The sequence below is a fragment of the Sturnira hondurensis genome, unplaced genomic scaffold (assembly GCF_014824575.4).
Source record: "Sturnira hondurensis isolate 20B ecotype Veracruz unplaced genomic scaffold, ASM1482457v3 Scaffold0010128, whole genome shotgun sequence".
Lineage (NCBI taxonomy): Eukaryota > Metazoa > Chordata > Mammalia > Chiroptera > Phyllostomidae > Sturnira > Sturnira hondurensis.
Window position 1 is genome coordinate 21,372,671 of NW_028082759.1, and position 72,089 is coordinate 21,444,759.

The following is a 72,089-nucleotide window of genomic DNA, read 5'->3' on the forward strand; positions in this document are numbered from 1 at the left end:
ACCAAAGACTGTCTTACTTGTCATTGTATTTCCTGTGATCTCAGATCAGGGCCCGGGATGGCAGCTCACTTAAAAATCACTGTCTTTGTCATCATCAATATCACAGCAAAAGCAAAATTCTACCAATTACTATCACTATCGAGTTTGTTCATATACAATTGCTCGGATAAAAGATATTACACATCCAAATTTGCCCATCAGGTCTCTGAGGCCCAGAGAGATTACTCACTGTCACAATACAAAGATAAAAAGTGGCAAAGCCAGACATTGAGCACAGGTTTGTCTAAAAACTTTCAATGAGCGAATAATCAAAAACACCTTTAATGTGAAATGGTGGTTCTGCAATGGCATGTCAGAGATGTTGCCACTGTTCGCCTTTTCCTACTTTCATTTTTATCAACTGAGTACAATGGGGATTTACTAGTTCACACGTGTCTACCTCTAATGCTGTTGTACCTGTTCATACTTCTCTGGTCTGAAAGAAAAAAGATGTCCTATAGAAATTTCCTGCTGGAAGCTAATTTTCTCTCTGTGATTCACTTACATAATTGTCCTTAGAAAAGAAAGACACTGTATGAAAAAACGGAGAAATGCTAAAAAGAGTAGGAGAGGTCTAAATGGATAATACAGAATCCATTGCAAAAAATAAAAGACAAATATTTTATAAATGTTGTTTCTTTTAAACAGTAAAATCTAAAAATAAAAATAGTGAATTTTTGAAAGTGTTATATGACTATAACATTTTCTCAATATGTCTGTTATTTAAAGAACTCTTGCCATTTCATTAAAGCAATTAAGACATATTATAAAGACACGATTATAAAAGAGTCAGAAAGTTATCCAGGTATCTCACTCTTCCTAAATCAATTTGTCTCTACTTTTATACCATTCCAGGGAAAAAATACTTCTCAGATTGATGCAGACCATCAACTTGACTTAAGCAGCTTCATCCATAAATCTGTTCAGATTATGTTTTTAAGTTACATACTCTAAATATTGGGTATGGTGCTAAACTCCAGAGATGTATGTAAAAAAACAACACCCAGGAATTCTTTATACTTCTATTGTCAAAGTAATCCCTGAAAATAACAAAATCCTTTCCAAGTAATTTAGATGAACATGAGAAAGAAACCTCAAACGGCCTTCTATTTCAATGCTCTCAAATATCTGCATTTTATTTTGATGACAATATATATAGATAAAATGGTAACTGCTGGATTCAGAAAAAATGACTATTCACATAGCAATTTCGAATTCATCTGTTGTTGTTACATAAAATTGTTCATTTTGTCAACTTATTACTTTAATATGTAAGCAGTATCAAATCAACAAAACAAAGAGAAATTGTCTTCACTACCACATTTACAAAGAGGATACAAATTATTACTGATAAATTCTAGAAGGAATCTAATCATGCCTAATTTAATTCCACTTATCTTCTGTAATCTTTACTTAAACCAATCTCTATAAATAAATCTTCTCCAATTAATTTGGCATAGGCTTCCCTCCATAATCTCTTACCTCATAAGCTTATCTTAGACAACGCTCATATATTGTCTTCCTTTCTCTTAAACATTTTGTATATAATTTTCAGATTTCTCCAGATCATAACCACCATGTACGCAAAAGTTTTTAATTCACCCTTAAGTCTCTTCTGGGAGAAGTAGAGAAAGATCAAGTAACAGACATGTAGAAATCTATCAAGAGAAATAAAAAAATGTTACAAAACATTTTGCATTTGAGTCATTGAGGAATAAAGACTGGGTGGGGATTGACCTGACAAAATAGTGACTAAGGGTGCTGCACACAAGGTGAACACCAAGTTCAAAGGGATTGAAAGACACCTGTGCAGTTAAGGGAATACAATTTAGGGTTCCTGGACTGAATAATGTGAGGCAAACTTAAGAAAAAGGAATGTTGAATTCATTGGTCAGAGTATGAATTGAAGTTTTTATATTTTATCCAGTAAGGCAATGAAAGGTATTCATATATTCTTTGCAGTGTAAATCTTTTAAAATATCAATTGACATGTTAGATATAAAGCAGGGAAAATGGGATGCAAGTACTTAAAATGATGGGCCAAAAACCCAAAGATCTTTTGTCTACTTTCTAGCACGATACCCTCCCTTAACACTAACGGCTCTATCCTCTACGTTCAAGGATATTATGTTTAATTAGTGGATTCATGTTTTTGCAAATACTGCCTTTAGCCAGAAAAATCCTTGGCTCATTTGAGTTGAAAAGGAAGGTTGAACGACTCTTAAAGATTGGGCATAAGAGCCAGAAGGAAGAGTGCTCAGGGATTAAATTGTGAATGGCGCTACCTTTAGAGAGTGCCTGGATTAGTTCTGTGGCACATGGAAATGAGCTGTGCCCAGGACATGTTATACAGGATCCAAGATAAGGCTTTAATTCTCCAATATATCGCATTGGAGGATTGGTCATAGAGACACGAGAATTTAAAGTGAAGAGACACCAAGTGATTCAGTTAGGGTATACCAAGGCAAAGTGAGAGAATACAGATACCAATGAATCTAAATGCATAGAAATAAATTTTTAAGTTAGCACAGTTTGAACGTGTTTATGTACTGAGAGAAAAAAAACAATGGGGAAAAAAGAAGAAGAGGAAGTAATTGATAGAGCAAGATGTCCAAGGATGCAGGCAGGAAGGAATGGTATTAAAAGCATTGCTGAGTAGATCAGTGTAAGGACTTAAGAACAGTGTTCAAAATGAGATCCTTGAATACACCCAGGCATAGACATTTCAGTTGCCTGAGCCTGAGCCTGTGCGTGAGCCAGAGTTTTCCTTTCATCTTAAGCCAACTTAGGCTGACGTTCCATCACGTGCAAGAACAATCCTGACTAACACAAACAGTGACCTTTTTTTTTTTATTTTAAGAAATGAAGATGGGTGCAGAAGGCGTTGATATTACAAAGGTTTTAGAAGTTATAGAACCCTTCCTGTTGCCCAAATCATTTTTCTAAAGTAGGAAGCAAGACAGTGAACTAAAAGATGTGGGGTAAGACCAGCCTGGACTTCAGAGTTGAGGAAAGTAGTAACAGTTTATCATTGAGAAGGAAAGAAAGAGTCTGCACTGTACCACCTAGTCTCATCTGATCTTGAAAATTAAGCAGGGTCAGGCCTAGGTAGTAGTTGTGTGGCAGAAAAGGAAAGGAATAGAAAAAATAATAAAATGTGATTGCAGAGTGATATTTAGTCCCTGTGGTCACTGATCTGATGACATTTACCTAACTGTGGAAAACAATGCCAGATTATTGAATTCATAAAAAGCCAGTTTTCAGAACACACTATTTTTAAACCAAATTTTATGTTACTTTTTGTATGCCTTACCTCTTGAAGTGGGAATGTATTGTATGCATACTTACCCTGTATGAACTTTTTAGACTTGAAAAGTTATTTTCCTTATTTGTTATTGCTGATAATTGTGCTCATGTACATATCAAATATTAATCAGATAAATTATGTTAAAAAGCCTTCCTGTTAGGAGAAAATAATTATCATTTCCTCCAATGCTTACATTAATTCATTCCCCTCTCTCCATCAAGGTGTGCTCTCAACCCTTTTTAATTAAGAATAAGTAAAAAAGACAATTTATCAGTGTCTTAGTTCCTTATTATCCTTGATTACATGCAAATAAATTCATAATAATATTTTAACAGAGAATTTTTCCTCACATCATTTCTGAAGGATTATAGACACATATTTAGATTGCTAGGTGGAACTCCTATTGAGTTTTATATGTATATATGTATGTGTATATATATATATATATGTGTATATACCCACATGTATATAAACTGTTATATATACATAAATATAGCATATATCCATATTATGTGTGTGTGCCTGTATATTCACATATTTACACTCAATGTATATAGCGTGTGGGTGTACATATCCTAAATGTAACTTTGTAAAAACATATTTTTAAAGGTTTTATTTATTTATTTATTTATTTATTTATTTATAGAGAGGAGAATGGAGGGAGAAAGAGCGGGAGAGAAACATCAACCTGTGGATACCTCTTGAGTGCCCCCTACAGGGGAGCAACCTGCAACCCAGGCATGTGCCCTGACTGGGAATCAAACCGGTGACCCTTCGGTTCACAGGCCAGTCCTCAATCCACTGAGCCACAGCAGCCAGAGCTATTTTCTGATCTTATGACTCAAAAGAGTTAATACATATTGAAGTTTGAAAGAAAAATAAATTTAATGTTTATATTCTTGGTACTTCTGTGCAAAAGAAGTTTCCCCAAAGATCAGTTTTCTAGAACAAATAATAATAGAGTATTATCCATACATGCACAAAGAGAGAGAATTTTTTTTTTATTTTCGTTGGTGCTATTCAAAAGACATGGTTGAAGAACATTAATGTTTGACTGTCCCCCAACTTACAAATAGTTTCTTAAGGTTAATTTATAAGATAATTTTTGGAACATGGCAACTGTATTTTTAGTAAACATAATGTTATGAGTGTGTCCCCAGGTTCCCTGGTTACCACATAAAGACCATTGATTCTACAAGTGGTTGAGACTGTATATTTAATAACAGAAAATAATTGCACAAAAATCAGTATTGTTACAAATAGAAGCTCTGCTAAAGCTCCTCTGATATGAGTATTCAAGGCATAGCTGAATGAGCATCAAATATGGTACTAATTTATAGTAAGATGTACATAATAAGTATCAAATCTGTACTGGCTTTCATCTGATGTGAGGACGAGAAGAGTGGACAGGGGAAGATCAGGAATACTTTCCTGATTAAAACAAAACCTGCATAAAAGCATGTTTTTGGGTTGTTTTAACATTCTCATAATTATGATCTTTTGGATTCTATTCTACTGTTAAATATTCTTGAACTGATAAACCATTTGCAGTATCTGTGTGTTCAATAAACAAGTTTCTCCTTCTTTTCAATTTTTTTCCAAGGAAGTTTTACAATTAAAAAATACACAAATCACTGACATATTAAGGCCATGGTAAGCGATCTGACTAATTTTGACTTCTGGAGGATAGTTTTTGCTATACATGTGATGATGAGAGCCCAGAAACATGTGGTTTTTTTTGGCACACTATTAAAAGTTACAATACAGAGAGGGACTTTCAACCTCCAAGGATCGGTGTTTGAACGGTTGCCAACGACCTGGGTAGTGAGTGGTTTAACCACTGAACCCCAGGCATGGATTGCAAAGCCCTTGTCACCATTTTACTTACTTCTGATGTATCAGACATATGATTCTTTCACTACTGTACCTCCAAGTTTGCTTTTCTTCTTAAGGTGCAGTCTCAACAGGATCGTCTCTCATTTCCTAGCAGCGTGCAAATGAGATCTCTGAGCTCTGTTTGCAATCTTCAGGAAAAAACTGAGGCACAGTTTGGTGAAGTGATTCTTCAAAAGGCACAGAGATCGGAAGTATTAGAACATAGATCTTAACTCAGACACGTCATTCTGTGACCTGAGTTGGACACGTGTACAGAATGCACTGGCTTGGAATGATTCAGATCTAATTGTACTCCCAGTTTGCTACTTGAGTTGAAGTCACTCTCCTCAGGGCCTAAATTTCCTCCTCTGTAAAATACATGACATGGTAAGTCAACATTTCCCAAAATACGTGCTGCAGGCTCTCATTTTGGTATGCTAATTTTGTTTTTAAAAACGGTTTCTAATGTCAGTTGTTAAACATTATAGTCCAACTGTCCATTTGAATATGGAAATTCCTATACTTCTCCCATTTTCCCACCCTTCAAACTGTGGGCACATGGTACACCCTTCGGGAAGTCTAGACAAGGTACTCTCCAAATCCCATTTTCTTTAATGCATTCAACTGTACTCTATTTTATACTACAGTATTCATGTCCAACAATGTCACCGTCAGGCCCCTGCCTCATTTGACACACACACATAAACACACACATACGTGTCCTTGGTGTAGTGTGAGATATACTATTATAGTCTGGAGACTTAGGGAAAAGCATGCAAACTAAAGTTTAAATCTTAAAGTATTTTTTATCATTTGTAATACTTGCACTGTAAGTAAGCTTTGTTTAAGCCACATGGCTATGTGGTTTGAACATGATAGAAATTTATGAATTTAAACATAATTTCTCCTTAAGATTCTGTATATAGTATGTCTATTTTAAACATTCCTAATGAATCATTATTTGCTCAATTTATTTTATCTTCTCACACTATTTAAGGTAGCTAACATCAGGGATGTCATAAATCAGAAGTTATCTCCAAGCTCCAATATTCCCCAGCTTTATAATTCAGAAATAAACAAGTGTATCTACTTTTCATCATCTGTAAATGGGTTTAAATATCATCTTTTTCATATAAATGTTATGATGAATAGGGCAGGACTTGTCACAAATGAAATAATAACTGTTACTTTCACTGTAACTTTAGAATTAACTTAGTTTTGATTTTAAGGTGAATCCTGTATGTTTGCATTGTTTTGTGCCCCAGTTTGGAGTTGTAAAAAGAATCAAGCCTCCAAATGCTCTTTTATTATCTTTATCAAGGACAAATTACTTGTAACATCTGCCAGGAAAACATAGAGTTACCTTTCCCCATCACTAATAACTGGAAGCACAGTTGGTTGTTACAAGTGTCGTGGGGGTGGTTGGTTTGTCATTTCTACCCAGAACTTTCACTGCACAGGGGATTTCGTGTCAAGGTAGGGCCTGAGTATGCTTCTCCTTCATATATTTTTTTTTAAAAATCACAGTGTCAGCTAATTAACAATTATGTTTTTCTCCACTAAGTACCTCTGGAGTTACAATTTTCTTCTCCACATACTTTTTTCATTTATCTATTTACTTGTTCTTGTTATTTTGTATTGTTTTGTTCTTCCTCATATACTGTGAAGATTGATAAGTAGTAAACTGTGCAAAATGTCAAACACAGTAAAATTTCCTGGCCTAGATTAAACGAGTAAGTATTGCCTTATGCACAGGACCTACTTAATTCTGCTTGAATCAGTGAGTTCCGAAGTGTCTATTTTGTTCAAAAATTTTGCCTTCCCCTTGTTCTGATTTCAATTTTATAATATATGCACATTCTAGAAACACCAGAATTGAGGGTGTTGTTGGCTTTAATTTTAAGACACATTCCTCTTTATGTAACAGGCCCAGATATTATTCTTTTGTTTGTATTATAATTTCAGAAAAAGATATGTCTTTTAAGTAGAAAAACACTCATTCTTCATGGCTGAAACAAAAGAATAATTCTAAGCTGTACATTTACTCAACTCAAAACAGTCAGTATATTCAAAGGTAACAGTACCTACTCTCTGAACCTAAAGTTAAATATTTCTGATTCTTTTAAAGTAAATGTAGTGCTGATTTCAAGGTTCTGAACAAAAAGAAATCCACGGTGTTCCTTTTATCTTTCTGCTGGTGATAAGAAAGAATGTGGCACTTTAAATCCCCTGGACTCCACTGTGGCAAGCACAATGAGCCCCCCTCCTGTGGGGAAGATGCCCTTGTCTGTCACTGGCATCTCCGGAGGTGAAGATTGCCACGTGGCTTTTCTGTAGACTTCCTGAAACGTAACCTCCCACCCAGCCGCCTTGTCTAGTGTGACAGATTGGGCCGAGGATTCCATCACCAGATCACCCTGTGTTTTACCATGTGGGGCCAGGTGTCATTTTTGGGGAAGGGAGTTAAGCTTTTGTCAGGGCATTTCTCTTCTTTCTCTTAACATCTACTCACCTTTTGGTGCTGAAAAAATAAAAAATACAAATGGATAAGTCTCTCTCTGGGCAGAGTTTTCATGGCCCCCAAGGCCGTCTGGGAAGTTAGAAGGATCCTTCCCTAATCTGTCAAAAACTGACATTGCTGTGTAAAGAGCTGTTCATTCCTGTATCTCATTTTGGATTGATGTAGATGCACTTTTATATTCTTCAGCTGGATATAACATTTGGCCTTTCATGTCTCAGTTTTTAGCTACAGGGAATTCAAAGTGTAATTATATCAATCTGCATATAAAAGGCTGTACGTCCTACAGAGGGTTCAATGGAAAAGCAAACTCTTTCAAAAAAGAAAATTAGAAATAATTCCCACAACTAAAACTCACTGAATTTAATTCATTTTTTTTTTCATCTGATGGGAACAGTTTTATGTTTTAAGCCAGTAAGAGATTAATCCAGAGAATGAGGGGGACTTTTTTTCTTTCTTCTTCTTTTTTTTATTTTTGTGAGGTAGAGAGGTGAAGCAGGATAAAGGAGAATTGAAGATTGGAGAGGAAAGCAAAGAAATAGCGTGTGTACATTGCACCTGTGTTTGTGAAAATGCTCACATCGCACCAGTACAATCAGTAATTAGTACTGTTGTAGCAGACAGTAGGATTTGCATTTACATATTGTATTAGTTATCTATTGCTGCATAACAATATACCCTTAAACATACCAGCTTAAAAAACCCCAAACATTTATCATCTCAAAATGTGCGTGGGTCCAAAGCTATCCGTGCTGCTTAACTGGGTGCCTCTGACTGCAGCCCGTCCTGAGACCACGGTCAAGGTGTTGGCAGAGCTGTGGTCTGCTTTGAAGGCGTGCCTTGCGGTCCCCAGTCGGCTTCCAGCTCACTCACCTGCTTGTTGGTGAGTCTCTGTCTCTTGCCATGTGCATCTTGCCATGGCCTCCCTGACACCTATGCAAGCAACCTGAGAGTGAACGAAACAAGAAGGTCCTTAATATTGAAACTATGGCCTTTGTGAACCTGATTCAGAAGTGACATTCCCTCATATTGACCACATTCTTTTCTTAGAGGCAGTTACTGTATCCCCCGCTTACCTCCACGACAAGGTAGCCACTCAAGGTTTTGAATGACAGGAAGCGAAAACCATCATCGACCTTCCCAGAAGGTAATTACCCCCCACACATGCATTTATGTTAAGTTGCTCGGGGTACTTTATATTATGAAAGACTTTTGAAATATAAATCCTATAATTGTGGTTTTCAACTGAGACTAAGTGCTACCACACAAATTCTGCTGTTTTCTTTTTTTATTTAATTATTGTTCAAGTACAGTTTTCTGTCTTTTACTCCCATCCCAGCCCCCGCCCAGTGCTCCCCACCTCCTTACTATTAGTTTTTGTCCATGTGTCCTTTATACTCATTCCTGTGAATCCTTCCCCTTTTCCCCTGAAATTATTTTTTCTAAATATTTTCTCTAATCATATAATTGTGTTAGTTTTAGCAAGTTTCGTAATTTGAAAATGATGAATATAGTGACTTAAATCTTCAAAGTAACTGTTTTTTATCATTTTACCATGGACAAATTGAGATTAAAAAAACCTCACGAACATAATTGTGTAAATTCTGGAGCTAACAAAATACTTAGCACTGAAGTTATGTAGCATATGGTTATCTTAGTCCCAAACAGAAAATGTGTCTGTATGTGCCAGCTCTTAATTACCAGCTCATTAACACTCAGGTGTCAATTGCCGGTGGCAAAGGCAATACCCAAATGGCCTAGTTTCTGTCATGCACAGTGTAATTAAATTGACCTCGAATACTAAAGCCTGCAAGTTGCCTGATACTATTTGGACACTAATTTCAGGCACTATTCAAACTACTGTAATCTGATGACTAAACCAATGCAATGAGAGGAGAGCTCTGTCAGGTCTTAAATTATGTTTCCATGTAGAATTATAACCTTAAATTTAATTGAGTAATCATAATTCTATTCTATGTGAAATACAAAAGTGCAAATCACATATTTGATTTTAACATCATTGACGGATCAAAAATGCCATTAAGAAGCAATTAGACTTCCGAGTTGCTCTCATTGGCTATGTACCTGTAGGTGAACAGTTATCCTCTCTTCTGAGAAGACAAGAGATTCCCTCCCCAAGCAGTTGAACACAGAGATGCCTAGATTGGAAGACAATAGGTCGTGTTTGGCATGAGATCATCATACCACAAAAAACTTGGGACCCCAAGTTTCCCAGTCATCCTTCACCAATTAGCTCTCAGATGCAAATGCCCAAGCTCATATCTCTAGGATGAAAACCCCAGAATATTTCTCTTGGTGTCTAACTATTCCAAAAATAAAAATACACCCAACATAATAACACTGAGTGGCCCAGCCAGATCACCATAGAAACAGAGACACTCAACAGGCCCTTTGCACAGCACAGAGCTACCTTCAGCTTTTTTGACTACTGTTCTTAATCGCAAGAAGACCACCACCACTAGCTGTCTGGGGCAGCCATAGAAACATGATTGATAGTGGTACACCCTCAGGAGGAGCCCAGGATGACTCGTTGTGGGGATTGTGGGGGAAAAAAGAGATCCCAACACAAGAGGGGATTGCACACAGCACCCAAGACACCTGATCAGAGTTGTTCTGGCAAGGGCACTACCTACCCCATTTTCACTGTGACTGTTTCCCGAGCCCGCCATCCTACCTTGGCTCATGGGAGCAGCACTCCACCAGCTCCGAAGTTTCCAAAGCTTCCTTCCTACAGGCTGGAGCTTACGCCTGGACCTTCCGACATATCCCACTTTCAGGGAGACTGTTGCCTTGCCTTAGTGCCTTGATGGTACCACGGGGTTAAAGGACATCACTTGTTTCTCAGACGCCCTGGCAACCTGGAGAGCCCCTTGGGAGCAACTGAGTTTTGAACACTAATGTGAGTTTATGGACCATAAACTTATGGACCATATCGCCAGCCACCGTCATGTATGATGGGGCTCACTGGGATGTTGCTGCTCTTCATTTCTGAGGATCTGCCTGATGAATGACAGGCCCTAAGGGTCTGCACACATCAGGAAGTCATCTCAGCACCGGATATCCCGGGCAGGAAGTAGCCCCCTTTGTCCATTTTTATAAACTGTCAGTGTGTTGTATAAGGCTTGACCCATTTGAGGCAAAGGATTCTGGGAATCTCTTGGCTCACATAAACCTCAAATATAAATTAAAGTGACAGATGTCACTTCTAGGGTCGCCATTCAAGGCCTCACCAGAGCACTCCTCATCCCAGTCAGAATTCCAGAGACTGGAGTTGAGTACAGTGGAAAGCCTATTAGTTGCTATAAGACAAAAATCTAAAATCCTAGGGAAATGTTAACATATGGATAATGCAGTTCACTTCCCACATGGATAGCAAGCATAGTAACACTTGAGTGATATAGAGAAAATGAGCAAGTCCTTCTACAAATAACGTTATCTTCTTCACACACCTTTTTCTTTCTTTTATGTTATCTTATTAAAGTCAGCAATATCCACTCAGACAAACTGAAAATCCCACTCATGGTAACTGCTCTCTCTCTCATCAGTCAGCTGCCGGCCTAATCAGTGAGAAAGTATAAACCTATTTGTCTGCTGAAGTGTCTCTGAATCTTGTCCCTCCCCCTCCGTTTTCATTGGTTCATTCTGAGAGTTCACTGGGCCTAGAGATTTGCAACAACATGGGGTCTTTCCTTATCCCAATTTCTCTTGTTTTATCTTTTTTCAAGGTTATGAGTTATCTTACTAAAGTTAAATTAGGTAGTGGTTAGATATTTGCAATGTTAATTTTTATCTTTTAGTTATTGTATATAATACTGGGGAAAAAAACTTCTAAAAGGAGTGTTAAAACAAATACTACCTTTAAACACACTGTGCTAATATCTGAAATTTAAAAAAATCCTCAATACACCTTCTTCACTCCAGGGAACTGAGCTGCCATCAGGAACTTGCTTCCCAGCGCAGCAGGAATACCCCTCACCGATAATTGCAGCATCATGACCTTGTCATGAAGCCTGATGAGGTTATGCCCATGTCACGTGATTCTGCACGATCTGTTAATGGTGTTGTCAATTTGTTCCCTCTTCTGGACACTACAATTACAAGTACATTATCTTAAAATCACTGAGACACCTTCAAGTTGAGTAATATTTGCAAGCACTGGTATATGAATCTAGATAACTATAAGGTACCCCAATGAATGAGACTGGTATCTCTATATTTTTATTTATTTTTAAAGGTTTTATTTATTTATTTTTACACAGAGGGGAAGAGTGGGAGAAAGAGAGAGAAACATCAATGTGTGGTCGCCTCTCATGTGCCCCCTACTGGGGACCTGGCCTGCAACCCAGGCATGTGCCCTAGACTGGGAATCAAACCTGTGACCCTTTGGTTCGCAGGCCAGTGCTCAATCAGCTGAGCTACAAAAGCCAGGGCGGTATTACTACATTTTTTAAATGAAATGTGTATATACATTTTCCTTTTATTCCTTCTTAAGGCATTCTATATGACTTTATCACTTTTTCATAACCTAACCAGAATTACCTCAAATCTTTTATGTGTATTACTTTTCTCCTTACTTTAATTTACATATGGATATGACTTCATGGACTTCAAAGATCAAAACTGCTTTTCAGTTTCCTTATTGAAGAATGATGATGATGATTCTATTATATCTTTTTTCTCTCTCTTATTTTTTATTTACTCTCCCCAATTCGACTTTACTTAGAATGTATAATCAAAGCCATTATGTTGATTCTTTGTAGTCTATGAAGCCCAGTAATAATTTAGGGTAGTTTTCACACACTGTGAAAAGAAATTGGTCAGTGATTGCACAAGCGTAGAAAACCCCCAGCTAGCTTGTTGATGCAGATATTATTAGCTGATCTTTTAAATACTAATTAATAGAAAGTCACAGAATGTGTTTACCTACACAATGAGTCTTTGCTTTCATATATTCCTCCACGCGAGTCTCTCTTGTGCCAATTAACATCTGTCACCAAATCACCATGTCCCTCCTCTCCCCACTCCTCCCTTCCCCTCTCTCTCTCTCTCTCTCTCACACACACACACACACATCAGTTTTGAGAGGAATATATCGCTACAAAACTGCAATTGATGATTCACTTCATTTTGAATCAGTAAGCACAGGAATAAGAGAACTGTCACTCTTTTAGAGTAAATTTCAGCTTTGCACAGTTTAAAATCTCAATTGTTCTTTGCCTTTTGCCATTTTTAAGGGAGGAGTCACGTTGATAAGGGGAGGGGGTTCTGGGGTCTACATGCTGGTCCAGGGGGTGGCGATGTCAATTCAGTGGCCTTACTCCTGGGCAGATTGGTTGAGGAGGCACCTAATGATTATCCACTGCTCTCAAAGAAAAAAAAAGGACAGAAGAAGAAATAAAGCAATAAATATCTTCATGCACACAAGAGTCTCAGTAGAAGTTTTTACATGAATTAATAAATGTCTTTTAAAATATAAATGTTTTAGAGATATTAATTTAGTCACAGATTGATATGAACTGCTTTGTTTTAGCTGATGAATTTATAATTTTCCCGACAAAGAAATAGAACTTTCAACTGATTAGAGAGAAAAGAGAAATATTAAAAAAAAATTTTTTGAACAGCTGAAGGAACAGCTCTAGAGAATGGTCTGATCTGCCCCACTAAGAAATGACAACTTCAAGAAGTCTATAATTAGAACCATTTAAAAAATTCCAATTCGATTGAGCAGATACAGAATTCTGTCCAGATTCACTTTTATAATATAATTCATATGTAAAAGAAATGTGACTCTGTCGAATATGCACTAATTCCAGCAAGTATCTATTTGCACAGGGCTAGAGAGATATTGAGAAAGCACATTGGGGTCAAGGGAGAAAACCAGGCGAATGTGTTTGAGTAACGCTACATTTCTATTTTTCAATAGAAGGGAAAGGGGGGGTGCAGGAGATGACCGGAACTCAGGGGCTGTGTGGGCTGTAGTTTCTGGACCCCATTTCACCAACACATTGTGAGGCAAAGGGGAGCTGAACTGGTCTGCAAATACCAACGTGAAGTCCGTTGTTTTCAAACCATCGCTGCTTCAGTTCAGCTCTGCGGTCGTCGGCACTGTGAAGGGGGATTTTTCTCTCTAGACTATTTTCGAAACTTCTGGTAACCAAGACAAGGGTAAAGTCGTGGCAAATAATGTTAATAGTAAAATACGCCACTGGTGTGTTAGCATTGTGTTACGTATTTCGCATGCATCTGTTCGCCTAATTCTCACAAAATTTCTACAACTCATTGTACCTCTCCATGTGTTACAAAGGCAACATTCAGAGTACGATGAGAAGTGACTTTTTGAAGAAGATGGTCCCTGACTTTCCACAGCATTAAATAAGTTTAAATTTGAAATAGAGATCATATGGCGCTGTGCTTTTCAAACATTTGGGGAAGTGATTCACAGTAAGAAATACATTTCACATTGTGACCTATTTCACACATGTATCTGAAAAAAAGTATTTCACAGGGATTTATTTGCTTTTGCCATATATTATGTTTGAATATTTCTCTATTCTACCATTTTTTACTTTATTTGCATCTTGTTGTTTTTTTGTTATTTTCTTCATACATTAATTTGCTCTCATGACCTCACTGTTGAATTTTGACCACAAAATCTGATTATTTAATTATTCAGCCATTTTGATTATTTAATATTTTACTATAATTTCTTTGGTTCCCAAAGCAAACTAGAATTTCTCTGAAGGCAGATACTACCATGTGTTATTGCATCCTCTCCTTGTCAGACTTTCACACATGTGTAATCTAATAAAATGTAATTTTACCTCTGAAAATTCATAAACATGGCTAATTAGGAGAGTTCATGACATGACCCACAGAAAGAAGGGGCAGGAGAACCAGAACAAGTTGTAATTATAACTGTTAATGATTCATTGAGAGCCATCACCCCATACATTTTCTGTAGTTCTTTTCATCCACACTATTGGCTTTAATAGATGTTCAAAGCAAGAGAAATGCCTAGGCCTCTCCTTTGTTGCTTCATAAAATCAGCCTGTATCCAGACATGTGTAGTTTGAACTTAAGAAAACCAGTTTTACAAACTACGCATGAGATTAAGAAACACACTTCTTTATGTTACATTTCAGCCATTTCAGAATGTAAATTTCTATAAATTTGTTCAGGTTATTTTTGCATTACACCTTGATTTATGTTTTCTTCTTGGAAAATGATACCTGTATATATTTTATTTTTTTCTTGTATTTCCAGAAACCAAATATAAAATATTTTCTTCTAAAATTTTAGACACATTTTTTTCTTTTATTACTTGAAGGCACTCACATTCTATGAACAACCTCTGTATTAATACTTGTAGGCTCTTCATGTTACTACAAATCCAAACAGCTAAAAAGAAAATATAACATCAAGTGGAAAATATATGTTTAAAATACTCATTGTGAGTATCATGGAAACCATATGGGACTAAATGCCTACTTTCAAAACTATAAATACAGTGAAATCCTTTAAACCTAGCATATGTTGCTTCAAACGAGACTTAGTTTTGAACAGATGTCCCCTTGAACCTGTTTTATTAAAACTAAAATTACTAAATCAGAATTAGTTGTTTTTAAACTTAGGGCCATATTTTGCCACCGAATTTTATTCCAAGATCCCACCGGCGCCAGTGGAAGATCCATGCGTGGAAAAATGGCATAATATGTATCCTAGTTTTATTTATTTCATATGTATACAGCAGTATAAAATCATATAGTACATATACACTCATTTGACTTATGTATTATTATAGCATTCACAGTAACAAACACTATAGTTAAGATTTAAACTCATCTTTTGTTATAATACCCTGTTTTCACTCACAGATAACTGTCTCAAAAATGTGTTTAGAGCAGAAATTCCCTGCTTACTTTCAGCTCAAGGATGTATGGATGAATTGGAAGTCTGAGTTCTATCGTTCAGAAGTTTTGGAGTCTCATGTGAAAACTTTAATATTTTTTTGCATCATTAATGCCATATTTTCACGCAACTCAAAAACATCTGGAGTGTAAAACTTCAAACTATGCATGTGACAAGTTTTCACAAACTAAAAGCCATTTTCTAACTTTACAAATACTCAAAAATAACAGTGATTAGAAATACATGCATGCACATTGAAGGCAATAGAATTTTAGTCATATTATTGCCTGCAATACTCTGGCGGCAGCCATCTACCTGCATTCTCAGAGAATGCTTTCATCTAAAACCTACGCAGAGTTTTAGACGGAAAAAGATACACTACTTAACAGTAGTTTCACAAAGTACTGTATAAGGACTTCGTCTGACCTAGCAGAGGGCTATTCCTTGAAGTGCAAACAATATATAAAATAAATTTACTACTCCATGGCATAAAAAATAAGGAATTCTGTCATTTTCTGGTTTTTTTCTTGTTAAAAAGTAACATAGAAAGAATGTTAAATGCAAAGCCTTTACCACTACAAAATTAAAGTTGAAGGAGAAGAACCCAAGAAATTGCAATGTGAAAAATATGATTTCTAGAAAAATCAAGTATACCAATGTTTTAGGTATTTTTTTTTAGATCCTCGGTATTAAAAGTATACATAGAAATGTGAGGAGGAGGGGAAACCACATGCAGTGACAAAGAGCTGTGCTATTATCAGCCCTAATGTGGATAATTTTCTTTAAGTTGTTTAAGATTTGCAACATTTTGACTGAGCAGTTATATTAAGGATGAACTTTACTCCAGTAACTTTTGGAAGGTAAAACGACTCAATGTAATGCACAGTTATTAAAGTTTCTGTTAAGAACTGTAAAGATTTTTTCCACCCTTTTATTGGTGAAGAAGGGGGGTTTCTCCATTAGAAAAGGTCTCACAGCAAATTATCACACTATTAAGAAATGAAACAAGAGAATGAGTAATTAAGATATTTCAATCTTCTATATTACTTAATTTGCAATGTTTGATAAAGGCATTGCATTTAATGTCATCATAAAATAAAATATACATATTCCTTAATACTTCCCCAAAAGATGATTCACATATTGAAACAGACATTATTATATATGTACAGTAATTCCTTCATGATATTTAAATATTTAACTTAAAATGATTCCACGAAATTATATTCACAGTTAAAAATTAGAATTTTACATGTGGCTGAAATATTTCTAAAAATTGTCATTTGACATACCTTTGAAACATTAAGACACTGTTTCCACAGGAAAATATTTTGACTTTTAACTATTCTAAAACTATGTTAACAAGAAGTAAATGCCATAATTATGCTTTTCTGAAATAATTTATTGATGAAATGCTATAGCGTGGACATTATTTCCATTATATATATATAAAATTATGAAAATTTGATATTAGGATGAGTAAATAGAAACCCTGTTTTACAATTCTTTGCATGTGAATCTAATAAAGGTTTATTTGGAAACCTAAAATTGTTTGTTGGTTGCATTTTGTATTCATAGTCTCCATAATAATATATAACAATTTAGCCAATGTACTAAAATGATACCCTTGTTCTGTTGCAACTGCTGATTACTGGATGTAGCAGTTGATTGATAACGTAATTGTTTAGTATCTTATGTTTAAATAATTCTACTTGTCCTATAAATTAGGTAAACATTTTCTTGTTTTTGTTTCTGTACATTGATAATAAAATTTAGGAGCTAAAATGAAAGTGAGTAAAACTGGTTACTATATATTAAAAAAACTAATACACAAATATATAAGAAGCTGGTTCAAGAGAGATTATATACAATGATATAAAGGGCTAAATAATTGAAGAAAAAATTAAGTCAAAAGAATTGATAGAGCTACTATATATAAAGTGAGTATAACCTTAATTCCCATGCATATAATAAGGCAGATGGATGTGGGCTTTCCCCATAATTATAAAATGATAAATAACAGGTTTTAATTAAAGCAAGGTGATTCAACAAGAAAATCATTTTCTTGTTTAAAAAGCAATTACAACAAACACACTTTTTCTAGTTAAATTATAAACATTTTCTTACTAAAATAGTCCATCATTCAAAATATTAATGTAGCAATGCCAAAAGTCTGAGAAATTTTGACCGCTGCACTTAGTGACTGTGTGTGTGCTTTTGTGTCATAGAGGATGAGCTAACTTCAAATATTTGCAAAGGGTCCCCAAGAAACTGGAACATTATGCACATTATTTTATTATATGAACTGATTGTGATTATGACATTAATATCTAATTGGATGACCATTAAATAAGTGATACCATGATGTCACTCAGGTATACACATCAAGGACCTATAAGTATATGTGTTTTAATGTTAAATCTAAGGAAACTGTTCCCATTTAAATAAGATAAAAGTAGGTAGAAAACATTTGTTATGTGTTAATTTTTGTCTATACTTTAATAACATAGCGTAGCTCAAACTATCATTGTAAAATAAGATCAGGTGAAAATTAAGGGAGCTATTTCCAAGTAGGTCTATAATTTGTATTGGGCAAACCTTTAGATGTAATGTTGAAGTTTTTTATCTTTAATGGGAAGCTGTGACAATTCTGGGTTTTTTCATTTGTTTGTTTAGAAGTTTATCTCATGTTCTCTGATTTTTCCTCTTTTAATTTTGTTTCAGTAAGCAATAAATAGCAGTAGAAAGAGAGGAATATATGTAAAAGAAAAAAACGCACCCTACTGAAATTAGTAATTAACCTCATTGACATAAAGTAAAAGGCAGGCTTTGCTTTTCAAGGCTGACTTATGAAGAATTTTCTCATTAATACAACACTGACTACATTTAAGCTATAAAATTTTCACACATAAGATAATATTAAAACAAGAATGTACCATGTCTCTATCTCCAAATTTATTAAATTTGTTTTAAATTTAGAGATTCTTTGTATGTTATAGTTATTCAGTATCAGTTCAGGTATTTATATATCTCCATATAGTCATAGAGAGTTATAAATAGATTTTACATCCATTAGTTATTAGAAGTCACATAACTATGTAAAATAAAATTCCGTGTAAGTTATATGATTGAGGACTTCTTAAAATAGTAATAATCTTCAATTACATATTTTACACCACAAAATGTACAGATACCCAGTGCTTGCTTTTTTTTTCCTAACGACAAATACAGATGGATGTATTGATTTTTTATAAAAGCTTTAAATGATTCTAAATTCAAAGCCATAGAAATAGAATCGAAGTAACATAGGTTGTTAGGTATTTAGATAGCACACGTTCCGTGCTTCTCTGGTACCATTGGCAGCTATATCTTTGGCATTGGAAATTCAGTACAAGTTCTTGGCAAAATTTTGTAGCTTACAGCTTCATTTTCTTTTAAACAAGGAAAAACAGGGAGGGAGAAGATATGGAAACTGGGAGGAAACTATTAATGTTTTTTTTCTATGTAAGTTTATCTTTGGGACCCTGAATTACCTTTTACTTTATTGTATGATGTGGACTGTATGAATCCATTTAAAAACCAACTGAGTTGTACCACATTTTAGGAAAATTATATAATATAATATATATTTATATTTATTTAGAAGCTTCGAAATAGTACAGTAAACACTTTGCAACACGGTGTATAAACTACAGAATGTCTTTGATATTTTGTGGGTCTTCAGAATACAACATTTTTTATAACCCACTGGTGAAAAGAACATAATCACAATCTCTCAGGTAAAGTTGGAATAGTTTGGGGAACACTTGATCACACAAAAATAATATAAAACAGTCAAGTTGAAAACAGTGATATTGCATTTGTAATGCACAAACTTCCTTTATCCTCATGACTGGCTTCTCGTGGTGAATATAAACATGGAAAGGGCTCAGTGACATTTGGAGAGAGTAAGATAGATAGTGCTGTAAACAGGCACACGCTGATCGGAGAGGCAAAATCCGTTGCCTAAAGTTTCTACAGTTCTGCACATTTCAACTCATTTCTCAGGCCTGCTGAGAGCAAGGAGGTCCTCTAATTGGCCACGGTGACTGCGGGGGGCAATCGACTACTCAGTTACACACAACTAACTGGATGGCCAAGATAATGAAGTTGAAAAGTTGATGCTTTTGTTGGTCGACTTTGTGCAAATCATGCTGCTTCAGGGAAGTCCTGTAGAATTGACTAGCATATCCTTTTCCGTGCTGCGAAAAAGAAAAGAAAAGAACTCTAAGAAAATGAGCTCAGCGTTTGGTGTTTAGAATCAAACATTATTGTAACAGACACAAATTCACAGTGGAAACGAGTTGCATGCCCAGAGGAGATCCCCCAGACTGTCAAAATATTTCAGTATTACCTTGGTTTCTATCTGTTACAGTCACTCCACTGCTGGGCTTCCTGAAGATGACAATTTGATAGTTTTACAAGTAGGTTTCGCATGGGAAATGTATACCTTATATACAAACCACCAATTATGTCAGATTAACTTTTTAAAATTATCTATAAACCAATCCCTACTTCAGTATTCACACATAAGCAGGGTATTACAAAAATGTGTGGCTCTTACATTTTTAGAGCAAGTCTTTAGAATATCTATGAATAACTTGTTATATTTAAGTTAATAAACTCTAAATTATATGTATTAAATTAATACATAATAGAGAAAACTGTACCTGAAAGTATTTATGTTGTTAAAGAAATAAAAGATGATTCACATGTTCTAGATTTGTTTTATCATTTTTCAAATTATATAAAAACCAAACCTTTTTTATGGTCTATGATTTTTTAAATGCAGAAACATATTCACTGAAATGAATCAGTTTTCTCATTAAGAGGGTAGAGGTGAAGAAAATGAAAAGGTATCAAAGTTGGTCCAATCTTATAAAATGTATTGAAATACATCCAGATTCAATCATTCAGATTTTATGCTTTTTAAGTGTTGTATACATTTATAGTGATAAAACCTATTTCTTCCCACCTATCCGTAGTCTCTGCAATATGTGACCATGAGCTTGATGAGAACAGAAACTTGCATCTCTTACATCAGAATCTGGCACATATTAGATCTATATTAAAAATGAACTGAAACTCAAGCTTGTTCCGTTGTGATAAAAATCACCAATAGGAATATCTCATTGAAAATTAAGAACTAAACTACAATGCATGAGTGAATGATGGTAATCTGGTGAATAGTTGGCCTTTTTTCCCCACAAATGTAAGAATATGCTGATTAGACAATTCTCCTCCTAAGGTATTTCCATTCATTTCAATTAGAGTATTTAAGTATACATTTTTCCTAATTGATTTCCCCTGATTTGTCAGTTACTTTCACTCCCCAAATCAGTTTCTGACCAGACCATCACACGTTTCCTTACTAGTTCATCTTTTAGCAGAGATGCAGCAATTAACATTGTAGAAGCCGTCATTACACCTTCCAGGAATTAAAGTACAAATGAACAGATGCATGTACCATACAGTAACCAGCACTGAAAATGATCAAAACATATTCTGTCTTATGTCATACAGTACCATGAATTAATAAATGAGTCAGCAACCACCCAGGACCACACAGTAACTATTATACCTTACCTGGTCAAATGCTACAGAGAATATTCTGTTAGCAAATAGAAATCTTTTTTAAAGAATCTTTTAAAAGACTCAAACTCTATTTTTCTATGCCCTTGAATTCAGTTCCTTGTTTTATGATAAACTGGAGTATAAGTGATTCAAAAATACTTTGTTTATACCAATCAGAATTTAAAATTCTACAGTAAACTAGAATAGTTTCCATAGACATTCAGGTTTACCAAATAAATTGGAATAAATAATTACAGTGACCGAGTAACTTATATTCCAAACTGAAGAACTGTGTGAGAGAAAGAGGACACTATTGACAATTGCACAAGGTATTATCTTACAAGAAATGAATATATTGAAAAGCTACCTTTTAATATAAATGCAGAAATTAGTCAACCTAACACATCTTTAAGTCTAAAATATTTCAGATTAGGTTAAAAATTATTTATGAAGCTACTAGCATCAATATTGTATGTTCATTTGCACACAAAGAGAAATTATGTTATTAAGGTGGTTCATAGTTATAAGAGCCCAGAAGTTTAGCACTTTATACTCAATATCTTTCATATAAACATAAGCTCAAAAGGCATATATTAATCACTGCTTAGGGTTACTGTGATCTGCTTTTATTTGCACTAGTCCAGTATTGTCTGAATAATATAATCACCTTTTTGCTAATTCAGTAATGCAAATCTAAATAGGACATGTATAAGGACAGAGATTGAAGGTCAGTACAAATTAGAATGGGGAGGGAAGACTTCCTCCATCACAGAAGCTAATTTGCCAAATGTGAAACACTGTCAGACAAACTAGGGAAAATGAAATATGATATTATTACTAAAGTCATAGTCATGCACATTTTGTTCCAAGGCCTTTAAGCGGTAAAGGTGAATACTGAGTAATCATTATTGTTTGGGGACTGTATGAGTTAATAGTGGACAAGTAGCACACGAGTATTATTTTTAAAAAAATCAATGTCATTACCTTTTAGAGTCCGTGCCAACAGCAGTTACTCCACAGTGTTAACTATTATGACTATGCATTTGCTGAAGCATTTCAGGCTGAAAAGAATACATGTCAAATACACTGAATCTCTCTGTTTTCTTCTGTATTCTGTATGTTTTAGAGTTATCATAGCATACTTGGAGAATTTCACAGATGCAATTTCCCCTAGCTATTCATCACCATACGTGGGGAACCGGCCACTTGATGTGAATGAAAAATTTTCTTTTTAGTCACATCCAGAGTAATGGGAAAGAAACTGTTAGTATTCCTTTTCACCTCTGTTTATTCATTCACTGCATTTATTCTTCACAGTCAGCCATAGAAATGTTACATTTAGCATTTATCTCACTGTCTGAACTACGGATAAAAAATCGCTAATGGAAAAGTGATAGTCAAATATCTACCTTCTTATAATTTGGCATATATATGTATGTGTATATTTAGCATATATTCATATGTATATATCTAGTGTATATATATAATTATAATGAAAGTTTAATGATGCCTATTTTTCTTATATAGTGCAATCCTGTTATTACCTTTGATAATTTCTAAAGTATATTATTAAACTACAGAACATTTAGAAATTATAACATGACTTAAGAAGGATGACTACCAGCATGTATGTTACAAAAACAGTTGTAAAAGTATCCGTGCTGTATCTTATTTATATAATGTATAATAATACAATAATAGGCAGTAAAATAATGTGTAATATATTAATATGACAGTTTAATAACTTCAATATTCATATTCCTCTACTTGCAAAGAAGAAAGCAAAATACCCTTTATACTTTATGACAGTACAAACCACAGAAGCTAAAGCAATAAATAAAGCTTGTGAAGTGATCTAATCTATTTCTGCAACTGAAAAATAGAACAGCCTTCAAACCTCCCAGGTGACTGAGACTCCACTGCAGTGAAACACTTCAGGGCTGAGATCAGTAACCTGCTCGGGAGCTCATCCCGATGTGTAATGATCCTCACATCAGGACACTGCTTTATATCTAAGGTGAGTCTGGCCTGCAAGAGTTTAAGCCCATTACCCTTTGGAGAAGTCAGAAACACCTGCTCTCTGTTCCCAGTGTAAAGCAGATCATAAACTGAAAGACAGAAACAGCACAGGGTTCCTTCTAAATAGAGGATCCACAGGCTTTTGTAGATCTCTATACACTTGTGTGTGTGTGTGTGTGTGTGTGTGTGTGTGTGCATGAGCAACATAAAGCTGCCTTCTCACAAAAGCGAGAGCGTGTTTACAACTGGTTCCAAAGGAGATGTCTACTCTGAGTTACTATGACTGTGTCGGCTACCACTCATATCATGAATAGGGTACTGTAATTATAGTCACTCAGTTTTGTTCGGCTTAAAGATCTTTATGTCTGAATAATTATATTAATTAAAAGTGTTTTGAACTCCACGACAAAAACCAGTGATAGTGTATCAGCTCCTTTAATGAAACCATACACTTTGATTATTATCAGAATTGAAATGAGTTGAACAAGGTATCCCAAAACACACAGTAATCATGTATAACTTTTCTATCTAGACACAAGATTTGCCAATATCCTAAATATTTTTCTTAAAAACTACAAACACTAAACTCTTTAAATTTTTTTATTGTTGTTCAATTATAGTTGTCCCAATTTTCCCCCATTATTCTCAGTGGAGGAGGCATTAAACTCTTTAAATTATTTGTTTTAGAAAAAAACAAACTATGACATAGTATTTGCATAGAATTTTATATATTGAAGGGAGCTATTTCAAACCATTCTAGAAATGTTAAAATTATGCCATGGAAGCTTAACTTTTTCCTGGCATAAAAAAAAATTATTCATGACTCAGTATGAGAACACATTGAGCAGGCTCTCTCTGATAAACAAAACTCCCTTGCCCCGTTGGTATCTTAAAGTCAAGTTTTGGGACTAGATTCACGTTTAAGTGCTTTGATCTTATATTGCCATATATTTAGGAAATGAAACTTTAGTATATATTGCTCTCCATGTTTATAATACCATTGAAAAGTACTCTGAAATTCTGCATCATAATCCACTAAAATATGGAAACTCTGGTTTGTTCCAGAACTATCTGAAAATTGTATCCTTTACATTAGCAAAGAAGTATCCTTGAAATTTCTCTTGAAAACAATTCACCCAAGTACATATTATTTTAACAATGACAAAGAATATGTTCATTGAAGTTGGTATCTAAGATTCTAACAAGCTATGCCTCTTTAAAAAATAAATTGCTTCTTTTTTTCATTGAGAATTATGAAGCTGATAATATTTACTGACATTTAGATACTTGTATTTTAAGTAGTTCACTTCAAAATAACATTTAAGGAGATCAAATTATTTACTTCCTATAAGGTTGAAATTAACATTAATTTTCAAAGCAGAAGGCATGGAAGATGCCTGAATAGGATTGGTGATTCCTATAAATATAGAAATGCTGCACCTGTACATATCTACTTGCAAGAAATTACATCATTGTATCACAAGATTAGAGCAACTACTAGTGGTGCACACGACTTCATCATTTATATGAAAGCCAAGCATATACTCGGGCAACGAAAGGTGCAAAAACATAAAAATCAGTAGGTAAGACCTTCATTTTAAAAACACATAGCCACGCACCTGTTAACTACTAATAGCTTACTTAAACAGAGATAGCATGTTTAAATCATTTAACTAAAATCTTAAATAATAAACCATGAAGAAAAATGAAAAGTCTTCTTGGTGAGCAAATAAAATACTTGTAATACAATTTATCCACGTTTATTGTCAAAAAAGGCATACAACTTAGATGCTGTGTATAAGAGCATGGCTATTCATGGACTATACTTGATGGTCTGGTTTCCCCGAACATAATTCACTCACGACTCTGTCAGCACAAACAGCAGATTAAAAACAGGAATTGTAGGATCGGAGTGGGATCAATATGCTGGCATGCTGAGGAGTAACAGCTGACCACTGGTTTTCTGTGTGGAGAAAACCACCATGGCACTAACGCAGGCTAGGAACCCTGAGACTGTTCATGGCTTCAGGAGCACCTTGACAGGGCTGCCAGGTAACACACAGGGTGCTCAGTTACATGTGAATGTCAGAGAAGCGATGACTAATTCATTAGTATACATACGCCCCATGCACTATTTAGGTGTCATGTTCTGTGTTTGTTAAAACTGGAATGTCTGTCCTCAAGGCATAGCTTCATGACACTGCAGGAGACACATTCGTTACCACTGAGGCAAATGTTCCACAGAGTTTCCTAGAAAAATGTGGCATTGTATGTTCTAATTAGTTTAACACTATAGTTCAAGTAATAAATTGTATATGTATTTCCAACAAAAATATTTAAAAGTAAAGTGTCAGAATTTAAAAGGAGATAAATAAAATTGTTATCTAAAATCAACATTTATATTCAGTGACTAATTGTTTAATTATCATAAATGAATACATGATTGTTATTTAAATTTTTTAAAAGTTTAATCTTGTTTGGAGTGAAATCTTTGGTCTTGTGAAATAAATGCAGCTAATTAGATAAAGTATTCCTTTTTTGCATAACAAAAATAATTTTAAGCAATTTATTCTGAAATCTAACCCTACACATACATTTTTAGGTATTTCCTAGAACCCTCTTACCCTTTCAATCTAACCTTTCATTAGATAATTAGAGATTGAAAAACTGATAAGCAGTGAATCAAATTCAGCCCTAAAAACCATCACAAAAATGCTTAATTATTGAAATAAGATTATGTCATGCTTGTTAAGGTTTAAAATAATTTTAGTCATGTTCTAATTAATTGGAAGATTTAAATCCTTAAATAGTCATAGTAAGTTCCAGAACTTTATACTTTGTGTTTGATTGGGGTTTGTCTTAATCACTGTAAATACTTAACCACACAATGAGGTAAACTTATTAGTCATGTTATACATAAAACAGCTATGAAAAAGATCACAGTAAATCTAGGAAAGTGTTCAAATTTTAAGTAATCAACTTTCTGGAGTCAGTAGGAGATTCTGATAAAATAACATTGGCAATGTACTTTTACGTACAAAACATCTGTATCGTTATTAAAATACGACACAACACAAAACCACCTACATATCATAATAAAATTCTCAACAAGAAAATCAAAATGTTGTATCACTATTTTTTAAAACAGGAGCTGAGACATTTAAGAGATGCCCCAAACACACACACACAAAACACAGTGTCTAAGAAATATTGAAAATAACTTATCAAATAATCATCAGTGAAAATACCCAACACAAAAACTGTTAGGTGAAAACCCCAGAAACCTGAAGAAAAGGCAGATAAACCACCTTTAGCCCTGGTTACCCCTATCACAGCCTCTTGACCTTAATCAGTAACCATAGTAGATTCTCTTTTGTGTTCATGGTTAAGAAAACCTTATATTTACTTAATGTCTCCATATATTTCTGAAGTATATGGGACACATTATTTAAAATAAATAGTTTGGTGAAATTAGCAGTTGATAATAGTGAAACAAGAGGCTTAAGGAGTTGTGAAAAAGAAAGTGATCGATCAGAAGAGAACAAAAGAACCAGCAAAGCCATGGCCAGAATGCAAGTAACGTGAAAATCCGGACAGGTTGGAAGCTGATGGAATCAGAGAGAGCGTGTGAGGAGTAGCAATGGTTAGGTTGAGGGGGTTATTTTGCTGTGTCATTCAGAGAATATTAATTTATAGAAATTGCGAAGATGCCCAGATTACCAAAGAGACAAAAAATGCACTTGCCTCCTTGGATTCTGGGGTTTTCTTTGCTGATTGATTGGTGTGGTCTATAAGCATTTATGGGTGTTAACTTTGCCCCAGACAAAGCTCTGGGGCTTGAGACTTTAAAATGAATATACATGGATTCTGCTCTAAAAGCCTTAACAATCCGATGGACAAACAACTGTTTTACAAGATATTTTAAAATAGCAACTATGTATAAACTCTATGAGAAATCACCCGAAGAATGAACCTATCTGTTTGTCTGGGAAAGATTTTCATTAAAAGTAAAAGGACTTGAAATCTTGATTGATGAGTAAGAGACTGTCAAGCAGGTGTGGTGGGCAGTAGTTTTTAAAGAAGGGAGCATTCTAGAGGGAAATTTAGACTGTGTCACAGTATGAGGGCCTGGATAAAACGGTGTGTCAAGAAGCTAACAATCATTGGATGATAGAAAGAAAAAACGTAGGCATATTTTAAATATTAAAAAATTTGAAGCTAGTAAAAATGTGAACATTATTGCAGTTACAACAGAACTCTCAAAAATTTTAAAGAGAATACTGAAGCCAAGTGTCTATAAATAAAAACAAATGCTCTAATTATTTGACCCCCCTGCGCAATCCCCCCCAAAAAAATGAAGCAAAAGGAGAGGGGTCTTTACTAATTTTGGTGAATTAGGCAGAAAAGGCCGGGTTAAAGGAACACAAATGAAAATGTATGTGTGTCTTTTCACAGAGCCAAGGAGCAGTGGCAGGGTTTACACTTCATCTATCTGGGAATAGTGTGCATTTCATCACCCTAAGCCTTCCAAATGTAACAAAACATTCTGTAGTCAAAATGACTGGGTGTTCATGGCTGGTAACTCAATTCTGTGGATAATTGTGAAAGAAAAAAAAAAGTGGTGAAAAGAACTGCTCAGGGAAGTAATTCTATCCCCATGTCTCAAGCCTTGGGTAGTTTCAGCAGCAATCAATGTTAAGAACCTACAGAAAAACATAGGATATTTTCCACATGATTTTAATGAAGAAAAATAAGGCAGATAATGGTCATAGACTAATACTAAATTCATTTTATAACTGTAAAACTGAATCTTTTTTTAAAAAAATAAAATACTGCTTTCCTATTAATTCTTTCATAGAGAGATAGATACTCACAAGTCAATTTTACCCTAGAAACATCTGATCTGAAACTCAAAAAAATGGTGAAGACCCTGGGACAGTTTTAATTCCAACATTTAAAATAGCATAACTGAAATGACTAAGGGTCAAGTATCTATGACCAAGACTTTTATATCCCAAAATAAATCGTCCCTGCTATCTATCTATCTATCTACCTATCTATCTAATCTACTATCTATCAATCTAATCTACTACCATTTTCAATTATCTTTCCTCAAGTCTTTTCACTTTCCAAATTCTTAATTTAAAGAAGCAAATACACTTTTTCCTTTTGAAATCGATTCCCTCCCACACGTGAATGTTAGCAGCAGTTGCAGAGGTAATGGGATGCCATTTTTGCTCAGCCATCCAGTCTCAAGATCTAAGCACCAGTCTCGAAAACTGCTTTCTCTGCCTTTCATTGCTACACTTGAAATTCTAATACTATGGAATTTTTTTTCAAAAATTCTCCAATAGGAATCCTTTCATTTTCATTCTCTACCAGGCCTTCATGATGACAAACCTTAACAACTGCAATAACACTCAGCTAGTAAAGCAAAATTGAAAATACAACCCTACACAACTAATCCTTACTGACCTCGTTCTCAATAGCGTCCAGTTTCTAAGCCTGAGATTCAAGTAGTGAATTGGTTAAAAATGCTTGGTCTAGAATCTGATGGCCTCAAGCAAAAAGCCTGGCTCTCCCAGCACTAACCATGAGATGATGGGCAAGTTACTGGACATCTTTTTTCTTAATTTCTATAAAATACAGATAGTAAAATCTGTAAAATTTAATCTGTAAAATACAGATAGTAAGACACCTATTTCATTTGGTTATTGTAAGGTTTAAATGGATTAGTATCTGAAAAGCTCTTAAAATAGTGCTAGATTCATAACAAATTTTATAGTTATTAACTACTATTACTGTTGGTATTATTATTGTTGTTGGTATTATTTAAAATATGCCTTAACATATCCAAAACATAAGTTTCAAACTTTAACTTCCACTATTTCCCTTGGATTTATTTTACAGTTTTGTCGACCTAGCTCTTGCTTTGCCCCATGTTAACTTGCTCTCTAACCCTGCACTTCTGCTTATACAAGGTTGTCCTCCTAGGGTGCCCTGGGTCTCTGTGGGTCAGAACCACGTGGTGGTTCTCCAGCACTGGCTCCAAAGTAGAATTCTACAAATCCTACATCGATTGCCCTTGGCTGGGTCTTTCTCAAAGATAACCAAAGACAGTTTGTTCTAATAAGGCAAGTATCTTGTTCACAGAATAAGATACTTAAAGTAGCATGGAGTCATTAAAAACCAGCATATTTTGGGAAGAGAGAAAAATGCTTCGCACAGTTGACATGTGGTGATGGAAGATAACTTTGGCAGTGGGCATACAATTCAATATGTGGACCATGTATCGTAGAAATGTGCCCTTCAAACCTATGTAATCTTACTAACCAATGCCACTCCAATAAATGTAATAATAACAAAAAGTAAAAAAGTAAAAATGATAATTCTATCACATACTGTTAATGTAAGATAGCAGGATATAAAATAATACAGTCGCCATTTTAATAGCTATGTGGCAGGAGAACGAGAAGTAGGTTTATATCTCAATTCTACCACTTACTAGCTATGCATCCTAAATTTTCTAAACTTAGATTTCTCATCTATAAACTGCAGATACCAATAACTGCCAGGAGAAATTGTTGTGAATATTAAATGGGAAACTATAAAGAATATACCTGGGATATAATAGGCACCCAATAAAAATATTTTTAAAAAGCTAAAAAAATACATTGTAATTTCATTCACATCTATGTTACATTTTTAAAAATCTCTTAAAATTTCATTTCCTTCACAGTTTGCAAACAACACTATTAATAAGAGGAAATTTCATCATTTTATAAAAATGTGAAGTTTTTGTTTTTATAAGAGACATAATCATAAACAGAAATCAGAATGAATACTGCTTAAATTCATTTAGGCACTGGAATTTAGTTGTTGGTTCCCTTTTTTTAGGCAAAATAGTGATATATATGCAAAACTAATATGGAAGGCAGAACATGGAAAACACACAGAATCAAAAAATCATCAGAATTGCACAGAGTGCCTAGTAAATGAACATTAACAGAAAGTAAAATTGGGGCAGTTTTTTAGGTATTTCTTAAAAAAAAACGGCTTATGGCATTGTTTCCCAGTTTTATATGACTTTGAAAGACAAAGAAACAAAAATATAAATTTAAGGCTGACTGAAACAATTAAATATCAGATAATAGGTCTTAATTGAATAAAAAGGAGGCAAGAAAATCTCTGACCACCCTTGTGTTCAAATATCAATGTACGGAAGACAGATAACTGATATATATTAGAGAATAACCTAATTTTCTACACTCATGGAGCAGTTTCATTTACTTCATGTGATGATTTTAGGGCACCTATACCTCAGAGGTATCAGAATTCTTTGGAGTAACAATATCCCCTGTAAGGCCAAAATTTACATTAATGGGCTAGTACAATTGTCAAAATATAGGTTAAGTCAAATTGGATCACTTTTGAAAAGTTTGGTCTGAAGAAATATTATGTTTTTAATTTTCCCGCAATCATCTTCCTCTATTGAAATAAAATCTGTTCTTTAAGAAAAGTATTTTTTATCTGATTACCTACTTTTACTGCTTATTGTACATAATCAAGTATCTTTATTCATTGTAAGTGCAGAAGTAAAATAATGAGAATATAACATTTAAAAATTTACTATTACACTTTGTGACTAACATCATCATACAACAAAGCAGTCTTTCTGGGCTGTATACCAATGATTGTATTCTAGCCATTCCATTGGTTTCATGGATCGAAAAAGGGAAATAAGGATACTGTACTTTTAAAACATATGTACTATGTGAAAATACATATACATCAGATGTGAAATAGTGATATATTGTGAAAAGAACATTGGGAGTCTGATTTTTTTTTCTATGAGAAAAAGAGAGCATGATTAGTTCTATTTAAGCCTGGAATTTTAATTTTCTCCATATCAGGCTGATGTCATTGTTCCAATTTTAACTGAATATATGGTTGCCTTGAATACTTACGGAGTGCCTCCTTTGCGCCGGACACTCCCGGATTTAGAGGTGTTAAATAATTTAATCTCCACAATGAGCTTTGGAGGATGTATGTCAGAGATGAGGAAAATGAGCTAAAGGGACGTTAAAGAGAGGACCAAGGTGCACATAAGGGAAAGGATGAGTCTTCGAACCCTGGCAGACGGCCCCCATTGCTAGAGGTCTTAACTACGCCATGTCCTTTCTCCGGCAGGAGGGCGGCAGTAAGACCCACCCCTGGGTTATAAAACCCACTTCTGCAGTCGGTTATAAGTCTGAAAGGAAGCACGTGGTAACCTCCTCTGAAATTACAAACTCCAAGCTATCATAAAGCCAAAGTGGATAAACTAGCGATGCTTAGAAAAACCTATCCTGAAAATAATGACTAGGGCATTCTTCAAGTATTTACTGAGGACACCACAATGCAGCTAAGTAGGAAGGTTGTGTTTCATGCATCTCCTAAAAGGACTTGATAATTTTCACTAGTTCCGTAGTAATTTTCACTAGGTCTGTGATATGCCAGTAATATAGCTTACTTATATATTTTTCAAAATAACCTCAAAGGAGGGCCAGTGGTTTGCGTGAGGTTTGAGGCAGGAGGTATTCAAAGTAATTAAAAATGCTTTTGCACATTTCTCTGACAGCCCGGAGCAGGTGACACAGAGGTGACTTGACTGGAGTATTTTGATCTGTTCAGGAGATACAAAATCCCTACGTTACGTGAAGATGCATGAGGATACGTGTGATCACTAATAATGAAGCTGATCTCATGCCCTTTATATGCTCAACCAGCATTCTCATAGCATTTCTCATTTTCTTGTGGATCTCTCTCAAGAGTATTTCGGTTGATGCAGTTATTATATTTGTACTGTAAATTAAGATATTGATCTTACTTTCACATCAGTCTGTGATGAGTTCATCAGCCGTAATTATTTTCCTATACAGTTCACCTTGAGAACATTTACATAGCCAAGTTCGAGGGCACACGACACTGAAGAAGACCAAGTCCTTGCTTTACACTAAGTGTCCCGGAATGGGGTCCACACTGCTTTCGTCAGTGGCTAAGGAGGACCCACCCCAAGCAGCGGGTTAGAAGCTTTTTCACAGTTCTAAGTTGCCATGTCACGGCTTTGTGCTAAATAATAGAACTAGAAATAATAGGGTCTATTGACAGGATATCACTCTTAAAATTAGAAAGCTACTGAAATGCGTAAAGCTTTAAAGAGTAAAAAAGAATGTAACCTTAAAATTAACATAAAAGCAATGTAATATGCCCTTTGTAAACTACCTTAAATATTTTTATTTAAAGGCAAGGTAATGTTCTTTCATATTAGAGATCTTAGCACATGTTTTATAAATATCATGGAAACATAAAGTCTATGAAGTGTTTCTACAAAGCAAGCAATTTATGTTCTCAAGGATTATGGTCTAGGACTGGAGCTAAAGTTTAAGTATGAGAGATAAAAATTAAATTTTTCACTCTCAGGCAGTCCCTTAAAAAATTCTAATGTAAGCCTGCGTTAAAAACAATTACCTTTCCCAGGAACTTCAATGAGACAATAAATTTTTGAGTCAGTTAGACAAGACAGTTATAGTTAAACAGTTTTAAAAATATAACTTTAGGTTAACAGCATAAATGGTGCTTGATAGTGATGGGTTTTTATAGAATTGAAACAAACTGCCTCATTTCTGATTGCAAATCAGGAACTGAAAATTCTAAAACAAGAATATTTTGCTATTATAATTTGAAAAATAATTATCCCCACACTATTTCATAATATAAATTAAATATAATTTAAAAATATAGATTTTTCAAATCCTTAGTTTAATTAAAGTACAGAAGTTTGCCTTCCAACCTATCAACAAAAGGCATTTCTGTGTTTTCTAATACCAAATAAGTCCTCTGCCTGTATCAAATTAAGTATATTTATAGAATCATAAAACATTAGTATGTCTGCTAAAAATTGTATCATATCCTGAGTTCATAAGACTTATTTCATGATCCTTGATTAAAGAGAGTAACTATCACTTTGTAACACTGGTTGTGTATTCATGAAATTTGTGCCTTTGCTATGTCTTATTAAAGCTCACACCTGTCAAAGGGGCACCCAGTAGTATACTACTACTATTAAATTTAGCATTAATTTTTAGCTAATGATTATTTTTCCTTTTATTATATTTTAGCTGTGTGGATTAATGTGGGTTAATTCATACGTCCACATTACCAAGCTAATACTAACTACATTTTAACTTACTCTCCAAAATTTCAACCAAAACTTAATAACCATACATAGCCTGCTTGTTATGTCCTTCAAACCAAGTAAGAAAGCATGGGTTACTGTTAAGTTGAAGGAGAGTAGATAAAGTGACCTTGAATCATTAATGATGGCTATTTCATGTATTACTTGTGAGTATTTAAGAGAATCTGAGAAAAAACAAAAATTTGTCTTAAAATTCCACAGAAGATAATATGATAACAAAAGAAGAACATTTTTATCATAAGAGAGATAAGCCAGCTTAGTAAGGGGAAGTTTCAATATTTGTCAAACAAAACTAAACTTTTTAAATCTATTATCATCTGTCTTCCTTTTGTAAATATTGTCATATATATGAAGTCTTAAACCTTCAAGTTGTAATCTATACTTTTAATAGAAAAAATCAGTTTTATAAGTGTGTATATATAATACACACACATTTTATATATATACACACACACATTATATATATATATACACACATATAAAACAGATTATATATATATACATACACACACACACACACACACATATATATATACACACACACACACATATATACGATAGGCAATTTCATACTCAGCTTTTGCATTCTACACGTTTCCCCAAATTGTCTTCTAAAACTGCAAGTTCTTAATTTTTGCCCCTGGACATTTTATCATCCACTTCAATTCAAAGTGTATGGTGGGGTGGGGAGATAAGGGTTTAAAAAACATTTTTCTTTTCAAAATTACAAATAAGAAAAATAACTCATCTACATAAAAACAGGGGAGGAAAGAAATACATCAAAACCAGGGTTTTGTGCGCGATGGGGTTAAGAAAGTAAGAAAGTACTAATTGTTAGTTGCACAATAGGCTTGTGGAGGTGAAGCGCAGCATAGGATACATAGTTAATACTGTAATAACTACGTGTGATGCCAGGCAGACACTTGAACCATCACAGGCAACACTTGGTAACCTATATAATGTCTAGCCACTACCCTGTACACCTGAAACTAATTCGAAAAACGTTTTGAATGCAAACTGTAAACTAATTTTCTTACATAAAGAAAGCAAGTCTTTTTCAATTGCCTTCCCTTCACCCTCCAGTAAAATTAAGCCCCATCTTCTCCACTCCTCTATCAGCCCCAGTTGGGGGCAGAGCCTTCTGTGGGCAACACACCACAAGGCTGAAAAGTGCCCTGCACATCACAGGGCAGGTGCGTGTGTCTGCAGTTGGTGAAGCTGCACGCCCACGTGAAGTGTTTCCACGTCTCTCAGGAGGAGATATCAATGCTGGGGGCAGCACATTTTCTATAACATGCAATGTAATCTCCCAGGATGCAATATAGATTCATTCTCTTTCCCTCCCCATCTCTCTGTTCTCTCAGTAAAGACAGATTAACTGATCACTATTTATCTGTGTAGTATTGGTTTAAACACTTAACATCTATTTCCCCTCCCCTTTTTATTTTCAACTTGCAGTCCCTTAATCCATTTAAACTCCCTTCAGCTCTCTTCAGATAAGCTATTTAGCTATTTAGAAGCTATTTCCTAAAATGATATATATATATTTTTTACTTTCGTCTCTGTCTCCAACTTGCACAATCCTCTCATCTCGGCTTGAAGAAATGTGAAACACAGACATTTGGATTTCTCTACTCTTGCTGTGATCTGGCATTGAAGTTCACGTATTTGTTTCCATAAAACACCACTAAGTATCAGATTATGTTTCAAACATTAATATAAAGACAGGTATCAAACATTTCTAAAAGACTATATATGAGAACTCCTAAAGATAGTAAGAAAAATCATATCCATGGAGAACACATTTAAGCTACATTATTTTTTAGTTTATATCATATATATATATATATATATATATATATATATATGATTTCTGCTGATTGCTTTTACTATCAGAGAGAATAACGGCTTTTAGTGAAACTCAAATGCACTATTTCATTTACTCCAATTATATAAATGTTAAAACTCAGGAAAACTATTTTGATTAAAGACCAGGATAGTGGTGATTCTTTCAGTGGTAGTAACTGGAAGGGGAAAGAATTTTGGACTTAATGAGATACTACTGATGTTTTGGCTACTGAACATAGTACCTTGTTAACACTTGTTAATATTTTATTTAACACTAATTATTTTGTTGCTCTCGTCTTCTGGAAATCTCTTTAGTTATGCATCTATGAGTTTTGTACTTTTGTACATACATATCATATTTTAATAAAAAGTTTTAAAATGAAAGTTACTTGCTACCTATGAACTTTATTTTAATCATGAGTCAGCAAATTAACTATAAACATAAATAACATTTAAGAGAAAAGTATGGTAATGTGAATAATAACTAACAATAAAACATTAGGAAGAGTATTGTTATTATGGCTATAATAAAAAAATAAACTTTATCTTTAATAAATATACACTGAAGCATTAAACAGTAGGATCTCTGGATTTACTTTAAAGTCTCAATGAAGGGGCAGTTGATTTAGTATTTGGATGAAACAAATTTGGCCAAGACCTGATTGTTGTTTAAACTGGAGAAATGCAGAGTTCAGTGCACTATTTTCTCTACATTTGTTTATATTCAAAATTTTTCTATTATTTTAAAAATGTTTAAAATATAATTTAGTAGATCTAAATGTCCCTCATAATATTTTTCTATTGCCAGTGTTCTTATCAAAAAGACTGAGATAAGTCAAGAGTCAAGATTTTTCTAGCAAAACCCATCTAGACTCCATGACCTCAGTGTACTCATCTGACGAGCAATCAATTCTATGGCCAATGAATCTTAAAGCCACACTGTTTGTGACTAGCCAGGGGATTCGTTTGAGCATCAGGTTCATTAACAGTGGGGGGGGGGGGAAGGTACAATAATTTTAAAGGCCAGAGTCCAGGTTTTCTATATGTTTTCTGAGAATAAAAGGATACCAACCGCGGAAACATGAACTCCCACACCGACTCCTCCCACCAACATCTCACCTGCACCGTCAAGTGCTCATCCTTAGAACCACCTGGCAATGCTCTTTGTCTGCTGGTGCTGCTGTTGGCTCAGTACTTTCCTTCCACTACACACTGTGCAATAATGTGTTTAGTTGGATATGAGAACCCCTCTACCCTGGTATTTCTTTCACTGGGCTAATTCAAAATTTAATCCAGGAAGTATATGTTTGACATTGATTTTATTTATATATTATTTCTTTATTTAGATCATTTTTATCTTTTTTAAGACATGTACTTAATAATTTTTGACAGAACATTTGCAAATAAGCTTTCTATAGTATAATGCAGTAATTATCCAATTTTCAGCTGCAATACAGTAATCCACATATCTATTAGCCTTGAGACGACTGATGAAAAAACTGAAGTCAAACTGCTTGTGTGTGTGAAAATACCCTTCACTGTCTTGCAACATCACCTGTGAGACTGGCAGGATTCAGTGTGCAGTTCTGGCTAATGGCAACATTTACATGGGAGAGCAGCCCTGGCGACAGCAATGTTTTTACAAGCAGGAAAAAGAATGTCTCCCTCATAATGCACACACACTGGACCCAGACATCTGTCTCCTCTAAAGTGTCACGGTGAATTTTGCTACCGATGCATTGTGAACTGCTCCTCAGAAAGTGCAGCCAGTACCTTGAACATGAAGGGAACAGAGTGATTGTGTCACTTACTGTTTTTCAGCCAGTGCCACATTGTCATGTCGACAGCTTCTGATAATGAAGCAGCTATTAGCTAAATAAACTTACATTTGTGTTAAACACAACCATTGTCCTTTCTCTTGTAATGAATAGATATAATTAAAATTAAATTAAAAATAGAGTGCTTCGATACAGGATGTATATATATGCAAATGCATCAGTACAATGGAATCATAAGAATAGAACACAGAAAACCTGTATAATCACATGTTGAACCTAAGTCATTCAAAAGCTCTTATAGATCATTTAGCGTCTATTGTACAGGTTACAGCAATTTTATTGAAATGAAGTTCACATATGATCTTTTCAATCCTTATAGCTGGAGAAAATGCATCTCTAGGTGAAAGCATATGGTCGTATGCCTAAGCATAGTGTATAATTTGATGTTATGTCAAATGTAATGTACTGATTAAAGAATCAAAAATAAAACCCTGATTTTTATTTGGAAAATTTCTAGCTTACAATTTGTTTTTATCCTTATCTGTGTGTACGTAATTACATTTTGGGGTTCAATTATTCTAAAAGCTTCTCTATTCTCTCCACCTAAACTGATGGAGGTAATCAGGGATCACTAATGCTGTAATTACAGACTGTTACTGGACCTCCATATGAAACTGCCCTGATTTTATTATACTTTGGGAAACATTAAATGGACTCATTATGCTGAGTTTCGTCTTGATTCAGTAGTATTATTTAATCTTGAACCTCACAGACCAAAACAGTTTCCAAGCTATCTTGTCTAAATGCTACTATCTAATTCCTATTAAAAGGATTTCATAAGACACAGACTCACCCAAAAAAAGTCTGGCACATTGAGTATTAAATAATGTTTAATGATGTTTATCAGCAATTGACTTTGCATATTCCAGACTACTTACAATATCTTTATAACTTAATGCATTTAAATTTTGACCCATAAATCTTCAGTTTGATGAGGCAGGAAAAAAATCTCAGGTAGATATTCCTTTAAGTCTATTTCTATTTTAATTGGTAATCTTCCTTTGTTAGGCTCACAGGATGGACAAATGCTTATATGAATTTACTTCCAATGTACGAAATAAGAAAGAGGATGGAAGTGATCTGTAATATAAAATGAGGTATATAGATAATATTAAAAAGTGAAATGTCAACCCAATAATTTACAAAGTGTGTATGAAATAAACTGCTTTAAGTAATAGATGAAGACTCACATACCAGGGAGTATAAACTATTGAATAAAAATATAAATTACCTTTATCAATGGTCTCCTCTATAGGCCCTTCATAATGTACTATAATATATATACCCATATTTCTGTGAACCCAATAATGTAATTAATAACATGCCAGGAAATAAATATACATGGAAATAAAATAAGAATAATAAATGACTGAACGGGGAAAGTATATATTCATAGGCTCTATAAAGAGGTAAAAAATGGGAGCTAAAGTATGAAAGCTCTTAGTAAATAAAACATGTAGAAGAAAGATTGTCTCACAGACCAGGTAAGAGGGGGCAGCGGTTAAACTCTGAGAGAGTCAAGAGATACAAAACAAATTTAACTTCTCCTTAGAATATGAAGTAAGTTCTTAGAACAAATCAAAGTAAATTTAAACTATCATGGTATTAAAAACACTTCATCATATTTTATAAAATGCCTCGTTTAAGCGCATTTAATATTTTGAATGAGTTCAAATCTACTTCCCTACATGACAAAAAATGTAGGTAATAGCAAGAGAGAAATACAGCTAATTGAAAGCCTATTTCTTAAATTGAAAGGGAGAAAAGAAAGTTTGCCTGGGCACATCAAAAAGCGTGTGGGCAGACGTCTCTGCCAAAGAAAGTGTGATGACAGCGCTGACGACAACCTGCGTGTACTTTAAAACACTCACTCAGCCATTCCTTTCTCATCACCCTGTGGCTTGGCATTTATAAGATACACAGTTGGGTGATCGGTCTAAAGAGGCTATCCCATACTGCTAGTTCCAAAGAAACCAAGGACCCACAGTTTAAGTAACCTGACATCACTAAATAAATAAATAAATAAATAAATAAATGGATGGGATGTTCGAGTAAGTTAAAAAAACAAAAACAGTTGCCTCCAGAGGTGGCCAGGTGTGCAAACTACTCTGTTTTCTATCTGCACCTCGGCAGCTCTTTGTAGCTTTCACTTTAAACCCTATTAGTTGAGACAAACCATTACCCAACAAAGAAAGAATAATTAACATTATTATATCTCATTTATTTACATAAATAAAGAAGTTATAGGGAGTCAATGGCTGCATCCGTTCACTAAGGCAATTCTATGAATTGTGAATAGATCACCCATTTCAAAGAAGTAAAATATCATAAAATTCAATACTAAGTTCTGCAGGAGACACATAGAAAGTAGGAACTGGGGTTGGAAATTGTCCTGACCTTGAGTTATAATTTGTTCCTGCTCACAGAATTGGGAAGAGGAAACTCTTTTGATTATGAGAAATTAAGTATTAGTTCCCAAGAAAAGGAATTTAATGGAAAAATAGAAAGACTGGTGTGATTCAAAGACGAGAGATTTGTCACAAAGAGATACACTAAAAAAGTGAGAAAATTAGTTGTTTACAATTCTAGATATATTCTTCTAAAGAAGAGTGAGAGAACTAAAATCTCAGAAATAGGTAATAATTAAAAAGTAGCACTAGACTAAAAAGTGAACAGAAAAGAACATCTACTAGAAAAGGAAAAAAATCTGGGGAAAGATACCTATGCATTTAGTGATGGATATATCTGATGAGACAGAAACATTAAAAAGACCGTGTTATAAAAATGCTTATTTGTGGACTCGAATGTTTGACAAAGTGATGTTATCTTTATGAGATGACAGACAGACACAAAGCTTAGAGAAAACACTACACAGTGATATGCAAATATGAGGATAATGTATATGAATATGAAAGTTTGATTTTGAATTCTATGTATACTCTTACCACACAACTTAGTTCAACAAATGACAAAAAGGTACGGAAGGCAGATCAAGGTCAGGAAGGGAGTGGAAGAGATGTGATTACACAAAACATGCTCTACAATTTCAATTAAAAAAAAAAACTTTAAATCTTCAACAGAATTAATATAAATGCCCAAAAGAAATGTCTCTAAATGAGGTTTACTAAAAGCAAAGTCTAGGCAAAACATCAGCAGTATTTTAAATGCAATGTTTTGAAGCTCTGACATGGATGAGTAGCATTGAAATTTCACAATGCTCAAACGTAGGCAAAAATAAAGTTAGGTCGGGAGATGACTGGTGTGGTATTTTGGCACAGGTGGATTACTTTAAATGTACCATGACAGGAAAGTGGGATGAACCATGGCAATTTTGAATAGGTGGCTCTCTACAGCCCTAGAAAATTTCATGGATTTAGAATTTGAAAATCATTATGTCAATGTAGTCTTTTTAAAAATATTTTATTTATTTATCTTTAGAGGGGAAGGGAAGGAGAGAGGGAGAGAAATATCAATGTATGGTTGCCTCTCATGCGCCCCTGCTGGGAACTGACCTGCAACCCAGGCGTGTGCCCTGACCGGGAATCAAACCACGATCCTCTGGTTTGCAGGCCCGTGCTCAATCCACGGAGCTATAGCAGCCAGGGTCTCAGTGCAGTTTTTTTTCACTTTATTTAATATAATTTATTATTGTATGACTTCATCAAACAAAAGAATTTTACAAATACATTTCTTTATCTTACCATTATCTTCAATCTGTGACCACATTTATTTACAAGAAATCAACAATTTCCAAATACTTATACTTTTAGCTCTGTATTGTTCAGGCTGATTAGTTGCTGAAAGACATGGTTGTTTACTGATTTAAAAAAAAACTTATGAGATGATGTTCAAAATGTAAAGCCAAAATCATAAAAAATAATGATTGCAAAAATAATGATAAAGACAGTGTTTTAACTATTGGGTTTTTCTAAATTATATAACTTGTACCAATTATATCCTTGAAGTTAAATTATTTTTGTTTCTTATTAGGGAAATAATTCAGATTGTTTTATGTATAACTTATTGTGTCATTTGGAGACTTATTTTAAATAAGATGCCTACAATTCTAAATTCTTTAATTCATCATGATAAAAATGCAATGTTATTTTTAACTTAAAATTAAAGTAATATTTTAGTATTTTATTACTCTAATAATGAGAGGTGACATTAAGCTAAAATTTATTAACATTTTAAAATAATTCAAAATGCTGTGTTGATTTTAAATTACGATAAACATATTCTACATACTTAAATCTTTTTCCTTACCCTGGCTGGTGTGGCTCAGTAGATTGAGAACCAGACTGAGAACCATAGGGCAGCCAGTTTGATTCTCAGTCTAGGGCACATGCCTGGGTTGAGGGCCAGGTCCCATATAACCAGTAGGGGACACTGGAGGCAACCACACATTCATGTTTCTCTCTCTTTCCCCTTCCCTTCCCCTCTTTAAAAATAAATAAATAAAATCTTTTTTAAAAGAATGCTCTAATTTTTTAAATCTTTCCTCGATTTTTCAGGGTGTCCCTTTGGTATTTTTGAGAGTGTTAACAAGTGACAACATTGTAACAAAAATAAGAGAAAATACTCAAAACTAATGAGGCAAGTATTAATATATGGGTTTTCAGAATTACTCCTACTTGAAAAAATAAGTTCCATATTCATTAAACGCACCATGCATGCTTTTCAGGGACATTTCCTTTTAAAAAGGAAGCATGAGTATATTTAGCTATTAAAAACACAAAGTATACTTTTTAACATGTGTATACACCTAGTCTTGTGTTAAAGTCAGTTTTCTTCAATGTTTCATTTTAACCTTAGCAGTCAGAGGTCTAGAAATGGAAAGTTCTTGGATATAGACAATGATTTCATTTGTACCGTTAAGCATGTCACTATTTCCCTGCCATCGTTGTACAAATGGCAGTGGTAACCCTTAGTAGACCTTTTCCAGAGTCTTACAAAATAGCTAAAGTTACAGCAACTTTCCTGAACGTCAAAATGTTCATTATAAAGCTAAATGCATGGTTAGTAAAAGAAAAACTGCCACCTCAATAATTATTTAAACATTCTGATTAAAAACAAGCAATCAGTGTCAATTTTTAGCTTCTTTAATTACATAAGGGATGTGTTTTCAGTTTAGAAGATGAGGATATTTCCATTGCCAGTGATAAATGAAACAACTCTTAACAACTATCACCATGTGAATTGGGGGGCAAGATGGTCAGACACGGTTTTGGATTACAGATTGTACTATTAGACTAACCATAGATTTGACCAGGGCTATTAAATCAGAGCCATGGTGGAATTTGAAGATACCGTGTGAGCCTAAGATGACATTAAACACTAGAAGCTAAAAAATATTCAGACGTGGTTAAAATTATAGGAAGAACTAAAGACAATGCAAGTAAAAACAAAATAGCCATTGTTCTACTTATTTTTCATGCAGATCACAATTCATCCTACACCCAATATTTTGAGCAATGTGACTGGCTAAAACAGAAAAACATAAACTGTTCTTAAAACTAATTTATTCTAATATATATATGGATAATATGTAAACAAACCCATTTTTGACAAAATAATAGCTGTGTTCTTTGATTTCTAGCAACACATAGAACCGCCAACATATAACTTCTGGTGTCGGGTTTCTAAATGGAAACGTCAGACTTTTAGCAATTAGAGGACTTTTTCTGTAAAATATATGCAGCATTAACATTTGTATCAATAAATTGTTACTGCGATACTTAGAATTACAGAGAAAAACTAGTCAATAGGGAAGAAATACGTGTACATGTTTAAATTTTCACTTCTATATGTAAGCAAAACTTCATCAAAATTCAAGCTCACTAGAGCAAGAGAGGTTGAATCACTCTTTTTCACTATAAGTGCTGAACACTTCCAAATACAACTTGATACATACAAAGAGAGAAATATTTGTATTTATTCAAAAATACAAATTTGAGTTACTTTGAATCATGTTTGTTGACTTTTTGTGTTGAAATCATTGATTCTGTATCTCTATAATGTGTATTCTAAAAGTGAGAATGTTGTTTAAAATTTAGAAAAGCTTGGTTTTAGATAACAAATAATATTTAAAATCAAGGATTGACCCTGGCTGGTGTAGCTCAGTGGATTGAGCGCGGGCCTGCAAACCACACGATCGTGGTTTGATTCCCGGTCAGGGCACGTGCCTGGGTTGCAGGCCGGTTCCCAGAAGGGGACACACGGGAGGCAACCATACATTGATATTTCTCTCCTTCTCTCTCTCTCTCTCTCCTTCCCTTCCCCTCTAAGATAAATAAATAAAATCTTAAAAAAAATAAAATAAAATCAAGGATTCGGTTTGAGGACAAACAGCTGCATCCCATTGCTCATCTATTAAAAGTTGACTTTGAGCTACTTTAAGTCACTAGTGTGTGGACGCTTCAGTCGACCTTCAGGACTTCAGCATTCAAATGACACATTTATTATATGTTAGATGTTTCGGTACTTTTTTCCCCTTAAGTGTTTGTTTTCCTTTTATTTTATAACTTCAAAAATAAATTAAAATAAATGTTAACTATTTAGAGGGCAGCACAAGTCTTTGGTCCTGAAATGTTCGAATACTACATCATGCTAAGGGAATGGCATTTCTAAGTAATTTGAAAAGCTGCACATACTCCTCCATATAATAACATTTGGTCATTGTTGCCATCACAATGTATGTGTCTGATGGCAGGTACAGTGTAGCCATACGACATGTCTATTCTTATTATCAAAGGTCAGTGTAGTAGTCCTGCCTTCAGTGGATTTGATCTGTGCCTTTCACATTTATACTCATAAGAGCTAATATACATGTTCTCTTTTTTTATTCGATTTCATAAAAGTCATAAAAGAAATGATATATATTTGATCTATCTTACCTTTTGCTTCTACCTTATGGTTCAAGGATTTTTTTTTTTTTGCCACTAGGCAATGAAAGTAAGCAAACATGTTTGATGGATTTGCTATTTAAGATAAAAGTCATCTTTTGAATGAGTTGTTATGGGTTTCATCCTTATTGCTCATGTGGTTTGACCAAAATATTGAATTGTCAGGAACATTTATCCACTAACTAAACAGAAAAGATTCCTACACAGCAGACAATAAATGGTTTAATTTCATTACTAAGATCCTCAAGGGAAATATTCTACAGGGAATCTCAAAGCATTTTTATTTTTCACAGTGGTTGTATAAAAATATCCACCAAGAGAACATGGTCCCAAGATTGAAAAAGATGAGTGAAATTGTCAAAGTTTCAGTGTTAGAAGACTCTATTATTTGAAATAAAGAAAGAATATTGCTTTCATCACACATTTCCTCCGGTTTGAGTCAGACTTGAATCCATACCAACATATTACTTAACCATGTCGCATGGTCAAAGTGAAGGCTGCACTGATTTCTGAATTTAGCATACTGCGTCTGATGTCACTATGGTAAAAGAGGGATTAGGCAATAATGCAGGCATCAATAAGAAAATGAGATCTCTCAGTGACTCAAGTGTTATGTTTTTCTTCCTTGATTAAGCCCTTCAAAAAACGTGCAAGAGAGCAATATTCAAAGGAAATATGAAGAGCACTTGAAAAATGTTTTCAACAACATCAAAAGTATTGTTTTTGATTGTTGTTGACAATCCTGTCCTAATACAGAAACCTGTCTTCCTGTTAAGTATATTCATGTTTCCAGAGCAAAGCGCTGCCTGCATCCAAGAGTCACTGTTATCCTTATTTCTGAAAACAGCTTGAACCCTTATTTTTATTAAGAAGAATGACGTGTTGAACTTGATTCCCTCAAGGGGAACACTTTGATACAGCCTTTTATGTAATACTTACTCAAATATGGTGGTTTGTAAGGCGCTCGTGTATTAGACAGCAGTCCATCCAGCTCCTTCCTCTCCAGGGTGCTGTGAAGGGCCTTCTCTTTGCCGAAGGTGGAGAAGGATCGCTCCGCCCCAGGCTGGGCTTCTGGAGTTTCAAACACTTCGGTGTCTGGAACAGAGTCCATGCCGGGAACATGCAGATTGCTGCGATAATCAGCAGCCTGGCGTCCATCCGAAGGGACAAAAGAAGGCATCCAGCACCTGTCTGAGTGGCCCAAGGCTTTACATTCCTCGGTGCAGTTGGAGAAGAGATCCATACCTGTGAGCGGGAAAGAGAGAGACTGCAGATGCAGGCTTCACCTTCATGGCCAGCTGCAGAGCAGTGAAGGGTTACAGACAGCACGGAGTGATGTCTGAAGTCTTCACAAGAGTTCTTTCTGTCTTAACCTGACGGGCACCAAAAATCTCTCTGTATTATGTATGTTGTCAAGGAAAAGAGGCCTCTGAGATAGATGTGTCTAAACTACTCCAGGTAAGGAAAATGTGCTCTAAATTTTGTAAAATTATTTAGAAATGATGAGAAAAAAGAATGAATATTTTTTCTTAAATCTCTGGTGATGTTCATAACAGAGAAAAAAAACGAAGTGCCAACTTTTCCTAATCCATAATGTCTAATGATGATAACTCATCTGGACTTTTGTTCTCAGAAGTAAAATTGCAAGAAATAGGCAAAGCACTGAAGTTGCTATTTAGATTATGAAATCTGAACATGTATTCCAAAGTGAAATTCTACAGAACACTGGCATATATATTGATAAACCAGTAAATAACAAGAATGAAATAAGATTTTATGAGTGGCCAAGAACATGCTTCCCTAGGTTTCTGGGAAATTACTTCCTGAAAGATAATTCTCAATGACACCCTGGCAGCCAATATTACTACACACCACTTATCATTCACCACCTTGGCCAAATGCAGAACAAATGACTGTAATTAGTGAAACCAAGGTAACCAAGTGCAATGCGAGTCAACTGCAGATACTATTGACAAATACCTTATTACTTGTTCTATATTGGAAACCACTGGTCCTAGCCACCACAGACTGTTCGCTTACTCATCCCAGAATACAGCAGGTCCTCAAATAAGGTTTCATCATTTTGTTATAGTGTTGATGAGAAGGCAGAGCAAGATAACCTTTTTTTATTAATCGGCCTATGGTATAACTAGTTTATTGTACCCCGTTTCACAGAACCTATCAATGATGTTAAGTAAGGACTTTCTGTGTCAAGATTTCAAATGTCAACTTCAAGTTTCATTGTCTCCCATAGATTAACAAGACTAATCAGATATCAAATTAGGGCTCAAGAAATTTCATTCAGTTTCTTAAGCAAGGCATCGCAATTTTGAGCACTACAGAATACTATTTCATATTCATTTTGATAATTACCACTAATGCAGAAAAACAAGTCATAAACCAAGACTGCATTTAGAGGTTTTTCTAAATATAGGAATGCATTTATTGAATATGTCTTTAAGCATGGTCAACTTGAATAACTGAAGTAAGGTTGGTCTGTACATAAGAAACTGGATCTTATGCCTAGCCTTCATGGGCTTGTTCCTGTTTGTTTAACTAACAGAGCAATATTTATGTAATGAACACACTTGATTGTTTCTTCCATAAGCATCCTCAGTGATTCGAGCTCTTGAGCAAGTTTCAGTTTTAAATTCCTGAAGGTATCCTGCAACCCCACTGATTTACTTGTGTGCATGTGTATGTTAACATCTGTAGCTATAAAATAAAGAGAATAATTTTTCAAAATCACTAACCCTCTAGGTGATCCAGGAATTAAGAACCATTGATTATGTAAATTATGTTTAAAGAAATAACACCAGGCTTCTTATCATATATTAATCTCACTTTCTAATGACGTTTTAACATTCAAATTAAACTATGTATAATGCAAAGACTAACTTTGATGATAATATTCCATTGACAGTTGTCATGCATAAGTCTGCAAATAAATTACTGATCAGTGAACTGTTGAGGGCCAGCAGCGTGAGCTGAAGCCAGGATAAGGTCCAGACTAAGACCCGCATGTAAAACATGTCAGTGTTCCCCGAGACATCAGAGGTCAGGGCTTTCTCCTATTGCTGCAAGGAGCGACGTAGAGAGAGACAGAGGACAGGGAAAAGGATGTCCCTGGTACAACTGACATACCAGGTAGGTAGAAGTTGGAGAACCCTAGAGATTAGTATTGCGATGCTCCTTATTTACAATGTGGGGGGAAGGTCTTTTTTTATTAGATGGAATGACTGCGAAGAGTAAAATTAGTATCAGCACTTTATTTAAAAAATACAATCAAGTGATATGAAATTTGAAGTTAATGGAACTGTTCAAATATCAAGATAGAATTGTATTATTAGATCCTGATTAAAAAAACAGTTATCGGATGCAAAGTTTAGAATTTTTTTTTTCTGCGTGACTGAAGAATATAATTTTACCTGTATCACAAGGTCATTAACAATCAATCTTTCATATCACTTGGAGGACCTGTATGCAAGGACTCCCATATTATGGGCTTGATAATCTCATGAAGAAAAAACTTTAATGAACTAGTCCCTCGACGTTATTATGTCGTTGTTGTTTAATTATGTTAGGAGGTACTTTTAGTATAATTTGTTTTTATGGGTCATTCACAGTCAGTTGTGCCCATTTTCTTCTCCTGAAGCAATACGGTGTTCTGCCTCTTTTAATTACCAGAGGCTAGTGAAAATTCTCTTAGATAATGTAACAAAGTTCTCATGGGTTGAGAACCTGCACAGGAAATATAGTCTGCTCATAAGATAAATAAGATAAAGAGAAATAAGATAAAGTTTTCTGTTGGGAGAATGCTATTTGACAGAAGAAACAAACCAATTGTAAACAGGGTCCTTAATTTTAACACGCAGCTTTATATAACTAGGAAGAAGCATAAGGTGGCTCAAACTGTGCATGAATGTGTTTTACCAGCTTTACTGATAAAGGAAGTGTATACATTGTTAGTGAGGAAAATATAGGGACCATTTTAAACAACATAAGTAGGACATTAGTGCATTTAAAATTAGTCCTAAAACATTGATTGAAAATGGTTGTTTCATTTGATTTTTAGGCGTATAGTTTGGGAACCAAATAAACTTTTCCCATTACCCATCTTCACCCCAAGAAGCCATTGAAAGTTTAACATTACTTTATCTTTTTTCCTTTATTACTAGCTCTATTAAATATATTATTTTAATGACCAAATAATCAAAGGTGTGTTTAAGTTTTACTGTGATAAATGATTATATGACACCCAGGAATGCTAGGTATGTAGCACGTGGCATAGTTAAAATAACATTAAAATTCATATTGCTCTGGGAATAAATAGTTTAATGGCTCAAACTGAAGCCCCAAGATAAAATAAATTTAACTTGATTCTTTTGTCCTCATTCAAATACCCTCATTATAGTACCTGTAGAATTTGTATAGCAGAAAAACACAAAACAAACCTCAGTTTTGAAAGTATGGTAGTTTCTAAGCAATATCTTAATATATATATTTAACTTCCGATTTATCCTCCTACTTATTTATTTTCTCCACTTCTCAGAAATAATCCGTTCTACCAGGCATGACAGCTGATGTGATAGACTGTCTGTTCTTCAAAGATATATTTAGACAAATTTTAAAATATGTCTTTTGTAACTCACAAGTAGCGTGTCCTTTCCAGTCAAAGAGAGTGATATCACCTCTGAGAATGAATCGGAATTGCAAAAATATGTTTGCATTCAACTTGTACTATTTGCTGATGAATGTAGTAAGACACAACTGTGTTACCTTTCTTTCTCATGTACCAAACTTTCATTACAAGTGTTTAATATTTTTCAAAACATGGTAAGTTAATTTTAAAGAAACTCAACACTTAATTTTCTATTAAGTTTCCAGTCTTCCTTTCACCACGTAACACTGGAAAACTGAGAAATATTAAGTAAAACCACAAAAACTGCTATAGTTTTAGGAAAATACAGTTTGAAGGCAGATATTTATTATCATAATTCAATCATGAAAATTTGAACATGTTTATCATGATTTCCCCCAATGTTTATATTTCTCTTCATTTTCTGTCAATATCATGTCTTATATATTATTCTAAGCATAAATCTTTCCACATCGTGTTGTGGCTCAGATTTTTACTAAAAACCTTAATGAGCTTTTGCAAACTACGGTGCAGATTCATGTTATTTGTAAACTCAAAAACTTTGCCAGTGTCTAAATTCTTGTTGGAGTTTGAAAAGAGAATTAATATTTATGGTAAGTCAAGGATTCTGGATATTGTTGCAATTGTGCAATGTGTTAATATATTTTGTGATATCATTTATCTACTGGTTTGAATATATTAATAATTTAAATCATTTTATATTTAAATGTATAGACACATTTTTGAATATATATCATGTATCAATCTCATAATAATTAGTTAAGAAACAAACACATTTAGAAACTAAGTTTCTTTATAACTGAAAAAAATTAACAGGAACAATTGGACATTTTGAGGAAAACTATAACAAGTAACTAACAAGATCACTTATTAGGATTCTTCTCTTCAATATATATTTAAGAACCACAATTATTAAAAATAAATTCATAATTCTAGTATCATTCACATTGTAAGTATTTTAAATGAAAAAAATAACTTCTTACCACTTAATAGATCTCCTTAGATGTACCTCCAATAATATTGAAATATTTAAGAAAATACAATGGAAAATGTTGTATCAGTATTATAAATGAGAAAAAAGCTTATCTTTTAATCTAATGATATAAAAATGAATTTAAAAATATATTTCTTTGGAAATCCACTTAGACTGTCTTTGGCTATTTAAGCTGTGATTAATCATTTTTCCCTTTGTGATGATTTATGCATGAATTTACCACATCTCCTTGGACTTCAGCCATATCTAACCAATACATCAATAGTGCCCTGAAAAAAATGGAAAGCACCTTGACAAGCCTGGAGGAAAAAAGTGCCGCAGAGCAGTGGTCAAGCCAAAGAATCTCACCCACGGGGCCAGGTGCAGTGGGAAACTGAAAAGCTTATGTGGTTCTCTGGGCAGCTGCCTCTGTATTTAAAGCCCTTCTATGAACAAAATCGGTGACTGCAAAGGGCTGAGAATGAGGACAAGTGGAGGAGGGGAGGGGAAAGAACAAAAAAGAAAACTATTCATAGAAGAATAAATGGAAGGCATATCTAAATAAGCGCATACACGGTAATGTTAACACAGGAAAAGAAAGTGGAAATTAAACAGGTGAAGCACTGAGCTAAATGGTAGAGGATATGCAGTATGGAATAAGGTTCAAACTAAAGGAGAGAATTCAGAATCTATATCTTGCCAGAATTATTTTTCCTTGATAATCTAACCTTTCCCCCTTAAAACCCAGCTGAGTAAGATTTGCCTAATAGCATGAAATGTTTTCATATCCTAAACCTGAAAATAGATGTGCTGTGGAAATTTCCTAAATATTGCAATGCTGGAAGATCATTAGTACCTGGCTTTTCAAGGAAGTAAAACAAATGTGCTTATTTACCTGAAATGGGCTTAAGTTTCAGAAAATATTCTTGCTATTTGGTGTGGGATTTATGGTACACAACATCAGTGAAAAAGCATTAGGTTAAAAGCATTTTCATTCTCTGCACTGGAGGTTTTGTACTTGAAAGAAGACAGTCAAATTACTCTTAAAGTAAGATTAGACATATTAAAACTGACTGCAATTCAGCACACGGAGGTGCAATGACTTCTTGATGAAAGTGTGTGACTCCAGTTCTGAAGCAGCTAATTCTGTGCCTGGCACGCAGTGGCCGCCCTACAGCTGCTACTGAAAGTCTCTTTACAGAGACTGTAAAGGCTGCAGTACTTTCACAGGCTTCAAAACTTAAAGTTGGGGGAGAAAAACTGCCATTTGGATAAAGAAAAAGGAAAACCACCTTACTCTTTAAAAATGGTTTTCAGAACTCAATTTGACAGTTTACTTTTCCTTTGAACGCTGCAACATCTCAATCTGATAGAAATATTCCCAAAGGGCAACCCTGAGTGCCTGTGAGAAATACAAGAGCTGCTGGGGAGGGGCATGAGCAGAACTATCTTCCCATCCATCTTCCAAATTTAGTCTTTTGTTTTCTGGGTTTTTTGCAGATGCTTATTCATTTCTCTTTCTTCAGTTAGATTATGACAGCTCATTATGTCTGAGGGACGAAACTAATTGAAATGTTCGGTGACGCTGGAGTGTCACAGGGGCTGGGGGGGGGGAGTGGGGGGGTGGGAAAGGAATAAAGTACATCCCAGGAAGCATGCAACAGATACCCTGTTTTTAATGTTACAGATTTTGTTTTAAAAGTTTTGAAAGACTGTTCAGTTGGAGACTCCGAGAGAAGGAGAGCAATGCACAATTCTAAATGTACAGCTTCTTAAAGATAACAATAAATCATATGCCACATATAGGCCAAAAATAAAAGGGACTTTGTACTCGAATATAAACTTCTGGCAAGAGCTGGTTTGTTGTCAGGTTCCCAGACACTAAATAGATGCTCTGTTCACTTAGCGTGAAGGCCCGCAAGGGGCAGGGGCCTCCGGGGTTTCTTGGCAGTTCTCAAGTCTCATTAGGTCTGCATATTAATGACTTGCAGCAATATAAAGAGACCCTTGAGCAGCCTTCCCCCCTCCTCCTGCCTGTGTTTCCCAAGCCTAAGGCAGCCTCAGACATAGTGCACATTAGCCCAGTCTTCGGCTTGCAGTCGCCCCTGCTGCCCAGCGACCACGGGGTGTGTCCTGCCCTTCCACACATGGCCTCCGTGCCATCCAGACTCCCACCAAGTGTGCCGAATGGGTGTTCTCAAGGACCAATGTCACCTTGAAAATGAGGACCCTATCACTCTATGCTTATGTCATTAACTAAAATAAAGCTCAAATTGTAAGTGAAAGGAGTCAGACCCTGGCAGGATCCAAAGATGGACATTCTTAGAAGTTGCAAAAGTTGACTTCCCTTTCCGCTTTCTTATGTGTCGGATAAACACAAACCTTCTTCAGAAAATAAAAAGTAAAAAAAAACAAAAACAAAAACAAAAAACAACAACAGGCACCCCTTTGGCTGAAGTGCAAATGAAACAAAAAAGAAAACCTAAACTTTATGAAAATATTTTCATTATTTTAAGGTACGCATTTTATTTCTCTTAAGTGTTTTCTTTATGGATTAGTAAGTGGAGTTATCAGGGTCCTACAAAATGTGAAGATTAAATCCATATAGAAAAATTAAAGCAAAATATATAAAGTAAAATACATTTTTAAAGTATGTGTCCCATCACAGGCCTGTCAATGACAACCTTTAAGCCCACACATAAGTACACAGAGTCCCCCTTTTTGATAAGTAATGGGCTCTGCTGAAAAGATGAGGAAACTCAGCGTGCTTCGGAAAACACCAGCTGTCAAATGTTTGATAATGTCCCGAGGCCCAAGGACTCAGGGTTGGAAATCCCGCTTCCAACCTACTTGGGACTTTTAATCAGCATATGTTCTCTCATTCACTCCTCAGTGGCGCACAAGACATTTGGATACTAGTCCCCAGTCACCCATGTGTCCTATTGTAACCTTGCACAGGTCAATCAATTTTATTAATCTTCAGTGACCTCATTCACAAACAAATCTAATGATACCTCAATGGACTGAAGACTGGGGACTGGCCCAGGTGAGAGATCTATGGCTTGTAGCATGCACTATAACTCGATTAACACACATTACATCAGGAAGAAATATTTCATATTCTAACGGATTCCACAATGAATTTCTAACTTCAACTGTTCAAAGGAACATCGTATTTTCATAACCCTCTTCGAGTATACATTTATCAACATAGGGTGACACCATGCATTTCTGTACACGGACCGACGTTAAATTTGCAAAGGAATTACCTAGGACATCATCCTTTCTAGTTTTCTTTTTTTTATTATAAAAGTCAGCACTCAGGTCGCCCTTCGATCACACTTACCAGCTGACTGGCCACGGTTGGTGGCATCGTGATCACTATCTCCCTGCTCACTGTCTCCATGCCCACTGTCCTTAGAGCTCACTATGTCGGCTTCCTGGAATGCAGAACTAGAAGCACAAAAACGTGAATATTAGAATTTTTTTTAAAGGTGAAGTAACACAGAAAACATTCTTCTGCCACCACATGGTCACTGGTGGCGCTGCAGACGCATAGACTGGGCTTTATTTCTGCAGAAAGCCTGTTTTCATCAGCTTAAGCCCAACTCTTTAAAATTGAGCGTTAGCAGTCGGTTCGAGCCCTTTAAGGCATGTAAGGTCTAGGCAGTGTTGTATGACTGGATCTAAGTTCATGTCTATATCGTTTTTATACAGGAGCTGTGCGTACACACCTGGAACAGTGAGGGAGATGATCCAAAGCAGTGTAGGGGTGAAAACTGGCAAAATAGTCAAGTATGTTTAGGAACTTCTGTATAAACAAAATATACCCATACTTTAATGTATTACCTGGGAAACACAGCATAATTAGTATTTATGAGCTGCCTTAATTGAAAGCACTTGATATGTTTTATATTTCAATATTGAATAATATACCTAATTCTTACTTACAGTAGGTAGTAGCTTGTTTATACACCAAGCTAGGGGGAAAAAAAAGGAAAAGAAGAAGTTCATACCTGTTAACTCGGCGAGGTCTGTCAACTAGGTAGCTGAGCTCTGCTCTCTGGTGTTTAGTCTAGGAAAAAAATAAATATATCAAGAGCATTTGCATGCTAAGGGTTTAACTAATAGTTTGCTTTTGAGATTAGGAACTAATTCTAGCTTCCGTAATTGTGTGTATTTGTATGAATTTCCAGGCTGCTCTCAGATCTCTGCCCTCCTGCTGGGTAAGGGCAGGGAGATAGGCAAAGACACATCCAGCTTAGATTTTCAGTGCAGGTTTCAAAAATGCAGAAATAAAAGGCCATTTTTCAATGTGTGGGTGTTTTTGAGAATGCAAATGACCTCATAGCTGGGGCTCATAAACTTTTGTCTCTAATAGAGTCAACCTAGTTATTTCCTGCCGTCATCCTTCCCATGGCCTGGAACAGTGTTTAGATGCATCCTGGTTGACACAAGAAAAACAGCACGCTCAATAAGCAAAAAGTTGGGATGTTTTGTGGAATTATTTTGTTGTTTATTTTCAAAATGTGCTTAAGATACAAATGAGCTGTACAAATATTCATGAAAGTCAATTAATAATATCTAAGACTCAAATAAATAAAATAACCTGCCAAGGAGAAGTGAATAACCCTCCCTCCAGCCAAAATCTTTCTCCCTCCAAAGCCCCTCTGCATGCTCCTCCCGCCTCCACCACCCACGCACCTCTTCTGGTCCAAACTTTTTTTTTTTTACATAAACCAACTTTCTTCTCCCTCTCCCTCCCTCCTTCCAACTTTGCCACTTCTCCCTCTTTTAAGAAATCAGAATTGACAAGCCAAGTTCTTGGATGAAGAAAGCCAACAACAGTGATATATCAAAAACAGTGGCAAGAAGGTGATCGTTAGCTAAAAGATATATTTAAGACAATAGTTGTTTGAGCCTTCCGTTTAGTTTACGCTTACAGGGGTTTGTGCCAAAGCAACTTCATTCAAATTCACACTGTGTGGGCCTTGGTTTCAAGAGCATCTGTAAATGCTGCCCAGAGCAGAACTGAAGGCTTCTCTTCAACCCGAGTTCAGAGGACAAGAATCTGATAACTCATTCACTACAACATGCATTCGAGTTTAGACAACTGTGCAGAGTTAAACAATCTATAGCTTACTTTTACACGCGACTGAAAGCATTGATAAATAGGGCAAAACAACTGTAACTTTATTAATAATGCCTGTGACAAATGCAAAGAGAAAAAGATCTTTGCCAGTGCCAGCAAGTTCCCCCACCCCATTCCCCTCTGTCCCCTTCCATTTGCCCCTTCACTCCCAGATCTCTGAAATGGGGAAGGGCTGAGAGTGAGAGGGGGTTGGAATTTTAAAGCAAAGATGCCAGAGAGAAGAAAGAAGGCGGCAAGCGCCAAGGAGAGGAAATGAAAATAAACGTGGAGGGGTGGAGCGCAGAATATTAGGGACAACACGTAGTTTAGGTTACACACAAAGGGGTGGAAGAGGGGGACCCCCCCTTTCATAGCCCTACAAAGATACAAATAAGCTAGTATCCTAAAAATCAATACACAGTGCACCACAGAGAACAAGGGCCGGGCTAGAGGAGGCTCTCAGATGGAGGAGATGAGAGATGGTGGTCTTTTCGCTTCAGCCTTACCTCGTTGGACAAAATGCTTCCGTTGGAGATGATGTCGGGCTGCTGGTCTGTGTAGCCGGTGACGATAGCCCCGCAAGGGTTGTGCTCAGTGTCCGTACTACGAGAAGGGCTGCAGGGCTTAAGGAACATCAGGTCGGTCTTGGCGGACTCGGGGGTCAGGCAGACCTGGTAGCAGTAATTCTGGTTGTGGTGGTGGGAGCCAAAGCCCCCGGACTCCTCCACCGGCACTTGGGCCGGGTTGCTGGGTACATTGGAACTCTGCACCAGCATGATGTCAGACTTGCTGAGTTTCTTCTTGCGCGCCCGAGCTTGCCGGCCGCAGCAGGTCGAGCCCCCGCCGCCGCCGCAGCAGCAGCAGAGGCAGCAGTCGCTGGCCAGACACGTGTAGATGTTGAGCTTCTTCTCTTTTTGACAGCGCACAGCCAGCACGATCATGGCCAGCAGGAAGATGAAGGACACCGAACCCAGAGCGATGATGAGGATGAGGGTTAGGTCCAGTGAAGTCTCCCCGCCGCCAGAGCGGCTGGGGCGCTGGTGCTCCCCTGTCCCCCCGCCCCCGCCCCCGCCCCCGCCTTGGGGCTCGACTGCGCCGTCCACCAGCTGCACCATCAGGGTGGCGGTGGAGGACAGAGGAGGTTGCCCGTGGTCCCGCACTTCGATCACCAGCTCGTAAGGCCGCTGGGGGTCGCGCTTGGCGGGCACCCGGCGCGCCGTGCGGAGCTCCCCGGTGCGCCAGTCCATGCGGAAGAGGTTCATTTCGTTGCCCCGCACAATGCTGTAGGTGAGCCGGGCATTCTCACCGTCGTCTGCGTCCACTGCGGCCACACGAGTCAGCAGGTAACCGGGCTCCGCCGAGCGGGGCAGCACCTCGCGCGCTGGAGTCCCATTGCGCCCTGGTAGGGGCGCCACGATGGCAGGGGCGTTATCGTTCTGATCCACGATGAGTATGTTGACGGTGGCATTGCCAGCCAGTGCCTGGGGACTGCCGGCATCCCGGGCTTCCACCTGAAAGCTGAAGTCCTTGAGCTGCTCGTAGTCGAAGGAGCGTAGGGCGTACAAGTAGCCGTTCTCGGAGTTGATGGAGACGTAAGTGAAGACGCTCATGCCCTGGATCTGGCACTCGAGGATCGAGTAGGCTAGTTGGGCGTTGGCGCCCTCGTCGCGGTCTGTGGCGCTCACCGCGTAGATGTAGGCGCCCGGCACGTTGTTCTCAGTCACATACACGTCGTAGACCGGCTGGTTGAACCGCGGTGCGTTGTCGTTCACATCTGACACTTGCACCTGGATCGATTTACTGGTGGAGAGCGCCGGCTCACCCCGGTCCCGTGCCACCACGGTCAGGGTGTAGGAGTCCCCCGCCTCTCGGTCCAGGGGCGCCTCGGTCACTATGGTATAGTAGTTCTTGAAGGAGGACTTGAGGCGGAACGGCACATCCCCTAGCAGCTCACACTGCACCTGCCCATTCTCCTCTGAGTCGCGGTCTGTCACGCTGAACAGAGCCACCACTGTGCCGGGCGCCGCGCCCTCGCTCACCGCCTCCTTCACGGTGCTGAAGCTGATCTCCGGTGCGTTGTCGTTAGCATCCAGCACTCGCACAAGCACCTTGCAGTGTGCGGGCACGGCGTTGGGGCCCAGGTCCTTGGCTTGCACGTACACTTGGTACACCGGGCTCTCTTCGTAGTCCAGCTCGCCGCTCACCTCCAGCCGGCCTGTGCGGGGGGAGAGTCCAAAGAGCTCCCGCGCCCGGGGCGAAATGTGGCTGCTGAAAGAGTACACGACCTCGCCATTCTGACCCTCGTCTGGGTCTGTGGCATTGAGCTGGATCACCAGTGTGCCCGGGGGCGAGTTCTCCGGTAGGGACACAGTGTAGACGGGTTGGTCAAAGGCGGGCACATTGTCGTTGGAGTCTAGCACTCGGATGGTGAGTAGGGCCGTGCCGGTGCGCTGCTGCTGGGGGGGCAGGCCCCCTCCCCCGCCGCCTCCCCCTCCTTCACCTCCTCCTCCCCCTCCTCCCCCGTCCACCGCGGTCAGCACGTAGCGGTGCACCGCTTGCTGCTCTCGGTCCAGCGGCTTCTCCAGCACCAGCTCGGCGAATCGGTTGCCATCCCCCTGGGTCTGCACGTCCAGGGAGAAGTAGCTGTTGGGGGTGATCTCGTAGTCGCGCAAGGAGTTGGTGCCCACGTCTGGGTCGAATGCACTCTCCAAAGGGAAGCGGGTGCCTGGCGTGGCGCTCTCCGAGATCTCCACGGTCAGGTCCGGCTCTGGGAAGGAGGGGGGGTTGTCGTTGATGTCCAGCACTTCGATCTCCACCCGGAACAGTTCCAAGGGGTTCTCCAGGAATACCTCCAGGTGCAGGACGCAGGATGGGCTCTGCTTGCAGATTTGCTCGCGGTCTATCTTCTCGTTCACGTATAACACCCCGGTCTCCAGGTTGAGGTCCAAGTATGGGGTCCGGGAATTGGGCACCGTCTGAAACCTGCGAGCTGAAAGTTTTGTAATGTCCAAGCCCAGATCTTCAGCGATATTCCCCACGAAAGTGCCATGTTCCTGCTCCTCCTGCACCGTGTAGTGAAGCTGGGAAGAGACTCCTTCCACCATCCAGAGCAAGACAAATAATAGCACAATCATCTCCAAAGGGAAAGGAAGCAGCTTCCCGCAGCCAGTCAGCCACCCAATCACCTCCCCCACCACTACGAGAAAAAAAAATAAATGCAAATAAAAGTGCGCTATGTGGGGGGCTCTCGTGGCTTTCTGTTCTTAAAAAAATCTTATTCCTTTTGCTTCATTTTAGGACTTCCCCCAATTCAGCCTCATTTTTCAATCTTAGCGCAGAAAGGGTGACAGGCGTCCCCTTTCCTCATCTGTAATCTTCCCACTGACCAATTAATAAAATAATAATACAACAGTCAGCGTCCTTTATTCCGACAGTCTTGGCGCAACGCGGCGCTAGCAAATCCCAAGGAGCAAATTCCGATATTTCAAGACTGTCCTCGGGTTGTCTTCTTGCTGATGGGAGGAGAAGGAGGAGGAGGGAAAGAAGGAGGAGGAAGATGAAGAGGAAGAGGAGAAGGAAGAAGAGATGCTGCCGGCACCGCTGAACATGCCTCTTAATGTCAACGGCGGGCAAATGCAAAAGGGCTTAAAAGCAGCGAGAAAATGTTGTGCCGGAAAAGCATAGACTGGCTCTGCAGCATAAAACTTTCATTCTCTTCCTTTCTCCGGATGGATGTTCTTCTTGGCATTTCCCCCCCCTGTTTCGCTCTATTTGAATGTTTTGGCTTTCATGTCTTGTCTCTCTCCGTCCTCATCTCCACCGTCATTTGACTCTCAGTCACTGAGATGAGATGTTTCTTTTCCGCTGTTTCCTTCCCCAGCCTTTCCCTCTAACCTGCCTCTCTTCCTTCCAGTCCTTCCCTCCTCCTGCTTCAGCCTTAGAGCCTGTGATCTACGCGGGCAGTTTCTGAGCTCCGAGCGCAACGCTTCTCTGTTTTTGCGCAGCGCCCTCATTCTGCCAACCAATCTCTGCGGAGCGCCGCCCACCGAGCCGCTGTTCACTGGCTGAACTGGCCGTCAAGTAGGCACGTCACCCGGCACCGGGCGGGGCGGGATAGAACCCGCGGCCCCGCGGCCGCGGTGAGTGTGAGTGCGAGAGAGACACAGAGAGCCGCCCCGCAGGTCCCGGAGGCGCTTGCTGGGGACGCTGCCGCGGAAAGTTCCCAGTCCCCAGCCGCAGGTAACGGAGAGGGAATAGAGAGGTTCCCCTGTTTGCATCAGCAACGGCAAAACCACAATAGCAACAGCAGCTGCGGTCTCCTCTCTCAGGAGCGGGGTTTCCAATGACGCTAACATTCTTTTTCCTTTAAGGTATTTTCCTTGCTACTACTACTGATCACGGAAATAAATCACCGAGAACGGTACAAAGTTGCAGTGAGACCATTAATTGGCAGGGGTTACCTAATGAAGGACCTCTGGCAGAGAGTGGCAGGACGTTTAAAAAAACGGGCATAATATGGCCTGTGTCAAACTGAGCGTGAGGGTGTGCAAGGGCCGCGTGGAACCGGAGAGAAACTGTTGAGTGTGGGGCGGAGGTGGGATTCAGGCCCAGGGGTCAGGGCTGGCCTCTCGCACAGACTTGCAAACTCCGTAGGTTTACCTCTGCCCGTCCTCACTGCAGACCCACTATATTGCTACCAACTAGATTAATTCTCCCGGGGACCCAGTTTGATCTGCGATCGCTCTGAGCAATGACTAAAGCGCTTGTTTTGTTTGAGCTCTGCCTCCAGCCCGCCGAAAGCTCGACGCGTAGCCTCGGGCGCCCGGTACCGAGCACCGCCGGGAGCTGCCCTCCGCCTCGGCTAGCCCTGCGCCTCTCCACACCGAGTGGTACGTGGCGGCAGCGCGCGCGCAGGCTGTTTTTCTGCTTTATTTCTGACAATTGGAGATTCCCCCCCACCCCTGCCCCGCCCGCCTCCGTGCTAGACTCGGGCACCGATTCTTGCCTAGAGATTATTGCACTCTCGCTGGATGAGCACAGCGAGGCGGTAGCGAACTCGGGCGTGAATGGGGGCGGGGAGTGGATCGAGCCCGGGAACACGCGGGGCCCGTGTGCGTGTGTGTGTGTGTGTGTGTGTGTGCGCGCGCGCGCGCGCGCCGCTGCGGGTATCTGCCAATGCGCTGGCACATTTCGGATGCTTCCATCCATCCTCCCTGGCCCAGGCGCTCAGCTGAGCAGGAGCCCCAACGGACGCCTGCACCCGCGTCCCCGGGTCCTGAAGGATGCGCTTGGAGAGCTCTGAGTGTCCACTCGCCGGGCTCGGGGGCAAAGCGGCGCGTCCACGCACCCAGCTCCTGTGAAGTTCAAACACAGCGCGAACTCGTTCATGCTTGAGAGAAGGTTGCATGTCAATTCTACAAGAAAAGATTTTATAAACAGTTTTCTATAAATTAATGGATGGTAGGGGGGTTGTTGATTCACTAAATCAGCTTCTGTTCACTAAACCAATCTCCTCCTTGGGCCACAAAATACAAAGGTCCCCTATGGCTTCTTGGTCTTAAATGACCACAGTGACACCGCCACAGCCTGCGGGGAAAGGAGATATTTTTCCCCCGACCCCGTAATTTGCTATTCCTTCCTGACAGGGAATTGAGGCGGGCGCGAGTCCGTGGAAGCGATCGCAGACGGAGCCGTGCCCCTGCCAGCCCCGCGAGTGCGAGCCTGCGCCCCGCCCCCGCCCCCGGCTCTTTCATGGAGACCGGCCCTGCCTTTGAGCGGTTGGAAGGAAAGGATGCCAGCAAAAATGGCTAATCCTTTCCCAGCTGCAGTAAATTGATGACTAGCCAAAGCCAAGTGAGAACCGCGGCAGTTAAAATGATTGTAGCGTCACGTCCTGCGACTGAGAACGGAGTGGCACTTTATAAAAGGACCTGTGGATCAATGGAAAGGAGATTATAGTTTATCTGAATATTAACACGGCGTCGCATCTGTACTTTTACCCCTCCCCCCCTTCGTTTTCTTTAGACCCGCAGGATTGAAAAGACAGGTTTTTGAGCTCTTCAACCTGACTCATCAGAATACTGGAGCATTTTTTTAAATGACGGTAATTTTTCTAATGTTTTCATTTGTACGTATGGACACACTTGTGTGTGTGCGCTCGTGTGCGTGCGTGTTTTTGTGTGAGAGCCCTGTGCCTGAATGACAATGCAGATCCAGAAATTGGGGGACAGGTTAGTGCTCTCAAAATGCAGATGAAGTTCGAGCAGACTTGGGGCGTTCGCTGAGAGCCGGAGAGCGTCCGGAGGTGGAGTCGAGGACGTGCAGAGATGGCCAGATTTGCCTGTAAATAATCACTACATCCACTGTAACGCTTGAGCGCCCCCCTCCCTTTTTTTCTTTTTCGTGGCAGCCGTGTTCGAACGGGGACTCTCTCCGCAAACGTGGGTTACAAGCGCCTCCTAGCGGCAAAAGCAGCACAGGGCAAGCCAGAGAATTTTGCTTGGAGCTCTCATCGGGCAGGGCTGGCCTGTTGGGGGCTCTGAAGGATTTCTTGGGTCGCAGAGGCCTGTGCCTGCGCCAGCGACGACGGTCGGGGTCCTCTAGAGGTCTCGCCTCTCTGACTTGTAGTCTCTGATGTGCCCCAGAACCGGCGGGGTGACGGTGGGGTCTTTTGCCGGGGCCACCCGCCTACCCCTGGGTAACTCCAGCCAAGGGCAATTGCAAGAGCACTTGGCTGGGAACCAAGATCCAAATAGTGGCATTGATAACCTTTTCTGCCTCCTAAACCTGAAACCACTAAACAGCCCCACCCTGTCACCCACAAAACAAAAACACCACTTTAATTTTTCCTTTTAAAAATGCCTCTAGAGTGTAACTGGTTTATTTTCCCCCTTGCTGTGTCAGTCAAGCAGATTTTCCCCTCCCCCTTTTCTTCCTCCCTCTCCCTTTGGTGCACCCAGAATTTAGTGAGCCCATACGTGTATAAATAGCCTGGGTGGTGGGTTGATGACCTCTTTGAAATTCAGGATATCATATAACACTGTGTTCCTGAACATCCTATCACTGAAGGGAGAAGCAATCCTTAGCGACTTAACCCTACCCCTGCCCCCGTGTCCCCTGCAGGAACACCAACCCTCTGGGCTCAAATAAATTGCATCCTGAAACAGAAGGGGAAAGTGGTTATTATTTGGAAGGAGGTTATCAAAATCAATGTTTATAAAAGCCCTGGTTGGTGGATGAGAGTGATAATGCACTCTTTCATGGGGCTCTAAGTGCAGCAGAAATAGGGAGATGGTGAGGATCCCACAAGTGTGTTAAATTTGTATTCATAGTTACACGTTCTGAAAGTAGGTAACCCGGTTGCTTTCTTCCCTACCCTTTTCCAGGAGAGGTGGAAGGGAAAACACGTTGTTAACCAGCCTGTGGATAAATGAGTGTTTGTAGTGGTTTAACTTGACTTGAAAGCAATTTGTCTCTAAATCCCCTTATTATTGCAGTGTACCCAGAGCTTTGAGAGAAGACTTTTTTTTTTAAAGAAATGGGAGACAAAAATTAAAATCTTCAATTAGGCATCTTTCAAAGGCCAGACTGGTCCAGAATAGAGCTAGATGGTTCCGGGCACTCATCCTTTCCAGCAAGGAGAGTGCAAAGAGCAGATGCGAAGGACCTGGACTGTGTGGCCTCTCTGAAGAGTAACTATACAAGAGGTTTACCTAACTTAAGAGGGAGGAAGGTAAGGCTCTGGAGCCAACACCACAGACAGGGTATATTAGCTTTTTGTTCATCTGCAATAAAGAGTGAATGTTGACTAGAGATTCTTAGGGAACAAATGTATATATAGAGCCTGTGCTACCAGAAGCATTTAGGTAACTCTTTAGTTCCTGTGTTTTGTTCTAATGCTTTGGCCCCAACAGAGAACTGATCCATGTTTATGGCGACTAAGAATTCTAGGTAGTTCCATTAAGCTGTACTTGATATTCAAGGTAGAAATGCCCTCTATTTTGTTGAACCTAGTTAACATTGGTGTAGCTTCACATTTCAGTGTCTTTTCAAGTGATCAGACAGGGCCAGCATTTTGTTAAACTCTAAACAGTGAATTAAAAGCCCCGATGAGCTGAAGCAGCCCTCTAATGCGAAATGACAGATTGCACTTAAGCAATACATGAACAAGAAAATGATTTATGGATTTTTGCGATGGTCGGAGCAAATGAAAGCAACATGAATTATACATCCTAATGCTCATGGTATCATTTTCTAATAGTACTGTTTCAGTTCAGATGCTATAGCCTCATCCTTTCTATAAGATATTGATCAATAAGAGGTCCAGGAGTATTTTTATATTAGGCAAATGGCATTTGATACTGCTTTCAAATATGTATTTTTTCCTGAGTATGGGCGGGTGGTGGTGATGAACATTGTGCGCGCTAGCCTAACATTCCTGTTAGCTCCTTCACATATTATGTCTTCTAGTGATACATAGGCCTTCGGATTTACATTTTCTTCCACACCTTCCTTCAGAAATCAAGTAAACAGATCTGATTAGGAATGTCTGTCTTTACTGCATCAGGGCCTCCTCTTCTGTGAATCAAAATGCATGGCCTCATCTCACCCTTTCTCTTTCGTTGCTTTGGATATTGAAAAATATGATTTCTCCAGAATGACTCTATCCTTTTCATATTTGTTTTATCCTGTTTTTTAATAACACTGCTTAATGCCTTACTGTGTTAAAGGCACACCTGAGTTAGTAAAAGCGGTCATAGACTAAGCTTTATTTATTTATTTATTTATTTATTTATTGGCCTTTGCAGACAAAATGTTTCTTATGGCTATTAAATTACAGAAGAAAACTTCATTAGGTAAAATTTTATATGGCTGTTTTTGGAGTCTGAAATTTAAAAAAATATTTACCTCTGTGTTATGAAGAGTGAATGTTCCTAGCATGTTTATTTAACCATTTGTGGTTTGTACAAGTAAGTATTTGGAGTGTATATAGAATTTTCAGTGAAGATGGTGTCTTTGCCGTATTAACACTCAACTACAGAAAACTTCTAATTGCCCAGAGGCCTCTATAGTCACATGATTAGACTTAATCTTAATTATCGAGGTTTATAAAGAAAGAGAAAGATAGAATATTGAATCTTAGAGTCTGCTTTTCACTGCATTAATAATCTCTCTTGCTGAAAGACTATTGAGATCAATGATGTATTTAGGATCACAAATAACAACCACAAGACATCACACTTAAAAAGCCAGTGGCGTTAGGGACAGGGATTATGTGTGGGATTTACCGATGAGGTGGAAATGAACATTACAGTTGGTGTAGAACAATTTTAAACATTACAGTTGATGTAGAACAATTTCAAAAATTAATTGTAAGCCCTGATTGAGTTCATATGAGTAAGAGTAAAGGTGTCTAGAGCCCCCCACGGGAGTTTGTTTCTTCTTTGCTAGGGATACAATCAGCATTATACAAGTGGTTGGCGAGGATTAACTCTCTTCTTAAGGAGAAGCTTTTGACTTTATAAATGCAGAACGAGATCATCCAAATTGTTATTTGGGCTACAAACCATAGTGTTATTTTCTGAAGAGTTTGGAAATGTTACCAGACCATGGAAATAATATCAAACATTACTTGAGATTATATCAGACTTGTGAGAGTAAACAGAATAGTTAAATAGACACTTCAACGAAAAGTTGTTTTCTCTAAGTTTGACTGTCTGGTTAACATAACTCTGCATAAGGAACAATTTTCAGGATGCCTTACTTAAATGAGCTTGACAGTGTTATGCTGTAAAACGCTTTGCTTTATTGAGATGTCTTGTTTACTTTTGTGGGTGAAAGTGACTCATGTTCTAGTGTGCACCAAGCATTTTTATATAAATAATCATATTTTCTCCTGTGTCTATAGGTATTATCATCCCAACATCATAGAGAAGGATACTAAGGTTGTTCAGAATTTAAGTGAGTCATCCCATTAATGCAAAATTCAAATCCAGGCCTTTTTAGGCTCATGTCAAGGCTCATTTATTACACTCTGTTTATCTGGTCTATCTGAATTGGATTTACTTAGGAGATAAAAAAAAGAATGAATTTAGAGATACGGTTCTCGTGTAAGTGACAAGAGTCCTGATTGTATTCGAGTTAGAATGACCATCCTGGTCAAAACATCACTGAGTGGAGTCGTGGAGGAGATCATAAATATATTTGAGGATTTTTTAATTATTATTTTAATCTCTATTGCATTTTCTCCATTACTATTTACGATTTTTGAGGTTTTGTTGGGAAACCAAAGGTCGAACACGTTGTCGTACAAGTGTTCGCCTCAGCAGCCATCACCTTCTCCAGCGGAAGTGACTGGCATGGTGATCTTGGCTTTAAATGCCTGAAAATGGAAATTGATAAAACAAACTTGTCCTCAAGGAAGGCGGCTCTCTCTCATCCATTCATGAAAAACATCCCGTTGATCCGCCATCCTGGAAGCATTGCCTCGTTCACTTAGTATGTCAGATGTCAGAAGCTTGGAAAAAAACAGGAAATGTATCCTTTGCATCCAGTGCAAATAATAGTATTTATTTTGTATGTATTTCTGAACTGGTCTTTAATTTAGCAAGGAAGCAGTGTTTTGTTAGACAAAATTTCAACTATCGATTTTTACTAATTTCTTCCATGTTACTCTGAAAACATTGTTTTGATTTGTAATTGCTGTGAAATTAGATGAAATGTGTTTGAAAATCTTGTGTCAGGAGAAAATGGAAAGAAACAACTTAGAAGTAAGTTTAAATATGCAAGGAAATCATAAAAAGATGATTATGTACCTTCGTAAGTATAACATGCATTATTATTTTGGTGATAAGTACTGACAGAAGAAATCCATCACATCTTTGAGCAGAACAGTTCACCCCTCAATTCAGAGCATGTGTAACGAGGGCCCTATAGGAGAGGCTCTCTATCTTATTTATTTCCAAAGGCAACCAACTGTCACAGGGAGTGGTACAGTAAATTATAAAGAATACCAAATTGGACTCAAAGCCATGCTTCTCCAAATATTTGAACTTGGCCAAATTATTCAACTCCTTTGCAACTCTGTCAAAATGAGTCAAACATTCCAAACATCTGGTAAGTGTAATGATATATTGACCTTATGGAGACATCATGGAACTTAAACTGAAATGATGCATATGGAATTCTCAGCCCATGAAAGACGCTTAGTAAATGTTAACTATTATTATAGCAAGATGTTGTGAGGGAAGTAGTTTTTAATTAGGAATTTATTAAAAATCATTGACATTGATTTACCTGCTGGTTTATTCTCTTTATGAAACAGCCTAAGATATTTACTTTGAGGTGCAGGAACAATTTTAAATTGTCCCTATTTTTTTTTGAAATTACAATTTTGAAGACAAGATGCAAATAATAAATGAAGACAACTAAACTAATTAAGTTTAAATTAAGCTTTCATGTTATTTTATTTTTACAGTTTTATTTGCTTTCATTCAGATAAGTTTAAATTTTCTGTAAGTTTAAATTTATATGGAAATACTAATGTAGTTAGATTTTTAAAAATTGTTTTAATAAGAACATGCCTCTTTCATTGTAAAATACTTTTTTTCCCTATATCCATTTCAAAGTTTTAGGATTAAATGATTTTTATTTGATAGATTCACTTATTTTCTTTCAATTTCTTGATGTGAAGCCTTAATACCTACTACTCTATTCATGGTAATGAGTACTAACATTTTCAAATTTAAAAACAAATTGGTGGAAATCAGTCACTTAAAATAGAATGAATTTATTAGAATGACCACATGTGAACTTCAAACCTCAACTCTCTTTGACTTTTTCTACAGCATTTTCCTCCTTGCCATTTTTTTCTGCCTACTATTGTTATTATTACTAGTCTCTTTAGTAACTTACAATTTTAGAGGCAAAAACAGGCATTGGCACTGGTATGGTGGACACTTCCATAGACAGACTGAGAGAATGGAAAATAAATGTAAGTCATATCATATTTATATTTCTCAAGGATTCATAGTCAAATTGATAAAGAATATGCATAGAAAGGTTTAAATAACTTCATTAAGCAGTGTGAGAAAATGGTAAATCAGGTAATAACTATGAATGCTGAGTTCAGGGGAGTAGAGCCTAGAATAAAATTAATTAATTAAGCCAAGATTTCTAGAGAAGGTCAGTTTTTGTTATGATATGTTAGAAAAACTATGAAACTTTATTAAGAAATACTGAAGGGGACTTAAATATGCAGAGATGTGCCATATTCACACTTACAAAAACTTTGCATCATAAAAATGTCAATTCTCCTCTAATCGATCCATGGATCCAGTGCAAATACAAACACATTTCAGATTAGCTGTATCTAAGGCGTATCTGGAAGAGAAAAAGGCCGAGAATCTCCCTTCTGCAAAAGAAAGAAAGTAGTGTACGCCTGCCCTTCCAGCAGTTAAGATTTGTTAAAGAATTCAGAACGTGTAGAACTGATAAAAAACCAAAAGTGACCCGTGGAATAGAATAGAGAAACAAACACAGACCCATGCATGCCTGGAACTGTGGTACATACCAGTTAGGCAGGGGAGGACAGTGTGGGGATGGTCTGAAGGCTGGTGGGGGGCTGGGTGGAGGGGGACAAGTGGGAAAACCTGGGAACATTTTCCGTATTATTATAAACAATCAAATATAATACAAAGAAAAATAATAATACTTGTTTCTACTCCAAGATCTGTAAGATATTTACCTATTTCTAATGATTTTAAGTCTTATTATTGACTCATTTAGAATTGATTTTTGTGTCTAGAGTGAGTTAGAGATACAATTTTCTTTTTTGCTATATGTATAACCTTATTTTTTCCAGTTATTTGTTATAATTTTAAAGGCAACATTGACCTAGATTACTAGAAGGAAATAGGTGAAGCAGGTTAGAGGGATTTGCACAGTAGAGGAGTTAAGGCAACAGTAGCAAAACTTCTTTGTAGGGATCATAAAACAGCAAATTAATCTTTCAATTATAGGCCAATATCCTGACTTTGGACCCATTTTCTTAAATCTGTGATGCCAGGTGGACCCAATTTTGTTTCATCAATGTCTGTGTCCCCATGATCACCTATAAGAACTTGAGCAAATCCAAGCTCAGCAGAGATGAGTGAGACCCTCATTCGGCATTTGCACCTGAGCGATGCTTTTGCTGTGGCTTGGGCTAACAGCTAAAGTTCAGCCTTCAGACTATGATAAAACCTAATAATATTGCTTGTTTATTAGCATGTCTATTTGAGAGCCTTGGCTGCTTCTGCTAATTTAATGCTGATATTCGGATGGCTGATTTTCTCAAAACATTTTTCTTAACTTGGTTTAGTTAGGCACCTAAACAAGTACCTCATTTAACAAGAACATATTTTTATTCTGCTGGACAGGATGAGAGAGAGAAGGATTGCTTAGGCTCAAGAACTGTAACCAACACGGTAACCGAATGGTTACATTTTGGATGAATTGGTTGGCTGCTGCGTAACCAGTACTTAATAAAGACATATTGACTAAATGAATGAACCCATGACCTTTCCAAGTTTCCATTCATCTTAAAATGTATTTCTGTTATACTGAATTTCACTAGCTTTGTTTTCAGTAATCTGCATCTGAGAAAGGTCTTTTTAAGTTCGCTGTTTCAAGGAAACCTCCCCTAAATGGCAATCCCACTGTACAAATGTGTCACAAGCACTTCATCTCTTGCGACCAATGTGATGCTCCGCTTCTCTCTCCAAGTACTCAAAGGTGATCCATCATCTCATGATTTTGTTTGTTTTCTAATTTTTATCTTATATCATATACACTATGTTCATTGACTAAATATGAGTGAGGTAAGTACAGTCACCCCTCAGTATCCATGGCAGGTCCACTCCAGGACCCCTCCAGATGACGAAATCCACGGATACCCAACTCCTTTGTATGAGATATTATAGAACAATACAAAAAGTGGTCCCTTCCCATGCAGGGATTTCCAAATCCCAGGTTGGTTTAATCTGTGGATGCAAACCCAGGGATGCGAAGAGCAGACTGGGGATTGATTTAAAAATATAGCTGGGCCTTCACAGTTCAAACCCGTGTGTTAAAGGTGAACTGTACCTTGACCAGTATTCTGAATTGTGTTATTCCATTTATAAGGTCAAGGTAAGAAGCTAAGAAGGACTCCTCTGTGATTCAAAACTTAGATATGAGCATATATGGCTCAGATGGTAGGCCGTTTGCTGCCTTACGTAGAACCAGGAAATATAATTTAGAAACGTGTTTGAGGGTTAAGTTAAAAAGAAAGGTTGATTGGTTGATTCAAAGCAATACCCTAAATTCCGAGCCACAGGGGACACTGTTTGGCTTCTCGTCTCCAGTTCCTCAGTCTCCTGACGTGGAGGTATGTCCGTTCAAAAAAGGGCTATCGGTCACCAGAACACATTTCCTTTTTCCTTTTCTCATTCTCCAGCTTCCTTATTCCACAACTGGCAGGGGCATATTATTTGTGTCTTAGATATTAAGGAGTTTGGAGTGTCCATAATTAGGATAGTAATTATTTTATACATGCAGTGTTAAGAGAAATCCCATGAGACTTACACAGTCTAGTAAAATTGGGATAAATTGGCAAGAATAAAAGGGTTTAAGTGTAAGTGGAAAGTACATACATGTGAGAAAAAGACATGGTAGTTAAAACTGTGTGATATAAGAAAATGTGTGTGTGTGTATATATCTATATATATGTGTGTGTGTATATATATATACATATATATATATTTATATATGTGTATTTAGTGATACAGGGTAGACCACACAGTCAGATGACGCTATATGCAGCCATCTGCTTGGTTTACAGTGGAGAAGTTCCATGTCTGTCTGTTATGGAAGGAAAGGGTTAGTTTTTTCGTTTTATTCAATATACAAAAATGAATTCCACATGGATTTGAGCATTGCTAAAAAATAAACTATGGGATAATTAGATCTATACTAGTATCTGTCAACCTAAATAAAGAGATAAAATGAAGTAAGCTCAAAAGACCACAAATTGAGTTTATTCGGCAAAAGCACAGGAACTGAAATTCGGAAATGCAAAGGGTAGCAAGTGGCTGCTGAGTCTGAGGGCTTGGGGCGGGCTGTATTAATGGGCAAGAAGTACAGAGAGGGGGTGGTCCAGCCAGGTCCTAACATCAAGTCCATTGTCTTGAGGATGGGGGGAGGTTCTTGGCTGACTTGCCTTGGTCAGGAGAAAACGTCCTTTTTTCCCTAAATCAGACATGTTGGGGAGATCTGCCTTTCTACTGTTTTCTTGAGGGCCAACGCATAAGATTCTCCATTTCCTGACCTCCAGGTTCCATTTTAGATGGAGATCCATTCATGTATCGAGTGTTTGTTTTCTCACTCCAGGTACGCTTCTTCTTTTTATTTCTTAGGATTTTATTTATTTATTTTTAGAGAAAGGGGAAGAGAAGGAGATAGAGAGGGAGAAAAACATCAATGTGGGGGTTGCCTCTCACATGCCCCCTACTGGGGACATGGCCGGCAACCCAGGCATGTGCCCTAACTGGAAATTGAACCAGTGACCTTTTGGTTCGCAGACCTGCACTCAGTCCACTGAGCTGCACCAGCCTGGGCTAGACCAAGCTCAACATCATTCTGTTCAGGTCGCCTCCCGAAGGCAGGAAAAAAAAGCGATGACAATCACAACTCCCAGAGCGGGAGGGAGAAACCAACAACAACTCCCGAACAAGTATTTGAGGGACGACAGACGTGGGAAGTGCTTCTTACGACTCAAGTACCCGCTCCTGGAACTCCTCCCTCGGTCGCCACTGTCAAGTGAAACCTCCAGGGCGGGCAACAGGTGAAGAGTCTGGAAAGGAAAATCCAGGGCGGAACGCGAGTCCCTTTAGACCCGGGTGTGCAGTTTAGATTGTTAGCCTTTCAGCATATATTCCTCCTTAACAGGACCTCTAAAACCCAGTTTTGGGCGTTGAGATCCCAGAACTCTAGGAAGTGCCCTGTGTTAGTTGAAGACTCCGTGATTGGTAACCTGGTTTTCAGATGCCAATTGGAGAATGGTTTCGGAATAGTGAAGTTTATCTCTAACACACGCAGGTAGTCACAACTTCTTCTGGTTGGAAAACGCAGTTTACTGGCTGTTTTGTAGTCGTTTATTTGTTCCTAACATTCACTACAGAATATTTTTAAATTGTTTTTTTTTGTTTCTTCACTTATTTATGTTTTTCTCTATAGTTATCTAATTAACTACATTTTCCCTAGAATTAAAATATAAGTTATGTTTACCTCTGAAAGGCAATGATTAGATATCAACCCAGGAGGTATTGGTCTTTATTATGATTCTTTTTAATAGTACATCAGAATTAAGCTATGCTGAGATGCCAAAATTGGCTTACAATTTAAAAATGAGCATTCCCTTTAAAAATGCTCCTTTCCTCCCCCTTAAAGTTAGTAGTTTGGGCTTCTCTAGTATTCTCAAATGTATGTAATATTTTAAAGTTTAAAATAAAGACACGCATGGGAGCATGAGATATGATTCATAGCTCAGAGACACTAACAAGAACTCCTCTATTTCTGTGTTCTTACGTTTTACCTACTCATGAAGAAGAATGTTAGATATTGCTGGAATAAAAGTTACTGATGTTAGAATTTTATTTTAACTTTCATAATTGCAAACAAAATGGATAAAGGGAAAACTAGGCTGTGGAATTTAAGGATATCTTTTTTAATATAGTGGTGTTGTCTTCAATTGCTGGTACACAGTTTCTGATAAGAATTCTTAATGTTTGGGAATATTTGTGAAAAAAATTTTTATCTGAAAAGAATGTTATATGCCAGTGAATTATAGGTGGCAGTATACACAGCTGAATTTTCATGTTTTATTGTAAGTATAAAGAAGGTAGTACAGTTGGTTAACAATTTTATATTTAAGCTTTATGTCATTATAGCCTCCATGCTAAACTACCCTCTCCTTTTTATTTTTAGTATAAAAACATCAAATAAATTCCCTCAGGTAAGAGAGTGCTCTTGGGAAGTATTTTGAACCTGGGGTTTATCCTGAAGATAGTTTTCTTTTAATGTTATTAAATCAAGATGCATTGCAAATAGTATAATATTTACTAAACAGCTGATTTAATACTAAAATCAGAATTTTAAAGCTGACAAATTCTTAGAACTG

The 72,089-nt window shown here is 37.3% G+C and overlaps 1 protein-coding gene across 2 annotated transcripts; it reads right to left on the reverse strand.

The window, feature by feature from the left end:
• Positions 1-18,852: 18,852 nt before the first annotated feature.
• On the reverse strand, positions 18,853-58,841 carry PCDH10 (protocadherin 10). 2 transcript variants are annotated; one of them, XM_037058517.1, is made up of 5 exons: positions 55,399-58,841; positions 53,778-53,836; positions 53,108-53,214; positions 45,068-45,373; positions 18,853-19,909 (listed from the first exon to the last, which is right to left on the reverse strand). In XM_037058517.1, the coding sequence occupies exons 1-5, from the start codon at positions 58,024-58,026 to the stop codon at positions 19,890-19,892; spliced, it is 3,120 nt and encodes a 1,039-aa protein (XP_036914412.1). In that variant the 5' UTR covers positions 58,027-58,841; the 3' UTR covers positions 18,853-19,889. The 2 variants fall into 2 exon arrangements, with proteins under 2 accessions (XP_036914412.1, XP_036914411.1); XM_037058516.1 differs by lacking the exon at positions 18,853-19,909 and adding an exon at positions 38,195-38,303.
• Positions 58,842-72,089: the final 13,248 nt, after the last annotated feature.

Excerpts from the sequence above, each read along its gene's own strand:
- PCDH10 (XM_037058516.1), bottom strand. The coding sequence starts at position 58,026 with ATGATTGTGCTATTATTTGTCTTGCTCTGGATGGTGGAAGGAGTCTCT. Across the intron at positions 53,837-55,398 it reads GAAGCATTTTGTCCAACGAG|ACTAAACACCAGAGAGCAGA; the intron begins GTAAGGCTGAAG and ends TTTTTTTCCTAG. Across the intron at positions 45,374-53,107 it reads CAACCGTGGCCAGTCAGCTG|GTATGGATCTCTTCTCCAAC; the intron begins GTAAGTGTGATC and ends TCCCGCTCACAG.